The following is a 58,457-nucleotide window of genomic DNA, read 5'->3' on the forward strand; positions in this document are numbered from 1 at the left end:
CTGTTCTTGCCCCAGCCAAACACGGCCCCTGAGAGGGACAGGGCAAAGCTGTGGTCCCCTCCAGCACTGATCTGAGACAGGGGGATCCCCGCCAGAGACTTGAGGGGTTGGGGGGACATGGTGCTGGGCTCCCCCTTCCCCAGACCCAGCTGACCATTGGAGTTCTGGCCCCATGTGAAGACCTGCCCATCTGGGAAACAAAGAGACATTATCAAAACAATGTATGAGTAGATTTATGGATGTCAAAGTAATGTGTAACTCCATTATTCTAAGACAGACCTTCAGTAAGAGCAAGTGAATGCTGATTTCCGCATACGATCTGAGCAATGCGTTTATTATGTAGTACCTCAAGAGGCCTGCAAAAGGTAAACATTGAATTCGTTTTTAAAGAAATTTGGCTACTCTGTAAATACGCTGGGTCAGTTTATCAACAATCAATAATATGTAAACAGTGTCGTTTTTGAACCCACCTCAGTTTGTTGAACCTATCCAGCGACAGCGCCTTTCCTCCACTAAGAATTAAGACAGCGGTGGTTTCCCCACAACATACAAGGTCAATCTCCTTGACGTCGTTGAAGTTTTCTGGATGATTAAGCACATATAATGAACAGTAGTGCCAGAGGTAAAGCGGATAAGTAATGGCGATATAGACTCGTTTTTCACGCATTACTCACTCAGTTTTCCTGCCCTCGAACTTCCATCCTCCTCCTCCTGCATTCGGAAGATGGATAATTTACCCTCACCGCGTAAAAACGCGACAATCGTTCTCCCCGATGACACATAGCGAATCTTGTTTTGCGAGCGCACAAAGTGAATAGCGTCCTGTATGTCCACTGAGTCAGACTTAGTAAGTCCCCTGTCTGCATGTGCGCCCCATGTAAATAAAGACATTTTTGAGGCTAAATGATGTGCTGCAGATCTGTTCATGCTCACTGACATTTCTGTGGAGGTTCCGATGGACACCGGTGACGCGGTGTAGAGCCTCATGAATCTGGAAAAGAAACCGAAACTAACCATCATCGTTTATTCAAACGATAGTTGCTTTCGTTTTACAAAGTAGAGTTACGCCACTGAGATAAGCCTATCGCGAAATGAAAGGTATGGCCTACTCTTGTTTTCCCGAGGGTACGATTTCATCCTTATCACAATATAGCCTAATCTACATAGAATAATCATGCAATTAAGAACTAGATATAGCCTACCGCAAAGAGGTACAAAATATGACCGCCGCTCAGTCCTGCACAATCTCCCCGCAAAAATAAATTACTCTTGTCAATTTGTCTCCACCTCCTACTCTTGCAACTGTTGTGTATGTAAATGAGTGTGTGCATGTGTGTCTTGATTTTGTGAATATGTATGCTTCTGTGTGTGTGTGTGTTTGTGTTCACTTGTGAGTGTGTGTGTGTGTGTGTGGGGAGATAAATGGAGATAAACAACTCACATCTATGCCAAAATGAAACACTGCAATCAAAACTCAACAATCCTTTCTAAAAATGTAATCAGAATCAGCTTTATTGGCCAGGTTTGCGTAGACAAACAAGGAATATGATTCCATTAATCTTTGCTGTCAACATTCACTTAATACTCACTTAACATATAAGAATAAGGCATTAAAAACATAAAAGAATACAAAGCAGAACAGTAAAAATGGAAGAGCAGTAGAATATGGCTATGTATAAGTATAATTACAATATGTACATTTGCAATAAATAGAACATTATGGGTGGGATAGGGCAGTGCAAATTGTCCCTGTCAAGGTTGGCATGGTGGGGTCATCCCTATGTTCCTATGGTCTGCTCGGGGTTAGGGTTAGGTTTTTTTTTTGTTTTTTTTAAAAAGGGTTCTATGAAAGCGGGGAACATAGGACCCGGGGAGGTACGCTCCCGCCATGGTCGTAGACACCTCAACAGGCACAGGCAAGATACAATATACAGTTGAAAGAGAGGGTAACAGTGCAATATAAGAATAGACTGAAGAAGAGATTTAAGTTTTAAAATATAAATATAGTGCAAGGCAGTTCAGTGCAATGATAATGGTTTACAGTTTTTCTCAATTGTTTACACACAATTACTGGTACTTGAGACACGATGACCACAACATATAACTCATGCACCAACCCCCTGAACCAATTCTGCTAAACTACAAGCACAATTCCTGCTTTACACTCAATTTGCAGTAAGCACACTTTTTTCAAAACACTACACACAATTCTCTGCATTTGGCATAATTTTTTCATAAAGAAGATCTCTTGTTTTCACAAGGAACACACTGCCATTTTAAATCCTAAAGTTAATTGCCCTACTCTGCACACTGACTCATCACATGGGCAAACACCTGTCACACAGTTTTACAATTAGCAGTCAGAGCTTTAGCATAATGCTTGTGATGTGGATGAGGTGCTGTGGCCAGACAGAAACAGAAGAGAGGATGCAGCATAGTTTTTTATTTTTTTTACTGTAACTCTAACTGTATACAGTAAATTATTCTGTTGTTTTGTATGTAGTCCACTGTATGTGCAACTTTGTGTTGGTTGGGATGTACAATGTGTACATTGTTTTTGTGGGGGAAAATAAAATATATGTTATCGTGCATTTGTCTGTTCCGAGTAAAAAACAATATTCTCAACTATTTTACACCACACTTTACTGTCTGTAGTAAGTGTAACACTAATCAAACAAAGGCCTAAGTCATTATGATGAATGGAGAAGAAGTGTTTTCCATTCATCATAGTGTTTTACATTGAGCACGTCAGTGTTCAACTGGTTCTTATAAATGTCTATTCATATGATGGTTTGTGTGTGTCATTTGAAAACAAAATACCATTTTGAGAAGAAATAATATTTAATTATTTATTCATTATTTAATTTAATAAATAAGTTTAATTTTGCAGGAGAATTGAGGGGTTTTGCCCATTGTGTGTGTTTTTTTTATTTGTAAGGTTCTGAGAGTATGAGGCATGCTTTCAGAAAGTGTGTGTAAACAATAAAGAAAAACTGTAATACCAACGTAAGGTAGATGGGCAGAACAGTGTTGATAGACTTTGTTCAGTGTAAGGGTGGGGGCTATTTCTAGGCGTTCAACAGAGTGACTGCTTGGGGGAAGAAGCTGTCTTTATGTCAGCTGGTTTTGGCGAACAGTGCCCTGTATCGCCTACCAGAGGGAAGGAGGTTGAACAGTTTGTGACCAGGATGTGAGGGGATTTCTGTAGTAATCAACTGACATTTTTTGCAACAAAAGCTTTTACAAAAAAACAAACATTCCTACAGAAAAAAAAGTAGAATTGCACTTATCAATGCAATGCCGTAAGTGAATGTACTCTATAAACAAATAAAAAATGTAGCAACAAAAGTAAAAGAAAAAAAAATACTGGAGAAATTGAAAAAAATTAAATCTATTGAAAAAAAAATCTATTGAAATAAACATATATTTTGTCTTGTGTGTGTGTGTGGCAGGGGTGGAGTGGGGGCTTTATGGATCCTGCCTTCTGTTCAGATCTGGACACATGTCCTCGTCAACATCGCAGGTGATGTCCTCTCTGGCTAGGCAACGGGGGAAATATCACCTTGTGTGCCATACAGTATGCACCCTTGAGCTGACCCCACCTCAATGTCTCTGCATGCCCCTCCCATTGCTTGCATGGGGAGTAAGAAATGGGGAGTAAAACCCACACACATACCTGGCAGATAGGGGCAGATACAGAACTGTACATGGGTACTCAATGTAAAAGTACACACTTGAACAGGTACAAGTGTGCTAACTTATCTGAAGTCTGTTTGTAGTGCTAAGCCTCAGACTGTTTTCACTGTTTTTCTGTAAGTATTTCAGGTATGTGTGTGGGTTTTACCAATTACCAGATGTGCTTGCATTTTGAATAGAAGTGTTTTCTCAATGATAACAGAAGATTTCACATTTGAACAGTGTCTAATGTAAGAAATTGTGTGTAGTGTTTCATAATCAGTGTGTTGCAGAATTGCAAACAATGTGCAAGGCAGAAAATGCATTTAAGCTATGGTTACACAGTGTTTAAAGTATGCTACAAGAAGTTTAGGTATTGAGGCTATGGTCTAAGCATTCGATTTTAGTATGTAGGCAATGGCCAATAACTGTAATGGTGTGTGTGTCTTTATGTGTGTGTGTGTGTGCCTGCTTGCCTGCATGTGTGTTTCTGTGTGTGTGTGTGTGGGGGGGTGTTTATGTGTGTTTGTGCGTGTGTGTGTTTATGTGTGTGCCTGTGTGTGTATTTGTATGCGTTTGAGTGTGTGCGTGCGTGCCTGTGTGTGTGCATGTGCATGCATCTGTACTGTGTGTCTTTACGCGTGAGTGTGCGTGCATGTGTGTGTGCATGCGTGTGTGTGTAATGTGTGTGTGTGTGTGTGTGCATGTGTGTTTAAGTGTTTGTGTGTGTGTGTGCCTGCATCTGTGTGCGTGTGTCTTTATGGGTGTGTGCGTGCGTAATATACAGTCACCAAATGTACACATATATTCCTCACACATCATCCCAGTTTTTCCGTCCAAAACTTCACATTAGTGTCAATACAAAACTGGATGTTCAAACTGGATGTTTACTGGTTGCCCACTTAAAATCTAATGTAATGTAATTCTAATGTGATATGATATTCCCCTGTTTCATTAAGCATGTATTTATTTTAGGATCAAATAAATGAACATTAGATAGAACAAACAAATATGCACTGAATAAATTATGGATATTGGGAATAACAGGATGACTTTTTCACAAAACTACATATTGCATCTTTAAGAACCATGTCCATTTAGCTACAACCAAACTCTTCGCAATGATTAATAGCATGGGTTAGATTCTTGCGCAGTGTGTGAATGGTGCTGTAATTTGGAAGTGCCAGGGATATGTAACATGTGCTGGCCTGTGGATAGCGTTCATCAGCGTTGGTCACGTTCAGCTTAGAGACAGCCAGACGGAGTTTGGCAAGGCCTCCTACTGGTAATCGGTCTGTTCCCTGAACAAAGGCTAACAGAAAAAAGTCAAATAAATCAGCAATGCCTGATAGAAAATAGGAAGTAAGTCTGTATGCTAATATGGCTGATAGCCAGCTTTAAATAAGCAAGTCAAGTATAGCACTGAGTTTGGGGGGTTATTATACTCACATAAAAACTTCTTCTTGTTTTCGTCAGAATACTCAAAGAAAACTTTCCAGAAATCCTTAACTGTTTTGTCAGTGGGGGTACAGATGTATATTGCGTTCTGGTCAAACAAAACACAAAATAGGAAGACAATGTCAGTGGAAAAGAAGAAAAGGTCAAGCCTAACTCCTGTGAGACTGCTGTGAGTGATGCAGAGATGGGGACTCGAGTCGCACAAAAACAGTGACTTCAGACTTGACTTGCGACTCCACCTCAAAGACTTCAGACTTGACTCGGACTCGAGCTTCGAGACTTGTGAGTCATGAACAACCTGTATTTCTATTTAATTTTATTGGTACATATACGTTGGGGAAACGTATGGCGAGCTGTCCCCTTTGCCATAATGTGCAACGTACATGCTCTATGTGCATGCACTCACAGATCAAAAAGGCATTGACCATGGCAACACCAAGTCCTCCCGGAGTTGTGCGTTTTTTGTCATTAGGCTACTTTTGGTTACAGTAACTTTGTGTACAGTGAAAACAAGCAAACAACTACATGAAAGGTGTATGACACCAGGATAATGATGCCGGTTTAACAACGTCAAATTTCATCAGCCATCATCTCAAATTGCACCCAGATAGGTCAGTCACTTACTGATGTGAAAGAGACGTTAAACTTAGCATATATCGTCACAGGTGACAAGCTAAAAATCACAAAGTGTTATGCTAATGCTGGGAACAGGAAGATTTGCATATTTGTAGTTGGCCATATGATGTGACAGACTTAGGTTAATATTTCACCAGGTCCGAGGGCTAGAGGGATGTGTTAGCATTAGACTCTGCGATGTGCTAAATTGGAGACCCAATGTAAGTTCTGGATGTAAAGAAAATTAAGCTAACTCCATTAAAGCATACGTGATATTTTCAGTTTCACATCCACTGGCTGCCCACATTTTATTTCAGAAAACAATATGATAGATGTTGCCAGGGTTGGAATTTCACGACGACCATGACCGTCATTGCCCCTTGCATTGTCCGTGATGCCCCTCGGAGGTCCGGAGGTCAATGTGGCCTTGGTGCCCCCTTCTTTCAATATTATGTTTTCCATCCGACTAATAGTAATTTGTATTTAGCCTATGGCCTGTCAAAATAATCTTAGCATTCACAGTGCAAATTAATTTAGTCTTGCGCAATGGAGAAAGTGACAGCGCACGCAAGAACGTGCGTCCAAATTCACCCATTCTTCTCTGTTGAACTACTCGCAAAGTAGCATAGGCTACTCATCACACACAGACATTACATGTATCACATCAGATGAAAGAGCTTTTTCTCAGCTTTTAAACAATGCTAGCCGCTTGTTGCTGTGGTAAACGGTTCGCAAGAAAGGTAACTTTAATTTAATCATATTATTTTACATACTGTACAGTTCTGCGCCCATCTCCTTACCCATTCATCTCGGTGAAATATTTTACAAACTCTTCCCTCAACACATGACAAACCAACAGCAGACCTTACCGAACTCAAAGGTGTAAAGCATTCCCCTGTACAGTTAGCCATTCCAGAGTTTTGAATTTGCAGCAAATTTCTACGTCTCCAACTTTGGGCTTTAAATTTCACAGTCACAATGGGTTTAAATTGATCAGTACATTATTATATTAATATTAGTATTATTATACAACAGGCCAAATACAAAACAAATGTTACAAATATCGCCTAGATATCTGTAAATATTAAAGCCGATCTGTGCTTAAATTGTTCAATACATGATTTCATAACAGGCCAAATAGAACATACATGTTTTTTTCATGTTTCATAGTGATGCAGGTCTACTGCTGTGAATAGGCTTAATACAACTTTGATCATTTTTATGTAGAATACTGTATAGTTAAGTTTGGCCTTGGTGCCCTGACGTGTGGCCTTTGTGCCCCCCACCAAATATGCCCAACTGAAGGCCAAGTGGCCTTGCCCCTAAAATTATGAAATTCCAAGCTTGCACATTGCAGTATTAGAATAATTTCCCCGCAGAACACTACACATATGTCAGTTGTATCATGCAGATTTTATGAGTGGCAAGAAAAATAAACAGAGTTCTTAATTTGTGTTTCTTCAGATTGCAGTGCAGGCAGAAACCCCATGAAGTTATCCTACAACTGATTTTGATACTGTACTGTATGGATGGTAGCTACATAAGATTTAAAGGAACCGTATGTAAGAAATGTATTTCAATTAATCATAAAATGGCCCTGATATGTCACTAGACATTAAGAAATCATGTTCACTTCAAATACTTATATCACTGACAACAGTAGTCCGGCCAGGATATTGCCTTTAAAAGTTGCAAACTGATGTTGATGTTGTGTTTTGTCATGTCATGTTGTGTTTTGGCCTGATGCGCCACCCTCTACCTATCTACTAATCACAAAGTCAGTCGTGTTTCGGCATCCGGGTTGGCAACCTTGAGTCAGGGGGGAGGGGGAGGGGATACACCGCTCTACAGTATTTTGAAAGTGATTGCAGTACCAGTTTTGGCCACAATCTTACATATGGTTCCTTTAACAATACAGTGTTAGGGAGAAATCAGATGGCCAAAGACTTGAGACTTGACTTGGACTCGTGACAAAAGACTTGAGACTTGACATGGACTCGAGCTCAAAGACTTGAGACTCGATTTGGACTTCCAAAAAATGACTTGTGAACATCTCTGGAGTGATGCAGTGAATAACTGGTCTGAGCAGCACCTTCTGTAGCTCCTCCCACTGGTAGTCCACCTCTCCACAGAGAGCGTTCATCAGCTCATCAGGACGGAACATTGTCCATGTCCTGCATGGGCAGCCCAGGTCAAAGCCCTTGGAAAAGTCTTCAAATTGTCGAGTGACAGATGTGTTGAGCACATAGTCCACGTACAAGTCAACATATCTTTTCCTGGTAAAGACACAGGATCAACACACACACACACACACACACACACACACACACACACACACACACTTAATGATTATAATGTATATTTACAGAGTTAAATGTGAGATATTTATTGAGAAGCAAGATCTACCTATTTGCTTTGGAAACTAAGACATTCCCTCCATCTTGAATCAGGTCATGACCCTTCACCTGTTACAAGATAGGAGCATATGAGCAAATAAAGACAAGACAGGATCTGTGGTCTAACTGACTGATCTGGATCAACACTGAACTGCTGTCTGGGTTAATATAACAAGAGGGCGGTACTTACAGTGAAATCCAAATACAGATCATCAATAACATCTTCATCTTCATCCAGCAGTTGTTTCAATCCCCTTATTAGAAAATCAGGTTTTTAAAAAATATGTTTTCAATGTGTGTCCCTGCACGTTTTTATAACTGAGTTCTATAATCCTCAAACCCTTTGCTATTCACTGTATAGACCTTTATGCTGTATGTCAAAAACCCTGCCAAAATATGAGATTTTGTTTGCAGTTTTACTCTGGTGGGCCAAATTTGGCCTTACTGTAGATGAAATGAAACATTCCATTCTTCAGAATGGCACTTTGTTTGTGCTACTGGAATCCCCTTTAGTAGTCATTACCTGGCTTGGCATGGTGACAGTTCCTCCAGATCTTCCAAAGTTGGTTTCAGACCAAGCAGTTTCTTAAAAAGTGCTTGCGGAAAGGTGGAGTCGACTGTGCAGAGATTATACAGTGCCATCCCAAAGATCATGCCCAGGTAAAGGGATTCACTGGTGCCTGTGCAAATCGTACGCTGTGAAAGTGGTTTCACTTATGACAAACAGCTTGACCCAAAAACAGTGAATTCTACAATGATGAGATGAAAAGGTATTCAAATGTATTTACCGTATTGGCCCGAATATAAGACAACCCCCTTTTCAGGACTAATTTTTGGAAAGACAATAGATAAAATATAAGCAGCTTTTTCTTGTTTGATTTAGTTTTTTTCTGGTGATGAGACATTGGGTGAATTCATTTAGGCCATTTAACACCATTTAAAATAAATAAATCTATATATCAAATATATTCATCTTTTGGGAAACATTTGTCAAATTTAAATTAAACTACATGTACCGCATAGCGCCCGGGGACGAAACGAAAATTTTCCGTAAAAGTCTAGTGGGGCTACATACCCAACAAATTTGAGGTGCACCGGTGTTTCGGTGTCCAGGGCATCGTTGACCAAAAATTCAGGAAGTAGATGACGGAAAGAAAAAAAAAACTTTGACAATCATTATATGACCGCTTCGCTAGCTTCTCTAGCGGCGGTCATAATAAATAACAGTGATATGTTAATGAATGACTTCACTTGGCATTTGTATAATGCCATAAAAGTGCAACTGATAGACTGTGGTAGCCTAGGCTAGGGCCTATGTCTACCCATTATAAAGGAAAAGAACCATAGCCTCAATAACTTTCAATAACTGCATTAACCATACACGTCTAAGTGTAGGTCTACAGTCTTGAAACAAGCAGTTTCAACACTGACAGATGTTGGCACTGGCGTTTGATCAGCATTGCCCATCAATTTTTTCCTTAAGTTGATCACATACCGCTGAAAAGACGCCTCTCCTCGAAGTCTGAGGGCAAGCGCTGGGCAAGACTTCTGCGATGCAATGACAGTCTATTACACCGCGTCATTAAAGGACAATTCCGGTGCAAAATTAACCTAGGGGTTAATAACACACCGCTAATTAGCTTATAACGCTAGTCTTAGGGGCACAGAGTAAAGTAAAAAGAAATCACTATTTCTGTACTACTAACAAGGCTCAAAATAGAACCACATTTTCACGCAGAGCCGGACAGTAACGGAGTACATTTACTTGAGTACAGTACTTGAGTACAATTCTGAGGGATCTGTACTTTACTCGAGTATCATTTTTGGAGAGTACTCATGACTTTACTCGAGTACATTTGAGAGGCAAATATTGTACTCTTTACTCCACTACATTTCTATCCATAACCGTGAGTAGCCGTTACTACTTCTAAAAAAAAAGGAAAAAAGAAAAATCTCAGAATCCCTCAATTTGTTGTTTCCCTCTCAAACGTGATTGGATTGTGCAGGCGCCACTTATTGGGACAGCCTATCAGCAATCACCTTCAGCTTTCCGCCAAAGTCAACTTCATGGTCAGATTTAGATAAGAGATGAAACCATGAATGAAACGCAGCAGGTCCATCCCGGGAATGTGCCAACCTGTGGCCCCACCTCGCCAGACTATTTCAATTTTCTGTTAATGATAGTTTTCGCTTCAAGTGTTTCAATTACAAAATAGTATTTTGTACTTTAAATACATGTATTAGAAATACTCCCCATCCCTGGCAACATGGTAAAAAGATGAAAATGACTTGATTTTACTTCCAATTCATTTTACATTCTCCAAGGTATTAACATTAACATTTTTCATATCTCCATGTAGGACATTTCTGTACATAAATGTAAGCACTGTGGCAGTAGTATGTGCAATATTTAGAAAATGTAGGCTACTCTTGTACTCTTGATACTCAAGTACTTTTAAAAACAAGTACTTCAGTACTTTTACTCAAGTAGACATCTGACTGTTGTACTTTTACTTGTACTTGAGTAAAATTTAGCAAAGGGTATCTGTACTTTTACTCAAGTAATGAAGCTGTGTACTCTTTCCGCCTCTGCTTTGACGGTAACATAATGAGGGTCCCTACATGTAAACTGAAACATTGTGAACTTTGTAAGAGTACAGACAGTTTATTAAAAAATATATTGTGACGTGACAGTTCAGCTCACATTTGCATGACGTTGGACTCGTTGAATGCCGTGCAACGTGAGCTGAACTGTGACGTGACTTTTTTCCAAGATTGCCTTTATTTGTGAACGGTACTGTCTTTCAACCGGGCCAATACGGTAATTCAGAAATGCTACTATTTATGACTGAAAGGAAAAGAAGTCAACTCACATCTGGTCTGAACCAGACACACTGGGAGTCATCGTAGATTTCCAACGTCTTGCTTCCCTCAGTAGAAAATGCGTTTGTAATGAGTTTAAAGAAGGCACGGGACACGCCACCAATATCCACACCATCTTCCTCCTCGAATTTAACCTGATAGTATAAAAGTATTAGTAACATCCATGATTTAAATTTGTATGTAACAGTAGTCTTTTAACATTCTGACCTTTAGTGGCATCCTGAATTGATGGTGATCTGCGGAGCGAAGCTGACTGAGGACACTCTCCAGAAGTTCAGTTCGCCTCACTGTTAGCTCAAATTCGGCTGGTAACCAAAAGTTGGAGAAGCCAGATGCCTTAGAATGAAAACAAATTAAGATGTGAATATTTCTGTAACAATAAGGATGAAAAATAAGGTGCATTTGTCAATTTACATTTTCAACCATGACTACCGTATAATAAAAGGAACATTTTTCAATGTGAAATCATTATAGGTTTCTTGCAAATGCTTGCGCATACTTCCCGTATGATATCCAAACTAACTTGGCACAAGTTGCCAGCTTACAAAAACTAGCCATACACCCATCCATCAGGCTCAGAAACTCCAATGACTTATTTGAGAAGCAGCTTGTAAAGCTCTTGTCTGTGAAAAGTGATATACTAAAATAAATCTGTAAAAAAGGAAAGAGTACCACCCAGTAATTTTCTGCCAGTGCAAATCCTGTAATCTTGTATATTTGTACAGACAATTCCTTAAGTAATGGAAAATTGCTTAAAATAACAGGAAATATTCTTCAAATATTTACAGTAATTTCATATGTATTAGCCACATTGTGTATAAGCCGCAGGACAGTGTTTTGTGCAAGTAAAAAAAGAAAAATATTAATCCCATATTAACGGCCTCCGTGTATTAATCTTATAGCTGAAAAAAAAATTGGCAACATCAATGTATAAACTGCGGCTAATAGTTGGGAAATTACGGTAATGAATAAATAATATTTTCTCTTATTTTTTTATCCATACAATTTGTATACAGTGCATAAAAATGACTACCACTTTCTTCATGTTTAAGATGTACACAGACTGTTATTAATACCTACTTCTGACTGACTCATGTTTAGGATTTAGAGACCGTTATTAATACCTACTTTCATCTTTTCAGCGGTGCCTTTAAAAACGGCATATTTGGCCTCCAGGTCAAAGATGCAGGGACATGATTCCAACATCTTTAAAGTTGTCTGAAGTAAAATTCACATTAAAGTGACAAACTGGATTACAACTCCACATTAATAAATGAAAAAAATGAATGAGGCATTTGTAAACCTAAACAGAGCACTTACTTGAGCAATGATATTTTTGATCTGGAACATGTTTTCTGGAACTTGTCTTCTGTGTGTAGCCTGCCAGTCAAAGAGTCAGGCCTATATATGATTCCTCTACACAGCTTAATCTTGCTCCTGAGCAAACTCTTCCCCTCATTCTAGAGTGCTCCACTCTAAGATCTTTGATTGGTATCACTCAAACTGAACACATATGATTAATCAAATCATAAGCACTGCAGTGACACAATTCTTAAAAGTAATCTGATTCTGGAAGATGTGATATCCATTGAGATTTCAAACACCAACAAAACACCAGAGAGTGAACTCAACAATCCCTTCCCCAAACTCCCCTTCCATTTCCCCAAACTCCCATCCCCTTTGGTGATTAGCTGGTTATGTTTGGGAGACAGGCTTGCTCGACTTTGATGGTTCCCAGTTCACAGAGCAGACTAGGAATCACTTAATCGCTGATGGTAGCCCACCTTTAAGCAATGGTGTGATTACAAAATATATATAAAGTGAAGAGGGTGGTGGCTTGTCCAAGACCATGATTAAATATCCCAAGTTCCCTACATTAAAAATACTAGTGCAGAGCCCGTTCAAACATGCCATTCCTGTAGAAAACCCGTAGCACAATTACATGCCTGTATGTACGGCTGCTTTAAAAGGATGATAGGGGGAAACATAATTCCAGCTAAGCATTCAATAATGAATACTATTATAATATACTGCTCAAAAAAATTAAGGAAACACTTCAATCATACACTGGATCGGTACTCTGACACTGTTTGGCTCTGAGCACAAGTAAAACTTTTGAGGCGAGTGTTTTATTTTGCAAGAACTGTCAGACATTCTGTGAATGTAGTTTGGGAATGGAGAAAGGGGTGGAAGGTTTCAAAAAATGTGTTTTAACAATTGTGGAAAACTGTAAGTGTTCCCTTAATTTTTTTGAGCAGTATATTAGCCTATAATTAATGTGCAGTAAGCAGAATTTAGGCATAGCTGCATTTATAGGCATTTTGTGGAATGATGCATCATCGTATAAAATTTGCGCCGATGTGACTCAACAATCTCTAGCCTATAAGTGACACGTTCTGTCTGTCACTCATTGTCTGTAGCTGATCGAAATGACATAAGCCTAAAGCTTTGATGTAAGGCTATATGTTTAGCCTATTGAATAACTTAATGTTATAGAAGACAAAACATTTTGTAGAAAGATGCATTATCATATGAGATTTGCAATGATGTGACTCAGAAACGTTGCTCTGTCTGCCACTTATTAGCTGTGTGGCATTCTGAAACATTGTTAAATTCGGGACCATTAGCCTATCGCTTGTTTTAATTTGGGACCTTACAGTCGGAATCGTCGTTTGTTTTTATTCCAAAGTAGCCTGGGCTATTCAAAGTGTCAGTTTAGTGCACATGATGTTTACGTCATTTTGAATACCCACTGCATACCCGTGTTTTTGCAAAATCCCCGGAATCATTTTATGCAAGCAAACTGCATAGAATCCTTATTGTTGACGTCAGACATGATAATCATCCAAACATCTTGACCCGTGCTGTGCCCTGATTCAGTGCTGCAAAAACTCTGATTACCCTCATCTGTCTCTAGTCCTGCGCTGTGCTATGTGAGAGGGGAAGTGGCTACAGTATAGCGGAGAAACCGAAAGTGTGCTTCTTATAGCAATATATTTAACGATATCTTTTCCATTTCTTATCTAAACAACAACAACTTGGCACTGCACTTACTCGTGCCCGTAGCAAGACAGCTGGTAAGTTTCAAATCAATCGGACCAACGGTTCGACAGACATATGCGGTTAACACACACACAGACAGACAGATGTTCCTGCAATTTATAGATAGATGAATCAATGTAATCAAAATATCTCTTCAAATCATCTCTATGATGTGATTGTCATAGTATTCACTCTGTACAACAATGCCACAATACCTCATACACCCTCTGCAGGACTTCCACCACTTTCTGCAAAGCCTCAGGACCAAAGAGTCTTTTGGGGATTCCAACAAGTAATGTTTCGCACACTGAGCGGAATGTTGTAACAAATGCTCCAATGAAAGAGCCAGACAGGCTGGACCAAAGCATCCCTGTAACCCCAAAAGAAACAAGTATCCATAAAAGTGTCCTTAACAGCCACCTAAGATTCTTCCCATGAGAACGAAAAAGATGAAAGAAATAATTACTTCTGAGTACAGTTGTTCAACCAATGCAACAGGTATTAGCATATAATCGGAGACTTGTTGGTTGCAAAAGACAGTTCTTACCCAGGGCTTTTAGCGAATCAGGATGCAGCCTGAGAATGGCCTCGGCCAATAAGACGGCGAGGTCTGTCCCCCTGTGCTGTTTGAGCAGCACCCTGAGCAGCTCTGGCAGGATGAGGTAAACTCTGAGGCCCTCCACTCCAGCAGGGCTGGGGCTCAGGGACGGGAGCAGATGCTGCTCAACAACTTGACTGACCTGAAATTAAACTACTGATTGAAAACAGACTTGTCTGGTGGATATATTAGAGCAGTCCACCCTTCAGCAGGCAGATAGAATTTGATCTGACCCCTCCTGTGTGATGTACCAAGTATATGTGCTCATGAACTCAGGTAGGAGGTACAGGGTTATTTTAGCACAACCGCTATAATCTAATCGCTTTCCTTGAATTTCCCCTGGGGATCAATAAAGGATCTATCTATCTATCTATCTATCTATCTATATATCTATCTATAAACATTCATTCATTTGTCCCCCTATCAGTAAAAAAGTATTACTGGGTAAGTTGGACAGTAGGAAGGCCAAAAAAGTCAATAAATACTGAGTGGAGGGCTGTGCATGAGGGGCTGAACTGAGTGTAGATGAGCTGAGGGCAGAGAGAGTGTGTGACAACTTGTGACTGAGCTGAGTGGGACTGGGTGGGAGCAAGTGCTATTTATGGGTTATTTATTGTGCTTTTAAGAGTTGTGTGAGTGTAATTAATGTCATGACGGACAGGGATGGATTACTGAATAGGCCTACTGGGTCCAGGCCCAGGGGCTCAGGGGGCCCTGAAGTCCAAACCTCGCTACTATGTTCTCCACCCTTGATATCTGAATGGGGCCCCTCAGTCAAATAACATGGGTTATGTTATTTATCCCTGATATTTCGATAGGACCCCTCAGTAAAATAGCACCAGTTACGCTATGTGTGATAATCATACTTTTCACGTCTGTGCCCAGGGGCCCTGTGGCCCATAATCCGCCCATGAGGTGGATGGTTGTGAATGTGTGTCCATTCTCAATGTATTTTATATTGATTCTATTTGTATCATATGTGCTATGTCCTATGAAGTTTTTTGCATTGTAGTTGTGGCAGCTTTTACCCTTTATCCAAAACAAAATTCTCCCTTGGGAGACCTAGAGCAATAAAGTAACCTTGAGTAAGTAAAGTAACCGTAATTGAAAAAAACACACTGTGCATTGATATGCAGACTCCATCTACCTTCATCATGACTCTCCTCTCCTTTTTCGTCGTGGAGAGCTTCTCAAAAGCAATGCGAGCCAGAGACAAATCCAGGCCGGAGTACCCAGCTGATGTTTTGTAATGTTCATCACAGCTAAACATGAGAGAAATCTAAATTATACACAGAATACAACAATAACTGTAGCCTATGTTTGTGATTTTTCATTTGATCAAGAGAACAAGTAATGGGCCTGTACCCTGTCTCAAGGAAGCTTCCATTGATGCTTGAAGCAGATGAAAATATTGCTGTTATCTCACTGTATCCAAGAGAAAAGTTTGAAGTTTGATCACTGAATCAAGCTCCTCTGCTCATGGGCCCAGTAACATGTAACATTCAGTCAAAAAAAACAATCAAACAAATAAAAACTTGCCTCTGGATTCTTTTCCAGGAGGAATTACAGCCGGAGATCCACTTGTCAATCTTTTTCTCATCTAGTGCTTCTCTCTTTTTTATGGTGGGTTTGTGCTTGGCTGGGCCTTTCTGGCATTCCTGTCATATTAGCAGGATGTTTCTGTTATTTTGACTGTATTTTAAGCCCACCTTTGTAGTTTTTTTTTATCAATAACAGATAACCAGTACATGATTTAGGGCATTTTCAAACTCACCTGAGTAGAATCAAATAAAGCAAATGAGAGATTCCCTCCAGCAACAAGTTTTGTTACTCTCTGCTCCACGCTGTGAATTGAGACATATGTCATGACATGAGGACTTCTTTTGAGTGTGGGAATCTACTCATGTCTGAATCTGCTTCTCAGGCCACTTACCTTGTGATAAGTGCACAAGTAGAGAGAGGAACACACTGATTGACTATCTGTCCATTTCCAAGCTGCCCCTGGTCACCACGTCCAAATGAGTAAATCTTTGAGGATCCTACCAGCGCCAGTGTGTGGTGCCTTGAATCAAAGCAACCAACAACAAAAATAAGTGTGTGATCATAGATATTTGGCTCCTCATTGAATTTAGTTCTTTGGCAATGATACAAATGTACACCGCTGTTCACGTGCAGACCACTTTTAGAATGACATATAGCAGCCAGAATTCAATTCAAATCCCTCACTTTGGCCAACAGGACACTTACTGGATCTGCACCTTGCTGTCTTAGTTGCATGATCTAGTTGAGCGCCTATGACGACCATGCATTGACATTAAAACGTCACAGTCACTACAGTTCTACATTTGTATGTTTATATTTTTTGTTAATATGATAACTCATTATTTTCATTGTTGGTATCTGATATTGTAATTATTACGCTTAATGTAGGCTTTTTTACTTTATTTTTTAACTATTATGTAATGGTTATACACTGTAAGTCGCTTTGGACAATAGCATCTGCCAAATGCCATAAACATAAACATAACATACTTTCCACAGGCAATCTGAGACACCTTTGAGCCCCAGAGTTCAGCCACCAGTCGTGGTCGCAGTTCATCTCTGAAGGAGTTGTGCCCCAGCTGGCCATAACGTCCTGATCCACATGTAAACACTACTCCATCCTTTAAGAGTCACAGAGAATAAGTATAAGTATATATACTCTTTTGATCCCGTGAGGGAAATTTGTTCTCTGCATTTAACCCAATCCGTGAATTAGTGAAACACAGCACACAGTGAGGTGAAGCACACACTAATCCCGGCGCAGTGAGCTGCCTGCAACCACAGCAGCGCTCGGGGAGCAGTGAGTGGTTAGGTGCCTTGCTCAAGGGCACTTCAGCTGTGGCCCACTGGTCGGGGCTCGAACCGGCAACCCTCCGGTTACAAGTCCAGAGTATATCAATAACTCCAAATGCTCTATACACTACAATAACAACAATAACTCTTAATAGGCACAGGAAAAATATTGTACAACCTTTACAAGAATGGCAGTGTGCTCCGTTCCACATGAAATAAAGATGGTCTTCTTGAGACTTAAGCAACTCACATCAACAGGTTCTGGACGATCTGTGACATACAAGTGCCTTACTGTATCACAAAAACTGTTTGTGAATATGTAACTTACAAAAGGTAACTTTTACAAACAACTTGCGAAAAGACCTGAATGATCTCTGCTTTGCCTGCACAAACCTGAAAGGTCTCCTAGGCCCAGCTGCCCAGCACTGTTCTTGCCCCAGCCAAACACAGCCCCTGAGAGGGACAGGACAAAGCTGTGGTCCCCTCCAGCACTGATCTGAGACAGGGGGATCCCCGCCAGAGACTTAAGGGGTTGGGGGGACATGGTGCTGGGCTCCCCCTTCCCCAGACCCAGCTGACCATTGGAGTTCTGGCCCCACGTGAATAACTGCCCACCTGAGAGGGAAATAATAGTGATTGGTGGTAGGCTAGTCTGTAAACTAAACGTCTATGGATATACTTCTCAATTTTGGCTTTTTCTTGTGACAGGTTGTCATGTAGTCTACCCTGTGAAAGAGCAATCGAATGCTGGTCCCCACATGCAACCTGAGTGATGTGTTCACTATTGAGCCCTTTCATACACCTGAGGAGAAAAAAAATATACTGTTTTAAAACTATTCTGTCAAGTAGGAAGGAACAACTCAACCTGTTCGATGTTACTGAGACTGACCTTGGGATCTGAGTTGTATCCATAAGAAAAACCTTCCCCCCATGGGAAATGAGGACAACATGTGCATCCCCACAGCGTATCTCCTCAATCTTCTCTTTCAAGTTGAGGGAATCTATGAATTTTTTTCATTGTATTAGAATTGCTGACATGGATAACACTACAACACAACGTAGCCTGTATGCAATCGTGTCTTACTTAGTTTTCCAGGTTTTGCTTTTCCGTCCGAACTCTCCACACTCCAGAGATAGTCAACGTTTCCATCACCGCGTAAAAATGCAGCAATCCTTCTTCCAACCGAAATGTCCTGAATTTTGGATTTCGGACGCACAAAGTGTACTCCAGAGTTTGAATCTACTACGACATCAGACCTACGCAACCCTTTACGGGATCCTGCTCCCCAAGAAAACATCGACATTATTCAAGGAATTATTATCAAAATCCGAGTTATCTTCCAGTTGCCCTAAGGGACAGCGTTTCTAGGCATTAGCTACGCGCATAATGCTTATGGCGTTCATACTGACTGCTATTCAGTGGAATGGGGGTAGTGTTATTGTTTCGGTTTGTCAGCTACCGAAACAGTTACTCATTATTATCATTTTTCATGTGGGCAAGGTCAAGGCACAGAGTGGTGTCGTTTGTAGTGAAACGAAAGTGAGAGTGCTTGCTTACCCTTCCGCTTTCTGCAGTCACTGAAAAAAAGAATCGTTGAATTAGGCTACTTGATTTGATCATGTAGCCTACATCGGTTGCAAATTAATGAAATGTCTAGGTTTACGAAAGTGATTCATGCAGTGCTAACCAACTTGATCAAGTAGGCCTGATTTCAGTGAAACTGAACTTAAATTGATATGAAGTATAGGCCTATGTAATTTAAAGGTAGGCATAGGCTACACGTGTTCTTCAAACATTAATGTTAAAGGGCGATAGTTTTGAAAAAGTTGTGGACGGAATTAAGAAACATAAAAAAAATAATTTACCTAGGTGGATACTATAGGCCTACTTTGTACTAACGCATTCATAGTAGAAACAAAGCATGGTTCATCTCAAAGTATAACATAGGGGAGACCGGGGCTGGTTGGAACACTTTTCACTCTCGGTTATATTTCTTCGTCTTACAATGCGTTGAAATGGTCAAATTGTGATTAACTGAAAGCTTGGGATCTCAGCTACAAAATGTATACATTCAATGTCAACAAACGATCCCTTGTTTTGAGTTATTTATGATTAAAGTGGTGTTGTGCATGTGTGCCAACCTGCCCCATGCACGGGGTTGGTTGGAACACCTATGTTATAGTCCTTTGCAGTACTCCTTTTGGTTTTGTTTGAAGTGCTCATCTATATCGCTGCCTGTAGGGCTTTGCTGGTGTCTTTTCTGTGTGTTTTTCTTCAGTAGGGCCCACCGTCAAGATCAATTTGCTCCCTACCGATTTTTTTTTACTTCAAATGTTTAAATTTGTCTGAAAATGTCTGAAATGCTTCCAAATGTAAAACTATGTTCAGTAATTACAATAACAATGTTAAAATAAAGATTGATGATGTTTTATGCATAAAATACAAAGTTTATAGATTTGTCACAAAATAGCCATAGGGAATGTATATGTGCCAACCAACCCCAAAATCAGTGTGCCAACCTGCCCCGCCCACATTAGGTCAAACTTTTTTTGCACAAATGCTGTTAGCCTGCTAATATCAGTCACCTCAGGTTTTCAAACTTCATTTTAAATTATAGATGAGTCCCCTAGCAATCAATTATAATCAATCTTTTTTTATTTCCCTAACTATTACCCTTCTAGGATGTATTTAGTGGGAGGTGCATATTCTAAGTTTTGACACTACAAAATTAAAAAGTTGTTCTCACCTAAAGGGTTATTGACCTGGAGACCAGTTACATACGTGAGTTTACTCTACTCAATAAGGCCGTCAATTTAGTGTTGGAATTTTGTTGCAGCTCCCTCTAGTAGCCTGGATATTAACAGTGTTTCAACCTGCCCCTGTTCCAACCAGCCCCGGTCTCCCCTACAACTCGGCTCCAAATTCTACTGGTCTCTTAGCATAACTCTTTTCAAGAAACTCATGTAAAAACGTTTGGCAACACTGTTGGCTGCATATCTCAGTGTTCTTGCAAAGGGTCATGGGAACACAATAAAATGGTCACACAAGGCATCCCATGTGTTCCTTACTGGTACAGTAGCCTATGTGCTTCACATTGATCAGACATAATTCTGTTGGATGAATTCATTGCTGTGGCAAAATATGTCATGACATTTGAAAGAAAAACAAGAGCTTGTTGAATGTATTATTATTATTATTATTTTTATCAAAAGGTGATCACTACAGGTGAATAGGGTAGGCCTATACATTTTGACAGAGATGGCAAAAGTACTCACTTCCCGTAGGGCCTACTTAAGTATTAAGTAGTAGGCTAAGTATTCAGAATGCTTAAATAACTACATCCATAAAGGGCTATAAAGCATTAATTCTTTCTACTTGTACTTTTACTTTAATGTGCATACTTTATGGTAGAAGTACAAATACGTGTGTTAAAAAATACTCTGGTAAAAGTAGAAGTAGGCCTACTGATTTAATAGGGTGACCAGACGTCCTCTTTTGCCCGGACATGTCCTCTTTTTGAAACCTAAAAATGTGTCCGGGCGGAATTTCAAAGTCGTCCGGGATTTTGTTATTCTAGCCTCAATGTCTTTCATTCACATACTAGTCACGACCTCCCCCTACAGTTCGCTTTGCATTGAGTGGAAAGTGTAGGGTGTTGAGCCTGACCTTAGCTACCGTCATTGGTCGATATAATCTCAAACATTTTTGGTCAGTCAGTCACCTCAATACCGCAAACTTCCTTCTTTAGTGTAAGTTCACTGACGAATTAAAACGTAAATTTCCATGTTTTTGTCTCGGTCGATATCAACATGAAGCTGAGTGCCGGACCTGCAAATCAGGCACTTACGCGTCGGTCGCAAATAAAGGTGCCAATGAGCTACAGGTAGGCTACACAATGTTCAGCAAAGCATCGAACGGCAGCGAGGGGTGAGAGCTCATCAGCTAAAGTGACAGAGTTTTTCGACTTTAACATTACGTCTCCAAAATCATTTTGATGGCACATAACCTCATAACCATAGACTGTAGAAAATATAACATGACGAACGGCACTTCTGCCATTGTCTGAGCTATTTATTTAGCTGAACCTTTAAACTGCCTTTAAGGGATAGCCTGCACACAGCAGATGTCAATAATCCTCTATCTACTGCAGCCTATATTCAGGTGAATTAAATATGTTGGCATAACATGAGGGATAGATGTAGGCCTATTTCTTTATAAAAGAAATATCTAATAATAATGAATTGAAAAGAGGTAGGCCTAATAATAGACCAGACATGATTGAATAGATATAAGAAAATGGACAACATATCCACATCAGTCCCCATCAACACAACTGTTTTCATAGGTCAGGACTATTAAGCTCTAAAACAGATTGTTCAAAATTATAGAGCTACTGTAAAAGATTCGTGTATTTTCAGAAACACCTTGGATCAAATTTAGAGATAGGCTATGCAACATTAAAGATGGGTCGCCATCCAAATGTATCTTGTGAGTAGAGCTCAACAGCCCCGCTGTTATTGTAATTATTGTTTTTGCACATTCAAAACTTTCATGTTTTCAAAATAGTCTTTTGAGGCCAGGCCCCCGCTGAAGTGTCCTCTTTTTCACAAACCCAAATCTGGTCACCCTAGATTTAACTTCTTTACTCAAGTAAAAGTAACAAAGTACAGGCTTGGAAATTTACTTTACTAAAGTATAAAAGTCAAAGTAGTCTCAGAGTGCAAAAGTGCCAGTCTCTCTTTTTAAATCTTCCCATAACCTGTTGGGCCATTTCTAGGCTTTCCCCCGTTCAAGACCCAATGCTGCATCTACTTATTGCTAAGGATATAGGCTACACTGCAGCTAGAAGTTAGGGAAGCACCAAAGGCGAGGAGAGGAGGAGGGCATTTTTGACTAAATTTAATTGAGACATACTACTACGTGCTAACGTTAACGTATACTGCCATCAAGCTGCAATTATTTGGCGCGAATGAATGCCGCCCAAATCTGTCGAGTCATCTTGTAGTGGTGCGTCAAGTGCAATGTATATTCCCATCTGCTATTGATGACGCGAAAAATAATAACGTTAACTCCACTGAAATTGTTTGAAACTAAAGTAACAAGCCAGTTTTGTAAAATGTAAGGAGTAGAAAGTACCGATATTCGTGTTAAAATATAAGGAGTAAAAGTAAAAAGTCGCCTCAATAATAAATAGTAAAGTAAAAATATATGAAAAATGTACTTGAGTACAGTAACGAAATATTTGTACTTCGTTACTTCCCATCTCTGCATTTTGACATCACTATGAAACTTGCCCAGTTGTTTACTCACAATAAAGCCTTTTTTTTTGTATTGCAAGCTTTCTGAAATCTTATATTCAAATACAAATTGGCATTATTTGTATAAAAAAATATGGTAATTTGCATATAATTCCAAAAACAGAAACGAATATTGGATAAAGTCAGATTAAAATGTGTATTTTGTTAACATATTAGATACAAGTAACACACTTACAAGGATCCAAGGAAGTTTATTGTCACATGCATATACAGTAGTTAGGCCTACTGTAAGTAAGAAATGCAGTGAAATTATGTCTGGTGTCAGCCTATTTGTGCATTTATGGGGGCACCAACAAGGAGCACCAAAAAGCAACCCAAGAGCAACAGGGGCAAGGAAAAACTCCCTTACCAAGGAAGAAACCTTGGGCAGATCCACGGCTCAACCCAACTGCCAGGGGTCTTGGTGTGTGTGTTGGGGGGATGACGGGATAGTGTGCTGTGTATGTGGGGAGAGGGCAGTGTGCAATATGTGTGTTGGAAAAGCTTCCTCATGAGACAATGTGCTGTGTATTGGGGGTGTTCCAGTGTTCCAAATATCCAGTGACACAGGGTGGTGTTCAGTCCTAAGGCCTTCATCTTTGTGACCAAGGTGAGAAGTACTATCGTGTTGAATGCTAAACTAAAGGCAATGAACAGCATCCTCACATAATTCCCATTTCCCTCCTCCACTTGAAGCTAAGGCTAAGTATTCAGAATGCTTAAATAACTACATCCATAAAGGGCTATAAAGCATTCATTCTTTCTACTTGTACTTTTACTTTAATGTGCATACTTTATGGACCCTGGGTTCATTGAAAGCTTTACCAAAAATGTAAAAATGGAAAGTAATTGACTAAGGATGTTGACTAAGGACTTTTTCTACACAGTATGACTCATAGTCATTTGTTCCAAAAAGATAATATTGATAATATTTTATCAATCTGTGGGCACTAATTTGTTCCCGCAGCACAGTGTGCACGGTTACTGTGCTCCAGTTCTCACTCAGTAAGAAACGGCGAAGAATGCTGATATCAGCTCAATTATCCGCTTTGTACAACACAATCAACCATAAATCACCTGAGTATTTTGTGCCGTTTTATTTTTGTAAATGTGATGGGGGTTGTCTTGTATGCTGCATTGCGCATACCGCATTAAACAATAAACCCCGGATCCCCTAGCATTTATGGGGACACAAAATGATTTTCTTTCAAAGGCCCAACATTTCTGTGCCCCTGGTGAAACCAATCAGCGCAGTTAAACATGAACTTGAACAGACTAAACATAATTGCATAGTGGAAAACAGGAACATCAGGCTTTTATTGTATCATAATGTTGATGCATATGCCTCTCTTCAGACACACAACAGGCAAAACATCGGAAAGTAGTGTACTGTAGGTTAATGCTAACGATGTATAGGCCAAATTATTTGTCTGGCTGCAGTGTGTAAGGCCATATCTAAGTCACAAATGAACACAATCTTCTGATATCTGTAGCTCTATCTTCTCCTTTCATTCGTGTTGAAATACATCAGACTATAGAGCTGTCTCAATGCAATCAGGGAATCCTAAATCATGTAAAGGAAAAAAGATAAAAACGCAACTAAATGATAATTACAGAAAAAGCACATGCATGTGAGTAATGTAATAGGATGATTTAGTCAATATAACACTTCTTTTAAGAGTCTACATTTATGGAATGGCTTTCAATAAGATGTCTGTGATATACTAACAATGCAAGACACCACCTAAGGAATTAGTTCCTCATTCTTTCCAGAAGCCTCTGTTGTGCTTCAGAGCCTCAGTGAGCTGAGTCTGGAGTCTCTCTTTGGACTGGTACATGGGAAGATACAGGATCCCATGACACGTCAGGGATTCTGGAAAATGGTTTTGAGATGATTTGTGCCTGACACGTATGATCATCTGGATCTGGTCCATTCCCAAGATTGGCACACGACCACAACCAGTCAGGAATACTTCAAGACAACATGGGGAGGAATAGAATCATGCACATCAATAGACATTCATGCACCTTTTACATCCTGAGATTTTATAACAATAATATTTTTGGAAAATGTGTGCAGGTCTGCGGTTCTTACAAAGGAAGGCTTTCTTTTGATCATGAGAAAGCTCGCCAAACACCTCCCAGAACATTTTAATCACTGGGTGATTTCCATGGTATCCTCCCTCATACATTGTGTTCTATCATGTGAGAGTACAGTTAGAATAAAGCTTTAGTAGTATAATAACAAAACAAAACCAGAAAGATTATATGTACACACTAGGGCTTTGACTCTAACTTCGTTATTCGAATATAATTCGATTATTTTAAAAATTAAAGATATTCGAACGAATTTTAGGGATCTTCTAATATTCGAACCTGTAGCCTATGGAGATCATTTCTATAAATGTATTTGGTTGTAAACATTGTTTTCAATTCAGATTCCGAGGTTTTTTTCACGCCTGGTGAAGTAAAATCACGAGCTCATTAGCAAGGCTATTATTGGTCATCTGGGCTCCTGTAGGTGACGTTAGCATCCTGGCTGGTTCACGCTTAGTGAGCTCACACATAGACATAATAGACACTTTTATTTTAAACTTTCCTCTGTTTTTAATCACCTAAGTTATCAGTCAAAGCAAACAGGGAAAAGAAATGGCAACACAATCATGAAAAACACTCAAATAAATAAATGTGCAGATAAGAGGTAATGATGCTAACCGGATTTAATTGTCTTGCATGATTAATGTTTGGATTACATGTGCATGCCGAGGAGGGATGCGCCTGTTGAGAGGGACAGAGAGAGAGTGCACAGGGCAAGGAGAGTCTGTGTTGAGGTAGGCCTACTTTTTTAGAGTTTGACATACTACAATGCAAGATATATTTAGCCTATTTATTTATGGACAACGTAAGGCAGGAGGTGTGTGTTGCTTTTAATTATGAATGTTCTATCGAACGTATTTTTTATTGATATCGATTACATGTCTATTGCGATACATATCGCTATCGTTTTATCGCCCAGCCCTTGCTCAATAATAACAATTTTAACACACGCATAAATACTCAGCCTTTCATGCACGTAGTCTATTGACATTGACTGATGCACTGCCCTCTGGTGGACAGAACATATAGAACTTAAGTTTGATACCAATATCGACCTTACTGAAGACATTTAATGGTTAAAATATTATTAATACATATTCGAATATATTCGAATTTTAATATTAATAAACAAACGAACTTCGAATATGATTTTTGGGCAAAAGTCAAAGCCCTAGTACACACATATAAGGCCAATACACTGGGCACAATTTTAATAACACTTATTCATCTGGGACAAAAATCCATGATTTAAAATGACATGCCCATACTTCACAGGGATATTAGAAGAGAATGCTATCAAATTGCCCAGTATATCATCAAAGATCCACTTCAACCCTCTCTGGTATCATTGGGCCTCATTCACCAATACAGTATCTTAAGCATTTTCTTAACTGTGTTCTTAAGAAGGTCTTACGAAAACTCTTCACAAAGGTGTACTTAAAGGAACACGCCACCCAATGTCAGTAGTAATATATGTTCTTACCTTAACTTTCACGAGTTGAATCATACCTCTCCCGTGTCGGTACGTGCACTCAAACACTTCTGGGAGTACTTCGACCTAGCGTAGTAATATTAGTTAACACCTAATTGTAGATCCTATCCACCACAGAGCTGGATCGACCCCTCAGCCTCCCCCTCCCCCTCCCCCTCAGAGGCGCACACACAGTCATTTTCGTAAATAGAGACAACCTGCCCTGCTGGCGTTGGTTTGAGCTGACTTAGCAAAGTAGCAGGTAGTGGTAAAGTAGATTGTGAACAATCATAGTTATAACATGCATTGTGAAGGGTTGTGATAACAAGCAGAAGTATTATAGTGATTTCATGTTTCAGCTTCGCTGCAAACGGTGGATAGGATCTACAATTAGGTGTTAATTAATATTACTACGCTAGGTCAAAGTACTCCCAAGTGCTATTGCGCCACACATTGTAGTTCTCCTGTTTATTCGCTTGGAAAATCGCCACGTTTCATGTTGTGTGACCTTACACATTTTTATCAACTACTCGTGCAACTGTATTTAAGTAGGGAAAACGTGGATGTTTTTGATTACTGCTATCTTCCTCCCTCTATGGCTACATCTGAGCCCGCTAGCATAGCAACATGCTAACACATTCGCGCCGAGCACCAGAGCGTTTGAGTGCACGTACCGACACGGGAGAGGTATGACTCAACTCGTGAAAGTTAAGGTAAGAACATATATTACTACTGACATGAAACGTGTTCCTTTAAACCTCAGAATTATTCGCAGTTTTGTTCTTTTCATGCTGAATCCCATTTCTTCTTAAGTTGACAGGGCGTGTCAATTGTTCTTAATTAGCTTAGGTAAACGCCTGGTCAATCACCATAAAAGGGCATGATACTGCAAGGCCGTGTGGACACAAATTGAGGCTGAGGCACCAGCTTTCATTTGTACCATATATTATAAACTACATGAGCATTATTATTCTTTTTATTATATGAGCATCTATTATATTTTACACCTGCAGATATGATGAAAATGCAATAACCATTGATTTTGCGAATCAGTTCTCAAATGTGCGTAAGAGTGCTCTTGAGTGCGTAAATGGGTTTTAAAAACAAATTTCTTTGTAAGAACGGTTGGTGAATGAGGTCCAATGTCACCTAGACACCTAGTCATGATAGGTGGACCCTATTTACCCGTTTGAGTGTGTCCCAGTCGTAGTCCTCCTTCCCCACCATCACCCCCCTCAGCTCCTCTGGGTGAAACAGCTCCACAACGTCTCGTGCACACACTTTGAAGAAGCCCCTCTTGAACTCTTCAAACACCTTCTCCACTGATTTGTTTAATGTGTAGTCCACATAGGCCTGAACAAACTCCTTCCTGTTGAAAAGCACAGGCTTTCAACATGGCAAAATGGGAGATAAAATGTCAAAGAAAATTCTAAATCTGCATCTGGATGGCTTTTATAGAATGTTAATTTTGCACAGATATGCAATACATTTCAATTTAATGGTCTATGACTTGAACATTTAGTTTTGGCTCATTTCATTTTTTGCCCTTGACGGGGAAGAATTTGGGCACCCCTGATCTAGATAGATAGAAGGTTAAAGCTAATAGGTTAAGCTACCCCGTAGGAAATAAAATAAGACAAACTTGTTTTTGCTTGTCACAGGTTTTCCCTCTTCTTTTGGATCCAGCTCCACTTTGATGTCACCCCAGGTAATCTGTAATATATGAAATTCACTAATTTGTGGCTGCTAATTATTAGGTTGTATATTTGCAGTTAAAGGAGAACTCCAGCCATTTTTCACATAGATCTCGGTTTCTCAAGGTCATTTTTCACATAGATCTCGGTTTCTCAAGGCCATTTTTCACATAGATCTCGGTTTCTCAAGGTCATTTTTCACATAGATCTCGGTTTCTCAAGGTCACTGAGCAGGTACAGTGTTACACGTTGGGGGCCTGATTTTAAAGACGCCTCCAGCGTTTAGCACTGTAGCTGTAGGCTGCATTAACTCAAGCTAGGTAGCACTCCAGCGTTTAGCACTGTAGCTGCTGGCTGCATTAACTCAAGCTAGGTAGCACTCCAGCGTTTAGCACTGTAGCTGCTGGCTGCATTAACTCAAGCTAGGTAGCACTCCAGCGTTTAGCACTGTAGCTGCTGGCTGCATTAACTCAAGCTAGGTAGCACTGGTTGTTTTCATTTTCTTTCCTACCGACAGTACTCAGTGACTTCAAGAAACAAAGATCTATGGAAAAAATTAACAATTGTTTTGTATTATGCTTAAAGCTGCAGTTGGCAAGATTTTTTTGATCATATTCACTGAAACCGACACTATGCTCGGTAGATATAAATCAGCCAGTTTTAGAAAAAACACGCACTTCTGCCTCCACCTAGAGCCTGTTATTTGTTTTGCAAAAATCCACAGCTCCCGGTTCTTCTGGTCTAATCAGAGCAGGGCTGTGAGAGATCTGACCGTCAATCACAGTCTGGTGCAGTCTGATACGCACTGACGAGCACAAACTTTTGTCTACGTCCCCTCAATCTGTCAGACTTGCCAACTGCAGCTTTAACTAAAACAATACTTACTGAATACGTCATGTCCAGATTGTCAATGTCATCATCAATATAGTCGTACAAGATGTACCGAAGACTCCTTCAAAAATAAATCACATATGAAGGATAATCCAAAGATGTGTTGCATTGCTTTTTTATTTTATGTATTTTTTATTTGTCACATTGAGCATTGAGACAGAAGTCTCTTCTCTAAGGGAGTCTTGGACATAAAATAGCATTCGTAGGATGGAGTAAATAATGACATCATCGATTATTGTTTATGTAGTTATATGTGCATACTCACTCTCCAACCACAGGACTGAACTCAGTCAGGTCTTCCAATGTCACTTTGGTACCCAGAAGTTTCTTGAACATAGCCAGAGGAAAAGGCAAATGCACAATGTTGTTGTTGTTCAAGGCTAGACCACAAAGTATTCCAAAAAGGAAGTACGTTTTGGCTTCATGTTTTGGCTGTTTGGGAAGAGAAGTCAACAGATAAGGCACAGAAGCATTCAAAAGTGTACACTGCAGATAGCTCTCTGTGATAAAAAAAAAAAAAAAAAACACTAAAATGCATTGACCTGAGGTGGGAACCAGACGAGAGTTTTGGTGTCATCAAACATGAACATGCCAAAGTCAGGTGCCATCAGCTCATCAAAAGTGTGAAGGAAAAAATCCTTCTGGTTCACTAGAGTCAGTTTTGACTCGTCAACAAACTGGACCTAAAAACATATAATTATTGGACACCTCTACCACTAATTCAATGAACACAGAACACAAAATACACAGACAACGATATTGGAAATAAATCTATTATTGTCATTTCCAACACCGTAGTTTACGTCAGTTTATTTAAACTTACATGAAGCTGTTTTTGGAAGTTGTCATGGTCAGAAGCAGCCAGTTGCCTGAACGTGTCCTCCAGGAGATGGGTGCGCCTGATTTTGAGTTTGAGCACTGGAGTAGGAGCCTCCCCAGTAAAGAACTGAGAAGCCTCCCCACCATTGAGCACTTGTTGATGGATGAAGTGGTGAGTCGTCTGACATAGAAATGTGAATGACTGCATGAGGGATTTGTTCTTATCCATCATATATGGGCCCAAAAGGATATCTTTCAGCTCTGCGGTCTTTAACAAATCCTAACCATTCGCTTGTTTATTTTCTCACCATTATTTATTTTCTCACCAAGTCGTTGTTGTTTAAAATGAGTGACATCATTTAGCATTTATAAGGTATAGGACAAGGTTCCTACAATGGTTTATGACAAGTAAGGGCTATTTAAAATATTGAGGAGAAAAAAATTATACCTGTGTAACACTAGCATCATAATGGAAAATCAGCACCTTGCTCTTAAGATCGAGGAGGAATGGAAAACGGCAGAAAATGGCAGGTGTCAGTGGCACTTCCTACAGAAAACAGACAGTTAGACACATTAGTAGGCTACCATGTACATTGGTTAACATATAGGCTAAAATATAGTTAAAATAGTATGCACTATCACCTGCACTTGTGACCATTTAATTTGTCTCCATAATGTCACATCTTGCTGAAGCATAATAGGGTTTTGGCCAAGTTCCTCTATGTAGAACTCAGAGATAGAAACTTGCAGAGATTTCTTAGCTTTCTTATTTGCCTTCAAAGGAAATGAGAGACATTTTATATCACAATGCCACTGCACATACAAATTCCAATCTACCCCCACAATCAAAGTGCAGTAATGCCTTAATCTTGTGTTTTTAGACTGAAGAAATGCCATCAAATGTCCAGGGCAACACTCACCCTGTGAAGGGATTTGAGAACCTTGAGAGTGGCTTTCACACCAGGGTTGTAGTGGTGCAGGAGATTGGCCCTCAGGAGGAAGGACAGTGCGTGTTTCCACACCAGGATGTGCTTGGACATCATGCCTTTACCCATGGACCCCCACCAGCCCTCTGGGAGTCACACACATCACTGGGACATTTACAATGACCAACTGCTTTCTGACACAGTGTCCATTATTAATTATTAATACTCTTGCGGTCAAAGATGGAAGCAGATTAGTAGAATTTTGAACAGTGAAACATTATTTGGTTCATTATCGTAATACTGCATGCATGCATGGTTTGAACTATATCAAGAATATGAAATATCATAACAGGGCTTTCACATACAACGGGAAGACGGCACCGTTGCACTCTGTAACCCATAATTTCCAAATGGTTTGCTCTATGCAAGAATGGCATGCCACTGCGCCAAAGTTTAACAGCTACTATTTTGTTAGGGCCTCAGTGGCCAGCACAGTGCGTATCATGTTGTATGTGAAAGGTGTTTTATTACAGAAGCCCCATGTGTTTTCCTCATGTGTAGATCACATGCAGATCAGATGGATGGCAGCCAGGTTAAAGGTCAAAGATGATCTTACGCAGAGTTTCCATGACAGAGTCACCCAGGTTAGTTATGGCCACTGCAAGTGGCAGAACAAGATTGATCACATTCTGGTCCTCTTGGAGCAGAGGACAGACAGGAAGGAGTAGGAAAATGTCTGCTGCCTTCATAGCTGATGAGAAAACACAAAGGTGTTCCACCACTGGTTTGATGTCTATCTGTGAGAAGAATCAAAGAAAACATCATTAAGAGATATCATTGTATAGTATCTTCATTTTTGTAGAGCTGAAAATTAAAAAGTAAGAAAACAGGTTTATGACTTAACTGCTTTACGGATCCAAGCGACTTGTAGCAGTTTGTCAAATGCCTCGCTTGCAGCATGTAAGTCCACTCTCACAGAATTTGATGACATCATAGCTTGAGAATCACTGAAATTATGACCACATAAATGCACATACATGATTAAATCTCCAGATCTAGCAATATGGGGCATTCATCATGCCACCTGATCTCTGCTGTACCGGAGAGGACACAATAACTTACATGTCCTTAGTGAAACTGCCCACAAGTCTTGAACATGATGAAAATTGTGTGAAGATTCTGTAAAAATCCACAGTAAGCTAAACAATGTATCTGCATTTGAAATGCATGAACAGACAATGCTGTGTTGTGAGTTTGGTGACTGTAGAATTACTACTCAATAAACCTTTCGGCCTCTGCAGGGTTCTGGCCACTAGAGGGCTTTGTTAGCCATGTCTGCAGCTGGGCTTGATTGAGTTTTCCAACTGGTTGCAGTTCTGATGTTGCCTGAAGGAAAATGGTACAGGTATACTAATTGTATAATGCCTATTAAAATTAAACCTGAAATTGTAAATGGTTTACCTGTTCAGGTGGGAAGAAAACAAAGTTGGAATTCCACCCCGCTGATATTTTGAAATCTAGTTGTTGGAGCAACCATTTAGTTATACATATTCATCAGATTGATTGCCGAACAAATGAAACCGTAAAGACAGCTAAATAATAATTGTTTTTTTTAAGAGCCTTTGATCAAGTTTTTCATTACCAGGGAGGGCTCGAGGCTCCACACCGGCCCTGGTTAGTTCCACCATGGTGGGCTGAGTACTGCTCTCTGAGCGGCCATTCCCCAGCTGCCCTTTCACTCCACTGCCAAAGGCCCAGAGGCGATTACAGGATCCCAACACCATGGTGTGGTGGCTGCAAAAATAACACCCCTGATGAGTTACTAAGAACTTCACTCCAAAATGGACCTGCCAGTTAGCTATGAAGTAAAAATGTAAGATGGCAGGACCACTGGGCACATTCACAAGCGCTGGTGATAACAGCCTGTGTAGAATGTCTTGTCTATAGCACAAATATGTTTGTTTACGAATGTGCATATACACGTTAATTACAAATACACCAAAGCACCACCTGCCACAGGCTATCTGTGAGGCTGGTCCATCTAGGCCTTCCACCCTCTTGGGTAAAAGCTCATTGGCTGTGGAGCTGTGTCCAAGCTGTCCTTGAGCTCCCTCTCCAAAAGTGTAAACATCACCATTCTAGGGAAAAACACAGTAACAGTTAAAGGTAATAGTCGATGATTTTACATCGTACGTGTGTGCGCGCGTGCATGCGTGTGTGCGTGTGTGTAAATATGTGTCTGTGTGTATGTGCATGTATGTGTGTGTGTGTGTGTGTGTGTGTATGTGTGTGCGCCATGGTGACAACAGCAACATGTGCCTCTTCACAATAAAATTCCTCTCTCTCTCTCTCTCTCTCTCTCTCTCTCTCTCTCTCTCTCTCTCTCTCTCTCTCTCTCTCTCTCTCTGAGACAGCTGATGTGCGTGTGTGTGTGTGTATGTGTGTGTTCGTACCTTGGTGAGAACAGCAGTGTGTGCTTCTCCACAACAGATCACCTTGATGTCTAGAAGTCGGAGGGCGGGCACTGAGCATATCCCAAAGCGACCTGGCAGCATGACAAAGAGAGGTACTGAAAGGTGGTCAAACAGTACACAAGTGTCTGATAAGTAATCCGTATCCTTATAGATTTCAATGGAGTTGTGAATCAGAATAGATTTCTTTTGTTTTTATTCTTCATTATTTACTGTTGCTATTTCTAGCACCTCATAACTCGGAGGATCACACCAGAGTTTCTGTGTCTTCTAAACATTACTGATAGGAGTGGAATGTTTTCTAAACTGTGAGTTTCCTGCGAGATTAAAGCGAGCCCCATTCCCTGTGACCAGAGTCTGTAGCCCCTCTTCACATTTCCAGACCAGCCACATTGGGTTGAGCTAATGATTGGCACCCCTTCTTCTATTAAAAGATACTTAAACTTCCCTTTACAGTTGAGAGGGGGGGTGAGTCATCTACTTTATAAGCAGGGTTCTAAATTAACTTTTTTGATCACCAGCCAATGTGGCTGGTAACTTTCTAAAGTTACTAGCCAATCAGAATTTCTATTAGCCAATTTTTTTCCGGTGAAAATAAGAGAATTATGAGTTTATGAGATGAGTGTCACTGAATGCATTTGGTCATTGTATTAACATTGTTGGCATGAATACATACCACAAAATATACACATAAAAGTGCACTTAACTTCATTTCTTGTTTGGGATCTCTATCTATCTATTTCTCTGTCGATATCATCCCCTGCTTCATTCCTATTCTCGTCTCCATCAGTCTGTACCAACCACTGCCACATTTAGTTTAATCTTAACTTAATAAAAAGGAGATATCAATTATCATCAACAATGACAAGCTGCCACTCGTTTTCTCTCCCTCTCCTGCACACTCAGACACGTTCTCAATTAAAGGAGAATTCCGGTGTGATATTGACCTAAAGTGTATTGAAACATGATACCGAGTGTGAACGTATGTCTCATAGCCCATCTCGGCTTGTCCCCTGCACTCCAAAATCTGGCGCTAGTTAGCCGATGCTACCAACAGCTTTTTCAATAGTGGTGCTTCGCATCGGGCTAGCCATGCAAATAAATCACTGTTTTACACCCATTTACGAGGCTCAATGTATCTCCACACTTCATTGGTTGACTTCCGAGGGCCCTGACATTTAAAACGAGACATTGAGAACTTTGAAAAAGCACTGGTAGTTTACTTACAAGGCGATTTATACAGACAGTATCTTTCGAAGTTTAGCGTTTGCAGCCATCTTGAATTTAGTCACGATAAGTCGAGCAACGAGTAAGAATGAACAGGTATGATAAGGGATCAGATTCCAAAAATAATTCAGTGGAAATGCATGGATTCCAGTTGCTGCTACTGGAAGAAACTGGAATTACTTCAACCACTATTGAAAAAGCTGTTGGTAGCATCGGCTAACTAGCACCAGATTTTGGAGTGCAGGGGACAAGCCGAGATGGGCTATGAGACATACGTTCACACTCGGTATCATGTTTCAATACACTTTAGGTCAATATCACACCGGAATTCTCCTTTAATTGGAGTAGCATAGGGCCTATGTTCAAGTTGGATCTTTATCGAGGACCCGAAAAGTATCATCTTTATGTAACATGCTGTTGGTGCATGTTGACATTGTATACTTTCTCTAACAAGAGTGAAAAACAGTTTGCAGTACAGCTACTATTTATTGGCTAAATGTTGGTCCCTCCTCTGTCTCTTGGTGCCCTACGCACAGTGCGTGATGCGTGTGGTGGTGGTGATAACTGATCAGGCTACCTTTTAAAACTGAAAAATTTTAAGCCTACAAGCTCCTCCACGTTCCATCTTCAGCTAACTCCATAGACAATAAAATAAACGATCTTGCTGCTTCAGGTTTTGTGGCCTCCGTTACATGACATTAGCCCCCCACAAAGGAAATAGCTAAACACAATGCGTTATTTGCGTTAATATTTCGTAATGCATTATGCATTTGTGTTATGTACATGTGTTATGTACTTTTTACTTTACTTTACTGGCTAACTCCCTCCTCTTTCAGTCTATGCTACCAGCTCTGGCTCCGTTCGTTCTTCTAATTCCTTGTGTTTCCTGGTAGACGCTCCGTTCGTTTCCATGGTCTCTCGCGCTGGTTTCACTGCAAACTGCGTGCAGCCGACACAGCATTATGGCACAGTGGTCATGGGAAATGTACTGTCGGGGGATATATGACCGAAAACAGAGCCTTATGTATCATGCATGTAATGCCTCATGCATCACCGGCCAAACTGGCTAGTAAGTTTTTATTAACACCCGCCAAAATGAATTTTAACCCGCATTTGGCGGGTTGGCGGGTGTTAATTTAGAACCCTGTTTATAAGTAACCTCTCCCTTAAAGATGCAGTCAGCAATTGTACGCGTTCTCAAATTCATTCAAGTTTTTGTCACATTCAGCAAACATCCTCCTCCCGATCCACTAGCTGCCCACCCCGTGAAAACACAGTCTCTGAAGGCAGCCCAGGCTCCGAAAACTGGAAAAAACATTTTTGTTTGGGGGCAGCCTGTTCTGAGTTTCTCTGTGAATACGGAAGGGAGAGTTGAGCTAGCTCTCTAGTATGTTTTGTTTGGTCCTTGATTAAAATATAATGTACGTTGTTTTGGACAGAAGCATCTGCGAACATAACAAATGCGACATCTCGCATAATCGCTGACTGCACCTTTAACGTGCATCATTGTTAATGAAACCTTGTTCCTCACTGGTCCAATCATTGTTAATAAAACCTTGTTCCTCACTAGTCCAATCATTGTTAATAAAACCTTGTTCCTCACTGGTCCAAACATTGCTTGACTTTGAAGTTGACATCCCTTAATGCAGTGGTCCCCAAACTTTTTCTTCCGAGGGCCAGCTCACTATGCCTGGCTCTAAGAGAGGGCCAGAGACTCGGGAGTATATCAGTAACCATAAATAGCTTAGTGCTGTGAACAACAGCAGTCTACTTTTTCAGACCAAGGACCACTTAACCAATAAAAAAAACCTCACGGACCACTAGCTAAAAGAAAGAGTAAACCTACTTCAACAGTATATTACACAATAGGCCTCCTCACCTTCCTTTTTGTGTCAGAGGATTCATATGATTTAAACTGGTGTATAGCTTAGGCATGTTACAGAACTGTTTGGATTTAAATACAAGTTGGTTCAACCTTGCAAGATATTATATTTTATCATGTCTGCTTGGGATAGCTTGCGGACCACACTTTGAGAAACACTGGTCTACATGTACATTTCATTCCGTTTTCGATGGCAAACGCAAAACAGCGCCAAAACAACCACTAGTGGACAAAAAGAGTATTACATGTGTACTGTTAAGACTCGCCATAGAGAATGAATCAGGGGAATTTACGGAGGTTATAGTTTGACGATGTCTACTCTCATGTGGGCCAGATGCTATATACCACGGACATGGTTTGGGGGGCCACCCAAAATGAGGTGGCGGGCCGTAGTTTGGAGACCACTGCCTTAATGTCATATTTAGCAAAAGAGAACGAACAACAAATTAAATTGACAATTGAGTGCACTGTACCTCTCTCATCCACCCTTTTGAGGCCCAGCTGCCCTGCACTGTTGGCCCCGCAGCAGTAAACCAGTCCCTGCAGTGTGAGGGCCAGGGTGTGGGCTCCTCCAGCCGAGATTTGGGTCACTGGCACCCCCAAAAGTGCACAAACTAGAAAAGGTGTGGCCTGAATATCCACTGCCTTCCCTAAACCCAATTGACCATGGCTATTCTTACCCCATGAGAAGACCTCCCCTCCTGCAAGAACATAAATGTCAATCATCTGCTATTACTACCCCCAATCATCATCATCACCGTCATCTTCTTCGTCTTCTTTATTTTGGGTAAGATGTATAATTTTAAATCTTTACCTGTTGAAAGAGCCAAAGAGTGAATATTTCCACAAGCAACCTGTGTGATCAATATTGGCCTGGGAGATTGTATCGAAACCCATCTGAAAATGAAAGAATGAATGAAGAACTTCTTGTCCTACACAATTACCTTAATTAATTTATAAGCTTCCATACCGTGGCTGAGACATCTTTGACTGCTGAGAGCCTATCCCCAGCTGTCCTTCATCATCACAACCCCATGAGTAGACCTCTCCAGACGCACAGAGGGCCAAGCAGTGCTCCTGACCACATGCTACTGCCGCCACTCCCGCCAGACCATCGACCACTGGGAAAAGGTACATCATTTATTATAGTGATCATTGTAAAATCTTCCAGGTCATGAATAAACAGGCCATTCTTCATACACACGCACACACATTTATATACACTAATATACTCATATATACTCATCATCTATCTAATATATACTCATATTGCTTCACTTAAAGGAAGAGAAGAGCCATTCTACAGACACACACATGCACAGACACTTACACTAATATACTCATATATACTCATCATCTATATAATATACTCATATTGCTTCACTTAAAGGAAAGAGGAGAGATAGACTTCTCTAGTCTATCTGCCTCTACACCTTCCTCTACACTTCCATGACCTCTGACTGTACTGACTGTCCACTGGCCCACTGTGTTACTGCTTACATCATTGTAACTTAAAGAAAGAGGAGAGATAGACTTTGTCGTGGAAAATGTCCACTTCCGAATCCAATTAACAATTAACACTTAACTATTTACTAAATAGCACTTCTGGAACAAGGCGTCCGAAGGAGACCAGAGACAGGAGATCTCTGAAGACTGTAGATCTTTATTCACCGTATTGCAGTGATAGTACAGCCCAAACAATGTCCAGATCAACCGTCAAGCAATAGGACAAAGGTGAAATGTCATCAGCTGGCGCCCCCCGATGAGATCTGACCTATGGATGGCTGTGACCTATCTTTTATACCCCTTGGCCCTCGAGAAGTGTCCCCTTCTCGCACAATCCCCAAAAAACACCTTTTAGCCAATCAGCGTCGTCGCGAGCAGAATCAATTATATGGTCTGGTCTGCTCAAGATATGTAATAACCTTGAGACACTTACAATAAATATTAAAAGTAATTGCAGTAATATTAAAACTTATGAAACCATGAATGCATCTTTTGAAAAAACACCAATACTTCTCTGCATTGTCTATCTGCCTCTACACTTCCATGACCTCTGACTGTCCACTGGCCCACTGTGTTACACATGTCTACACTGTTTACTGGCTATATTAGCCCATATGTACAACCCTTCCCTCCATCCCCCAGTCTGACCAATGGCTGATACCCTACTTCAAACCTATCCTTGCACTGCTGCTATAATTCTATGTTTGCATTTTTCTCTATATTGTCCATATAATTATACTATAACTGTATTACTATGCTTACATTTTTCTCTTATATTGTTTATATTTATTTCGTGCTGGTCGCTATTTAACCCTGCACTGTTGCACTGTTGGACTTATTTGCACTACCACCATGACACACCTCATTGAGCACCTTACCACTGCATACTGAATCACAGGGTCAGTCCCTGCCCTGTCACTGCAAGCCCCTCATGTTTATACATACATTCATGTGGATCCTTGCTTTAGTATCTTTAGTATTTTTTACTGTTCGTTTTAGTCATGTGGATTTGTTTTTTTTTATCATACTGTTTATGTTGTGGTGTCCTAAGCTACTGGGACCTTGAATTTCCCCTTGGGGATCAATAAATGATCTATCTATATCAGTGTTTCTCAAAGTGTGGTCCGGGGACCACTGGTGGTCCGCAAGCTATCCCAAGTGGTCTGCGAGCAGACGTGGTAAAATATAATATAGATGAGTTGTATGCAATATTGAACCAACTTGTATGTAAATCCAAACAGTTCTGTCACACTGTCTATGTAGGATATGCCAGTTTAAATCATATGAATCCTCTGACACAATAAGCAAAGTGCAAAGACAATAAGCAAGGTGGTTCAGTGAGTAGGCCTATTGTGTAGGCTAATATACTGTTGAAGTAGGTCTAATCTTTTTTAGCTAGGTGGTCCGTGCGTTTCTTTTTTATTGGTTAAGTGGTCCTTCGTCTGAAAAAGTTTGAGAAACACTGATCTATATCTATCTATACTCAATACACTTCCTCTCATACACCCCACTCTCACTCATGTTGGCTTGTTTTGTTTGAAGTTTTCATCTAGAGTACAAGTACAGAGACAACTTTATACCTGCATTTCGTTGTCTCTGTAATTGCACTCTGCACAATGACAATAAAGTTGAATCTAATCTAATCTAAAATTGTTTTGGAATTTCTTGTCTGTAGTATTATTGTACATTTTTTTTTCTGTGCATTCTTAATATTTTGAACTAGGACATGTATTGACTAAGAACATGAATTAAGTTATTTGTAATTGGGTCAGTGTTGCTGATGCAAAGTAGGCCCACTCTAAAAAATGTTGGGTTAAAAATAACCCAAATATAACCCAGCCGCTGGTTAACTATTGGACCAACACCACATTGAGTTATCCTAACCCAATGGTCTGGGTACATTATTAAACCCAGCAGATTGGGTATGATTCTAACCCAAAACACTGGGTTATATCAACACAACGTTAGTTAAATTGGCACAATAGACTGGGTAAAGGTAACCAATGTGCTGGGTTATAACTATATAAATGTTGAGTAAAATTCACACAGTATATTGGGTATAGATTCAACCCAAACCACTGGGTTATATCAACAGAACTGCTAGTTAAAATAACCAGTTGTCGGGTTTTCTAAACCCAGTATTTGGGTTGCATTGAGAGAAAATGGGCAACAAATAGCCATGCAATGAAATAAAACAGTTCGACATAATTATTTATTTGACAGTTTACTTTATTTTTGAATGGATAGCCTACTCTAAAAGCAGCATCAGCATGTGATAAGTTACTTCCATGAAGACAGCTAGATTCCACGGTCCATTTGGGGGTCAGCCCTGTCAATCAAAGAAAGAAAAAGAGTAAATTAATCACTGCTATTGACAGAACTTTAGATCAAGACTTTCACGAACCATGATCAGTGAATGATGTTGACAAACATTAAAAATTCGGAGACAAAATATTAGCGCAACACACTCGGAAACCATGACCACCTCATGGAGTTGTTTAACAGCAGACTGACAAACATACGTTCAGTATTATTAACGTTAGTGGCAGTGATAGTTCTACCAGAGACGGTTGATAAAGCATAATATGTATATTAAGGATCTTTGGTTCTACCGTTAGCTAGCTCATGTTAACACATTCAGTTAGTTACATTCAAGTTGTCTGTAACGTTAATGTTACCACCAAAAACCACCCAGTAAGTTACATGGCTATAATATGAAGCTACCCTGAATGAATTAATATGTTGTTTGGCATGATGATTACCGTACGTAAAGAGACTACTTCGACTGTATACATTAGCTGACACACATGCTGCACTAACACGAAGCATTTGTTAGAGCTAGAAGCTAGCATACCAACCGTCTGCTAACGTTAACCTAGCCAGCTGTTGGTATGCTAATTTTAGTTCTTTGTAAAAGTTTGTTTTGTTTCTGTTCAGCAGTTCATACCCAGTCAAGACAGAACTATGTTTTTAAGAGCCTGTCTTTGTGTAGATTTAACATTAACATGAGCAGTAATTGTAAGACTGTAAATTAATGTTAGCTAACGTTAGCTGGCTTGAATGTCACAATTCTTAACCTGCTTAGGCTGAACGAAATTGGCAGGCAGAATATCCATTCATATCACGAAGGTATCTCTGGGTGTAGGCTACTTTTAAAATCCGTCTGAATAATAATAATAAAAAAGTTAAAAGCAGATACATACCTTCCAAAATCGCCTGATTTCCACTGCATGTTGAAAGCTGCTGGACTGCATGGACTGTTGAAAGAATAACGATTTCCCCCGAACTCTCAAATAACTATGCAGCTGTGTTAAAGTTACCCTGGTGCTGAGTAGTGTGCTCACGTCATGTGGGGGAGAGGAGGGGCGCTGTCCTAAACTATCAACCCAACAAGCTGGGTTACAGAAAATAACCCAACATGAGTAAAAACAACCCCACACAATGACCCAACAGTTTTAACTCAGCGTTTGGGTTGAGAAAATAACCCAGCATTTTTTAGAGTGTACCAAACTAGAAACTGCATCAGTCATCAGCAAACTGTTACTTTCAAACTGCTGGTTACTTTAGAACTGAACATCATGTGTGATGATGTGATGACATGATAGATGGACTCTGAAAATTAGCCTAACAGGCAAGTCAGCATTTTTGATCTGGTTGCAAATTTATGGCATGTCACCTTAGAAAAAGGCTGATACTCTTAAACATTGTCATCTGTCAGTGTACTGGTGAATAAGAAAAAAGACGGATAGAGGGTCATACTTCCTTAAAAAGTATGTTTAGATTTTTAACTGTTTTGTCCATCCTTGATGTGTGTGTGTGTGTGTGTGTGTACACCGCGTTGGGGAAAAAGATGCAATTGTCTCACCTTCTCAACTCAGGGTGATGAAGAAATTAAACTAAAAGGAACTGCACTAGCCGAGAATTAAAGTGCTAGCGATTCGTAAAGAAAATACACAGGCAACGATATTTACGATATTACATCATTGGTAACATCCAATACACTAGAATATTCTATTTTCATTTAAATAAAATAGGCTATTTCAGAACACCTCTAACATTATTGTGGGCTAATTGCCTGATACTGACTATCGTAAAGATAATTTGTTTAGACCTATATCCATGTTTTGTTACAGACTATTTATTTTACCTTTAGAATCTTTGTTTTTCCCTCTTCCCAGTTGTCCTTTATTATTGCGACCATATGACAGGACTCGGCCATCAGCCGTGAGAAAAATGGTATGCTGCTCCCCACAGGAAACTTCAGAAATGGGTCCTGGGCCAAATACGACAGGTTGTGGTTCATGAAAACTTCTGAAATCCTTTGACGGTGGTGAACCCAGCTGTCCTCTCGACCCATCTCCCCAGCAAAACATTTCGGAGTAATCTGGTGCACTGTGGGTCTGGATTTCCAGGCTAGCGCATTTATACCCGCTCTGTTAGCGTCGCATGATCAGAGTAGCTGATTCACCCTCCCTGTTTGCCTGAAGTGTTGAACTCGGATGGGTCGTCATTTGCTCATAGATCATCGGATGCAAAGTAGGTTTCACTTTCTCAAATCAGTGATGAAGAAATGAAACTGAATGCAACCGAAACTGAATGAAACTGAAAAAATGCAAATTAAATTTTGCAACTGAAAATGCAAATGAAACTGAATGAAACTGAAAATTTCGGAGTAATCTGGCGCACTGTGGATCTGGATTTTATAGCGCACTGTGGGTGTCGCACTATGATCAGAGTTCAGTTCTGAACTCACTTTCTTATTCTCACCCTCCCTGTTTGCTTGAAGTGTTGAACTCAGATGGATGGTCATTTGCTCATATAGGTCATCCTAAGGATGCAAGGTAGGTCACCTTCTCAAATCAGTAAATGAAACTGAAGGACCGGTTTTCCGTAGCGTAGGCTACGCAAGTTGCGTATAGGGCCCCACAAGTTAATGAAGGCCCCCTCCACCGTCTCCCCTTGAGTCAAGCTAGTGACAGACAGGTAGGCCTACAGTTATAGCGTCAGCCTCTCATACATTAGGAAGATGAGCATGAAACCGAATTAGCATTCAGGGCATGAAAAACGGAAGAAACTTCACTAGAATGAACAGCGGGTCCGTAGCCTTGTGTTCGTTTTGATGTCTGCACGCATCTCCAGCGCGTGTTGCTATAGCCTAGGGCCTAGGCCTAGCCTACCTATATGAGGGAAGTGAATCCCTGATCTGTCTGCAGCTTGCTTGCCAGCCTTTCCCAGTCTAGCCTATTCGCAAAGTTGTGAAATATAATCGCATGTAGGCTACCGTTTTTTTTAATGCGGGTGACTGCATTTTTGAAAAATAAATAAATAACCTATAGCCTACACTACCCCTGAGTTTTGGATCGAAATTGCACACCGCCTACAATGGCCCTGTTTCCACATAGCCTAGCCTACTTTGACTTATATTCAAGTGCTTGACCTCTTTTGAAAGCAGAGGCCTTGTAGCCTAGGCCTAGATTATTTTGGTAGGGCCTACCAAGATTGACTGTGTGATGAACGGTCAGAGAGTTACAAAGGGTAGAATGATAGGTTTTTTTTAGGCGGTTTTGTTTGGCAAGCCATTTTAACATTTACCCGCAAGACTGGATATGTATTGCAGATATCTGTAATTCAGTTTTGCCTAGTCAAAACGAAAATTTTAGATATCCGCAATTGAATTCTTCCTATCCATAATTGTCATTTCAGATATCCACAAAGACATTCTTCCTAGGACAAATGATGCCACATTTGCCATTCATTTCTATGGGGTTTATCATTACGGATATCTACAATTCAGTTGCAGATATCCACTATGTGAATTACGGATATCTGCAATTGAATTGTAGATATCTGTAATTCCAGTTAGAGATATCTACAATTTGATTCTGACTAGTCATAACTCCAGTTGAAGATATCTTTAATTCACCTCAATTCAAGATATTTACATGTTCCTTTTCAGATATCTTGAATTAAGTTTTGACTAGGCGAAATTACATTGTAGATATCTGTAAATGGAATTATGACTAGTCAAAATGACGTAGATATCTCAAACTGAAGTTAGGGATAGTCATAATTTGATTGTAGATATCTATTATCAAGTTATAGATATCTTGAATGAGTTTTGATTAGAGATATCTGAAATTGGAGATATCTATAACTTTCATTCAAAATGTAATTATAGATATCTCGAATTAGAATTTTGACTAGGCTAAATGACGTTAGAGATCTGTATTGCTATGGAAATTAGGCCCGCATACCAATTTAGGGGGGAGCAGAGCGTGTTGTTGTTCAAATCATCAAATCACATAGCACCTGTTAACTGTTAACTTTGTAAGTAGCACTAATTAATTAGCACCATGTCAGAGCATCCAGAGGGCGAAGGAGTTTTTAATCGTCTTTTTAATGCTGCAGCCTATGCAAGACTAACCTGACTCTCGCCAGATGAATTTCGTTCCGCTTAGCTCCGCCTAGCTTCACTCACATCCATCTGGGAACTCTTCCATTGAGAGTGATTTCTGCACCAGATTTTATGGTACAGCCAATCAGGACGCAAGGTGGGAGTTTCATAGATGTGACATAGCGTAGAAGCGACTGTAAGACTGTTATCAGCGTCACGGGTTGGCTTCGATGTGAGTGGTTGAAGTAGCACGTCAATAGATGACGGACAAGTGGCTTATTCAATCATATCCAAACATTTTTTGATTAGGCCCAGCCTTCTGAAGCAACACTCCAATGGATTGGTCCCAGATGGATGAGTGGAGCTAGGCGGAACGAAATTCATCTGGCGAGAGTCAGGTTAATGCAAGACAGGAGCTGGCAGCGAGAATTTATGATTCAATGTTGCTTTGATTTTTTCAATTACAGCCAACACCATTATTAATGGAGTTTCCTGTAGATGGTGCTGGTGCATTTAGTAGCCTAGGCCTACTAATTTATGTAGGCTACGAAACAGAGATCAAGCCAGTTGATAACGTGAGAGTCTAATAAACCACACGGTGTCCCTGAGTTTTAGTTATTTTAGATGTCAACAAGACATTACAGCCATGACTGCTTCTTCTTCTTCCATTCATAGAAATAAGGAAATAAGCCCACTTCTTCTTCGATTATGTTGGGAAGGGGAAATTAGCCTACGCACAGAGAATGTCTAATAAGTAGACGGGCTCTGCTACGGATCTAAAGAGCAACGTCTTGCACAATAATTTGAACTAGTCACAATGACGTTTGAGATATTTCCACCTTTCATTCTGCCTAGTCAAAACTGAATTAAAGATATCTGCAATTGTCATTTAAGATATGTGACGAGTTGAATGTTGTTTTCAATGACGTGATGACAGATATCTGTAATTCAGTTTTTCCTAGTCAAAACTACAGATATCTCTATCTGACGTTTCGACTAGTCACAATTACGTTACAGATACAGTATCTTGAATGACAATTCCAACTATCCAAAATGTAATTGCGACTAGTCAGAAAGACGTTGTTGATATCTACAATGTTAATTCCGGATAGTCAAACTTAGTGGGTAAATGTTAAAATGGCTTGCCATAGTTTTGTACATCTCTGGAAATGACCACATTCTGCCCTCTTGGTCATTTGTCTTGGAAACACAACTGAGGCCCGCTACCAGTTCTTGTGAATCTGTAGCCTATCTCAAAGGCTATATAGCCTAGAATGAAATATGAGTGGCCTAGCCTTACTTTCTAACCCATTAAACCATTGTGTGGCTGTGAAAACAAGTTTTGTCCTTACCATCTCGAGTTGAAACTGGAATTAGGGGAGTTGTTAGCCCTGGCAGCCGCTAGGGTGCGTCTAGATTTCTAGGCTAGGGAGTTGTGATATTTCTTAAACACTCAGAAGTGGGGATCGATTAGCCTAGGTCACTGCTGCTTCTACAGCTTATTCACAAGTTCTGCGCAAAATTATTTCTTCAATAACCTCTGGAAGTCTCCAATCTATGACAGGCTCTTTAGCACGTTGTCCTGATGGAGGGGGGTAGCCTAGGCCTAGGCCTACTCATCAAGGTGTTCGGGTCTGTGGGAACTGTTTTCAATGTTTGCTAAAAGAAAAAATATAGCCTAATTTCTTTTCTGTGAAGAACATAAAAATAACTTACTTTCAATGACTGCAACTTCGTTGAAGTTCAGATAACCCTTGTGTGCATGAAATAGAACCCTTTTTAAGCAAAAGGTTCAATTTTCTTGGCTATAAGAACCTGCATGGTTCTATATAGCACCCCTAAGAACCCATTTTTAAGAGTGTAGCCTACACAAGTATTCGTACATAAATTATTATGGCTGTATTGATTTAAAAGCCTAATAATGTGGGTCCACCAGACCCCGGGAACATTGGCTGAGTGAATAACAAAATATGAAGTCACAATAGAGGGAGAGCAGCTTTACAGAAGAGAACTTCTGACGGCAAATTTGAGGAAAAGTTGGTAAACCACCCGTCTTACCTAATTTGAGGGTGCTGATTCTGAATATTTTGTTTACCAAGCTCAATTCTAAGTTCTAAGACACATAATCAGCATTTTAACATAAAATAGCGATTTTCTTTGCTTATTTTTCCCTAAATTGGGTTGATTTCAAAAGTAATCACTAAAACCAAATAAAAGTGTTCTCTAAATACACTAAATACATGTTTGAGCATTAAAGAAACCATACTATAGTTTATTAATGTATTTAATGGGAACATGATTACAGTTAACATGTAATACACTCGGAAATTCTAATCAAAACACAACCATATTTTTATTGCTAACATAGTGAGTCACTCATGTGGTGTTTAATGCATTTCATCACAATAACAAGTTGCACAGATAACCTTCAACTCAGAATATATGAACTTAGATAGCGGGAATAAGTCTAATGCAGAACTGCATCTACCGTCAGCAACAACCGACAAGTAAAAAACATTTTACTTCTAGTAACACTGGATTTGGTATGTGTGCTTGCCTCCATACAAGAGCTTGATAATGAGCTCTTCTAATATGCCATTGAGCAGCATCACTTGTTGGTGGTAGAGCCTCCGATCCTCGACATCTAGAAAACAGAGTGGCTCTGGCATAGTGTCACGATACCAAAATTATGACTTCAATACAATACCTGCCATAAATATCTTGATACTCGATACTGAAACGATATCCAAATCCTAAAATATCTGGAAAAGAAAGGACGCAGGCTTCCTCCAAGTGTATTGAGTCATTTGTGTTGAATTTGGTGCACTTTTGGTCAATTCTGGGTTTTAAACTTCTAAACTTCCTACATAATTATTATTTTTGTAGTTAGTAAAATAGTACTTTGTGTGTGATTAATTCCTTTATTGTTTGTTATAACTCATTTATATTGTGTGGTGTTTTGGCAATAAATTACCTTTACAGTAAATAGCCAAAGTAGGCTAAATCAAGGTCAATGTTCAAATTACTGCATGCAAGTCACTTAATGCTATGCAGAAGAGCCTAATCTTTAGGCCATCTGATGTAGGCTACCCTAGGCCTTCCCGTGTTTATGGGATTTCTTTGACAGTTGCAAAGGGAAAAAAGTGAAGATAGCCTTGTTTGCTCCCAGTGTAATTTAATAAGTATGTTTCAACCACTCAGGTCTTAATCAGATAGGCCTACACCATTATCTGTTGCAATATCTGTGTGCATTCCTACATTAGGTCTATTTCTTTGATAGTTAACATCATTTGCTACCACACAACAAATACCAAATAACAGTACAAAAGTTTCTTACAAACGTTCCTGCATACTTCTTAAATGTGCTGCAGTCAGATGGGTGTCCTAAATACATAACTAGATCTTGAGCATCTATTGCCTTCACATTGCTAGACAGCACTTGAGTGAGGATAGACTTATTTCCACTTCACAAATAACCATCGCTATCTGCAATAGCTACAGTACATTAATCAGTTCATAGCTAAGGATTTGTCCTAGGTCCACTTCCCTTTCAGCATCATATGCAGTAATGATGCACTGGAGAATGTTTCTTTTTGTTGCACTATAAAGGATATCTTGTCTAAATTGTTTTGGTGTTTCCAGCTAAAACAGCTATTCCCCAACAGATTAACATCCAGCTTGACTCAACTTCACTAACCCCAACTAGATCGGCACGTAACTTGGGCGTTGTAATTGATGACCGACTTAACTTCTCTGAGCATGTAGCTTCTATTGCAAAAGTCATGTCAGTGTATGCTTTACAACATTAGGAAGATCAGACCTTATCTGACACAAGATTCCACACAACTTCTTGTTTAAACCATGGTCATCTCCAAGCTGGACTATTGTAATTCACTATTAGTTAGCTTACCCGCTTGTGTAATAAGATCATTACAGCTGATTCAGAATGCTGGAGTACACCTGGTCTTCAATCAGCCAAAGAGGACACATGAAACTCCTCTCCTAGTTACTCTCCATTGGCTCCCTATAGTAGCCAGAATTACATTTAAATATCTCACTTTGGCCTATAGGACATTGACTGGATCTGCTCCTAGTTATTTTAATTCAATTCATTCTTCTGATGAGAGTCTGTTATGTCGACCAGTCATAAACACTACTGTAGGTCTAATTCAAGACTCTTTTCCTCAGTGGTTCCATGTTGGTGGAATGAGTTGCCCAGTGGTCTCCGTTCCTGTGGTAGTTTTGGGTTGTTTAAGAGGGGTCTAAAAACATTCCTGTTCAACATGCACTTAGTTCTTTAAGTGCTTCTTATGTGTTATGGTTTGTATAATATTGTTTTATTTCCATTAGGCTATTGATTAATTTGACATTATTGTTTATTATTGATATTCTCCCTAATATAGTCTTACCATGTCATTCTTTTTTATATTATTGATTGAATGGACATTATTGTTTATTATTTCTTTTCCCCTCATTTTCATTGCTTATTTTATTAGGCTATTGATTGAATTGACATTGCTGTTTATTATTGCTATCCTCCTTATTATAGTTCGACCAACATTCTAATCTGTTCCCTGTTATATATTATGTTGTTTTTGTATTTGTGTGTTGCTTTGGACAAAGGCGTCTGCAAAATCCCATAACCATAACCATACATTTTTTGCAAATAATGCTCCATAGCACTCTTCAGCACTCCTCAAACATGCACACTCTTTTTTTTTGCATGGCTGGAATTCAAATAATAGGAAAGAGCACCAGTGAGATGTTTTAACTAGGCAAGCACAGTCGCCTTTACAGTAAAAAAAAATACAGTGTAAATCCTCTATAAAGACTGACAACTGTTCATAATAGTTAGTGACAAAGTACTTTCTACAGACAAATGAGCAGTCACCTACTATTCTATCAATTTATTAAGTGTGCTTGCAAAGCAGCACACTTATTGTTCTTCTTAAGTTTTATTATTTTTCCCGTCTCCCTAATTTTTTGTCAGCTCTAGCGCCTAGGCCCTTTGAGACAGAGACACCGTTCCAACTTTAAAACATCCGGTCAGTACCGGTGTAAGTTGCTCGCGAAGATGACGTCAGGTGGGCGTGTCGTTCGTCCGCCATATTGGATTGAACAGAAAGCGAAACTAAATTTTCACAGGTCACAAATTTGGTCCGAACACCACGAAACTTGACGTACATTATCCTTGGACCAACCCTCACAAAAGTTACCAGAAGGATTTTTGATTTGCCCGTCACAGCCAAACGAAATCGGGCGGGAAGCTCGAAACAGGAAGTCAGATCCATATCTCAGGAACACTGTCACATATCGATACCAAATTTTGTATATGAACTCGGGACTCTAATGTGAGGGTGCATAAGCTAAAAAAAAAAAGAAATATTCCAAAAGTTCCCAGCATTTGGCAAACCACCCACAGGTATTTGGTAACTATCACCTTTCACCTTTGCAGTTGCACTTCAATCACATTGCCTTTCAAGTATGCACAATGTCTCCGGGCAGCCTTGCTCAATCATAAAATCCTTGCTCAGCCATGGGATAGTATGGACTTACAAACTGAAATTGCAAGGAGAACATTAGCTATTTATTGCTGACGTAGTACAGTTATTTTGACATTGACGGAATTCAAATTAAATTTTTCATTATTGTTAAATATCATGATGGGAGAGTATTATTAAAAATGTTACAAGTATGTAAATTCATATGTTTACGGGCATTTAGGTTTTACTGTGTTCTTTTGTTGTAAAGATATACAAGGCATTCTGGGCCATGTAATAGACAAACAGTGGTCGGCAGCATTAACTTGATTTCCATGCGTATTAATATGAATGTGTTTCTGTAAACCTAGGGACAATAATCAACCATCTCTGTTACAAAAACGACCTGGTAATCGCTCACTGAAGAGGAAACTATGATAAAAAGATCGTTTTCCTCAAAGCATGGAGTTGACGATACAAGCAGAAATGTCACGTTAATGTTAAATACATCTGAACGCTACGTTGTCAACGTTGTATTACATTTCACATACATACGGTGTCATCATTAAAATTATGTGAGCTTCACAAGTAAGGAAGGTGCACATATTATGTAATTTATAATGGGAAATTATTGGAAATGTTATTTCTTGTTTATTCTAATTGTAAACCACACACATCCATTCGTAATCACACGTACACTTTTAATACCTTGAAAAGACTCTCATTTCGTTTATTTGATGTTGCCTAGCAACGCAGCCTTCAGAGCAAAGATTCTAGAACAGGGCTTCAGAGAGACACGTTTTGAGTTTGTGGCCAAGAACCTAAAATATCGGTTTCCATGTGTGCTGGATGGTAAAAGCGCCCTTTATGAAAGTAAGTGTTTTATACAGTTAACGTTACAGACATAATGAGTCATGTTGTAGTGGTCAACATAAATGTGCCCCTTCTGTTATTAGAATACTAAGCGGAGAAGCATGCTAAGCAGAGATTTAGTATCATTCATTTCTTGTGTGGCTAGCTATAGGGAGGAGATGTATGTTGCTAATTGGGATTTATGTTGTTTAGCGTAATGCCATGGTCATTTGATATGAGATGCTTGCACTCGTAACTTCGTCACTTGTAACTTTAGGACTGCTATTTTTTTTTTTACTAACAGTAATTCACGAAGCACTTTAGCCCTAAAAGTAGCACCTAAGTTTGTGACAGCTTAAAAGAAGTGGCGAGGACTCCTAACTCCTAACGCGATGTTTTGAAATGCGTCTACTGTTGTCTACAGGAGCTTCCAATCGCAAGGGAACTTGCATTGTAGGCATAACTAAGGGATGCAATAACAACACCAACAACCAAAACTAGCCTACTCATTGTCAACATGTACATTAAATGTAACGTTTCATGTGAATCAAATTAAAATGTTTTCTTTGCAAACGTACTGTATGCATATGGTGACAGATTAATTTAATAATGCTGCTGTGTGAATCACGGTAAGCACGAATTAAGTGGCCACTTCTTAATGGGACCCACTGTATGGAAGTGGGCTAAGCAAAATAAAGATGTTTCAAATAAGATAAGGTTAATCAGAATTCTACGATATGCCCGCTTGACAACGGCAGAGATAGAACTGGCCTTTGGCCATAGCAACCATCCATTTAGAACGATTGGCCTTCATAGCAACCAAAGATCTGAGCTGTGTTGCAATGTGAGGCAAAGTATAGAAAGGTGATGAAATATACAGAGACAGGTCAATAAATATAGTGCAATGTAGACAGTAGTATACAGTTGATTTACAGACGGTGGTTTAGAGTAATATGAAGTATTCCTTTATTCTGAGATACATCTGAGAGGCTACATCAGTAGGCTCTCAAAACAACCCCAGGCTCACAAAACAATCCCAAACAGACATAAGGTCTTTATAGAGCAAATCCATATAGATTATTTGTCAAATAAACCAGTAAAACATAATTTGTCGGATGGAATATATAACATTCACACTCATAGCTCATATTTTTTTAAATAAATCAGTGAAAAAGTATCCTGACAAACAAGCAGCTTTTTAATGCCTTGGTCATATTTCATAATTTCAATTCTTCTGTAGGTTACCCTGATAGCCCAGTTTGAGAGGCGCGAGACGGGTGACATTATTTATTTTTGCAGCCAGTCACAGCTTTTTAATGCCTTGGTCATATTTCATAATTTCAATTCCTCTGTAGGTTACCTGATAGCCCAGTTTGAGAGGCGCAAGACGGGTGACATTATTTATTTTTGCAGCCAATCACTGCTGTCATTTTATTTTATTGATTTGATCTCAGTCATAGAAGCTAAATTCGAAGGCAGGCCAAAGGTAAAATCCAACGAACCGCATTCAACCCGCAAGCCAATAGTTGAATAGCCCTCTCCTAGAGCTTTTGAGATATTGCCACTGTTCCAACACTGAAAGGCACTGTTACAATGCCTGGATCAAGCCAGGTTCAGCATAGCATATGCCACTGTCTGCTCACGTTGGTGACCGGACCAGGGCAAGCACACTTTCGCAGTTCCCGCCGGAAATGCAGTCTAGTTATTATTAGGGGTCCGAGCAGCGTAGCTTAGACAAAAAGTTATCAAAATAATTTGGATATGTTGTTCCATTTCAGAGATATAGGCCAATAAAGTTCGACCACTCAGCCCATTTATCCTATATCACCTATATTCCTATGAGTACTTTTTTTTATTGGATAACAACCATACAACCATCATTAGGTGGATACCATTAACAGTGCACATTTTCAAATCTGTACTCTTTTTTTTATAAAGCCCTTAATTCTATTGTCAAATGTATGCTAGGAATTTTCTTGATGTTGTGTGTTTGCCAACACACATTTTCACCATGTGAATGTGACTACCAAATATGTAGGATTGTCAGTGGCTCAGTGGGATAATGCCTAGTGCTGTTGTTTGTTAGGTTGAGAGTTTGAATCCTGGTAGAGCTTTAGGCTCAACCTGCATATGCTATTGGTTATTGAAGATTCACACCATTGAACAGCACCTGAATGACATCAGGCAATCAACATACACAGTCATTAGTTGCCAAGAATCAGAATGCCGAGACACTCTGACATTTAGGGGAACTTCTTTGTTTACTATTTTTCCTTCATCATTAAGTCTATCATATTTATATTTCATCCATTAGTGTTATTCTCTACAAATGTCTAATTGCCCCATAATTTCAAAAAGTTTTCAGGTGTACTCTTTCAGGAAAGCCCTTCATTTTATTGTCAAATGTATGCTTGGAGTTTTTCTTGTGTGTTTATCAACACACATTTTCACCATGTGAAAGTGGCTGCTTAATGTGTATCACTGTCAGTGGCTCAGTGGGATAATGCCTTGTACTGGTGTTTCTTAGGTTGAGAGTTCAAATCCCTATTACAGCTTTAGGAGCAATGTGCACATGCTATTGGTCATTTAAGATTCACATCATTGAACAGCACCTGAATGACATCAGCCAATCAACATTCATACTCATCAGTTGCCAAGACCGGGACTCTATTACATTTAGGGGAACTTCTTTGTTTACTATTTTTCCTTCATCATTATGTCTATCATATTTATATTTCATCCATTAGTGTTCATCTCTACAAATGTCTAATTGCCTCAGAATTTCAAAAAGTTTTCAGGTGTACTCTTTTATGAAAGCCCTTCATTTTATTGTAAAAATGTATGCTTGGAGTTTTTCTTGTTGTGTGTTTACCAATACACATTTTCAGTGGCTGTGAGATAATGCCTTGTACTGGTGATCCTTAGGTTGAGAGTTCAAATCCCACTTGAAGCATTAGTGTTCAAACCCTGTTGGGTTGTGGAGGTTAGCATACTAGAATAGAATGCTGTTGGGTTCTGGAGGTTAGCACACTATAACATTACAGCTACTTGTCAATATGGACTTGTAGTGCAAGGCAAGTATAACTGTATAATTATAGGCTTATTATCTTATTGACTCCGACACAGCTGTAGCCTATAATTATTTGTTATTCTTATAATATTTGTCATTTCTTATACATATTTAGTCAGCTCTTCCACTTGACAGAACAACTCTATATCGGTTAAGGATGTCACGCATGAAACAATGCTGCAGAAACACGAAAATACGACTTTGAGTTTAGTAGGCTATAATTTTCAGTTCCCTGTTTATCTATTGCACAATGGGTAATAATTTAAAGGAATCGTGTTGCAGTCTTGTAAATAGTGACCCTGCAAGATCCCTAGTCATTGCAAAATCATAGTCTGTGACTTAAAACTCTACTACTTGTCTTTAGATGTGAGAGGGTCTGAGACTGTAGTCTTTCAAAAATCTTTTTCCAAATCTTTCCAGAGTTTGGCAGTGTAAGGAGGGCTTGAGGTGAAAGTGTTGTGGAGAAATTGCAGGATTGTTTGGCTCTGCCACCTAACCACACCCAGTTTACCTGCTGGGAAACCCTGTAGCTCCGGAGCAGGGGCTAAATTGTTTGCTCGCCCTCAGTTCACTCTTTTGTTCATCTCAACCCAGCACTCCAGTGTGTCCTGCTCTGTGTCGTCTTTGAGTTAACGTGAAGTCATCACTTTAATGACCCTCACTATGACTTTTTGTGATGTTTATCATTTTGTAGAGTAGCTCTGCCATCATGTGTAAAGTTAAGGTCTTTGTTTGTTGGTTTGGTGTGTTGGAGTCCCATGTGAGAGATGATTAGGTGATGTTGGTTGACTTGGGATGTCAAGTATTGTTTAGTTGTACCTTATATAGCCATATGATTTCAGTTTATTGTTCAAATGTCAATTGGTTTGTTTGTGAGTTGGGATCTGTACTGATTTACCCCATTTCACTGATTACTCCATTTTCTGTTTGTTTCCTCTTTGATGCAGCACACATACAAGTAAAGAACAAAAGAACAGATGAATTGAAACTCAAATAAAGTTCACTTGTGTTGCACCGAAACCTGCCATCTCTGTGTCATCACTCCATACCATTGAGCCTTCTGACCGAGTCTCTGCCTGCTCACAACACACTCACTCTACCTCGACCCACATCGCCCCCTACAGTTCCTTCAGTTGGGTTGTGGAGGTTAGCATACTAGAATAGAATACTGTTAAGAATACTGTTGGGTTGTGGAGGTTAGCACACTATAACGTTACAGCTGCTTGTCAGGACTTGTCGTGTAAGGCAAGTATAACTGCATAATTATAGGCTGTTCATCTTATTGACTCCAACACAGAACCCACCCACACCCCCCTTCACCTACCACCACAAATACAATTCCATTCTGTGGGAAACACTGCCTTCCATTATCAGACCCTTCATCTTATCCATGACAAATGCATAGTCCTGTAGAATAGAGTATTGTTAGAATACTATTGAGTTGTGGAGATTAGCGCACTAGAATACTACTGTTAGAATACTGTTGGGTTGTGGAGGTTCTAACACTAGAATAGGGTGTTAGAATACTATTAGGTTGTGGAGGTTAGCACACTATAATGTTACTGCACAGGGTAATCCTAATTTTATGCATCAAATTTATTCCAATCCAACTAAAAAGTTTTGAACAACACAAAGTGAAGGTTTTATCCAGAGGAAGGGGGGGCTTGTGGTTGTCTTGGTACTTCGTCTCCCTCACCCAACTCCTATGGATCTGCACTGCCAATAAACCGTAATTTCTAGAAATATCGCGCATTTTCTTGTGGTCCAAGTCCTGTCCTATATGCCTTTGCATCTTAGACGCATTTTGATGAGCTTTTCTGTTGTTTAGAAACGGCTACAATCACGTAAGATATCCAAAGTGCATAATACTCCATTGTACTTCATTCACTGAGTATCGCCAATATGGCCGCGCGTGCTCGGTTACCATGGTTACCGGCCAGAACGTGACGTCAGTGCAAACCCCTAATAGCAAACCACACACATCCATTTGTAATCACACGTACACTTTTAATACCTTGAAAAGACTATCATTTCGTTTATTTGATGTTGCCTAGCAACGCAGCGTTCAGAGCAAAGATTCTAGAACAGAGCTTCAGAGAGACATGTTTTGAGTTCGTGGCCAAGTACCTAAAATATCGGTTTCCATGTGTATGTGCTGGATGGTGTGCTTCCTTTATGAAAGTAAGTGTTTTATAGAGTTACAGACATAATGAGTCATGTTGTAGTGGTCAACATAAATGTGCCCCTTCTGTTATTAGAATGCTAAGCAGAGAAGCATGCTAAGCGGCTAAGCAGAGATTTAGTATCATTAATTTCTTGTGTGGCTAGCTATAGGGATGTTGTATATATATGTATGTTGCTAATTGGGATTTATGTTGTTTAGCGTAATGCCATGGTCATTTGATATGAGATGCTTGCACTCGTAACTTCGTCACTTATAACTTTAGGACTACTATTTAGCCCTAACGATGTGTTTCCACACACCGAAATTTCGCGCCGCTCTCATTAAGGTTGAATGGAGACGAAATTCACCCTGATTGGGCGAAATGAAGAGGAGCCTCTGGCTGCAGCCTGCGGGACGGGGCGGGGACATCCACATCCATGTTCTACGTCACATTTGTTCTGCGCATGTGCGGAACTTCTCAGTAGCGCTTGTAGTCATGCTTGTAGTAAATTACTTTTAGCAGTAGTTTGCAGAGGTGTCAAGGAACGAAGTACAAATCCTTCGTTACATTACTTAAGTAGAAATTTTGGGTATCTATACTTTACTGGAGTAATTATTTTTGAGCCGACTTTTTACTTCTACTCTACATTTTCAAGCACGTATTTGTATTTTCTACTCCTTCATTTTAAAAATAGCCTCGTCACTCCTAATTCATTTCGGCTTGTTTTCATTCCGACTTATCGTTGAAAAAAAAATCGCCTCATCCAGATAGAGAGAATTTGATTGTGGTTGGATGAGAAGTATAAACATATCCCATTCTGACACCCTATTGGTTTGTACGCGATCCGTCACACCACTCTCCAACAAGGACATAGCAAACGTAGCAAAGTAGCCTACAAAGATGTCCATGGCAGAGAAGAGAACCTGAGCAAAATGTCCCAACCAAGCACTAGCGAAGAGGTTGGTAGTCAGGAAGACCAGGCAATCCTTGTAGGCTACATCCCTGGAAGAACTTTTCGAAAATGGTTGGATGGAAAAACAACTCCTTTCGGATGCACTGCTGCAAGCTCTGCGCACCCAAGTACCACGAGCTAAGGCTTTAAAAAAAAAAGCATATTGAGGTAAGCGAGAGTTTCTTATTATCAGTCTATTACTGACAAAATATTGTAATAACCTAACGTACTAATGATAAATTTGCAATGTATGCTATGGCTAGGTACATGCCAAGACATGCCATGGTTGCTTGGTAGTTATCTGAGCTTATGGTATAGCTATATGCAATATTTGTAAGTTAATTGTGGAAGCTATTCTACAGCTAGTTGATAAAGCATACTAAGGGCAGGCATGATCCTGTCTGTGTATGAGAGTGCATGCACCTGAGTGGGGCAGGCCCTATGGGCCCAACTACCAATTATCAGCCAAATTTATGCTGTTTAAAATTCATATAGTTGGTGTTGGACTATATCATCAATAATGTTACTTTTCAGTCATGCCAGCAGCTGCTTGTGGTCTTAAAACAGCTTTAAGTGGCAATATTCTGGTCTGCTCAACATAATAGACCAGTGAAGCTCCCTAACTTGTAGTTTGACTACAATTCATAACCTTCAAGTATGCTATTTAACACAGCGAAAGTCCTAGATAGTCCTAGATAGCTTCTAGTTTGAGAGAAATAATATTAATCTCAATCTGTGCCTGTGCCCAACCCGTCTATAGAGGTACACACAACTTGCTTCAGCAGCCCTCAAAAGGAAGTCATCCTCTGAAGGTTATTTGGCCCCTCCCTCCAAACAAACCAAGCATTTTTTAATCACCTGGATTAATAATTCATTTTGACAGCACTAATGTATACTTGTATAGACAACCATACAAGGGTTATTGTCACTAAGCCTGCCCTATCATAGCCTACACACATCTGCACTCGTCTATAATTTGAACTCATTGGCAAAGTGAAACTAACTTCACCATGGTGTCATATACAACGAATGGGATACCAACAAAAAGCAACACTTACCCCAATAATGTTCGAATGTCTGAATAAAAAACCTAAGAACATTTATCCTGCAGAGGAGTTGCTGCCTATATCTTGTAACAGTGTCTTCAGCTGTGCTCCATATATGCCCCTCGTTATAGACCAGTTTTTTCTTGGTTAGTGGCGTAATGCTTTTTAGATAGTATACGATAACGATTTTTAGATCATGCGCTGGACTGGGTCGTTAATTGCCACACCCCGGGGCACAGGAATTTTACCGTTCGACGCCATCTTGACGTACCGTTCGACGCCATCTTTAGTCACGATAAGTAGAGCGACGAGTACGAACAAACAGGTATGATAAGGGGTCAGATTCCAAAACGAATTCCGTGGAAATGCATGGATTCAGTTGCTTCCAGTAGCAGCAACTGGAATCCATGCATTTCCACTGAATTATTTTTGGAATCTGATCCCTTATCATACCTGTCCATTCGTAGGCCTACTCGTCGCTCGACTTATCATGACTAAATTCAAGATGGCGTTGAACAGTAAAATTCTTTAAGGTACTGTCTGTATAAATCGTCTTGTAAATAAATTACCAGTGCTTTTTCAAAGTTCTCCATGTCTCGTTTTAAATGTCAAGGCCCTCCGAAGTCTACCAATGAAGTATGGGAGCTATTTTGAGCCTCGTAAATGGTGTAAAACAGTGATTCATTTTCATGGCTAGGCCGATGCCCGAGGCAC

The 58,457-nt window shown here is 39.8% G+C and overlaps 3 protein-coding genes across 6 annotated transcripts in view; all 3 read right to left on the reverse strand.

The window, feature by feature from the left end:
* LOC125294562 (E3 ISG15--protein ligase HERC5-like) overlaps positions 1-1,324 on the reverse strand; it is a 9,505-nt gene extending 8,181 nt beyond the window's left edge. For 2 of the 3 annotated variants that reach the window (XM_048243430.1, XM_048243414.1), the window contains exons 1-4: positions 675-1,324; positions 471-582; positions 280-356; positions 1-190 (exon numbers count right to left, since the gene is read on the reverse strand). The exon at positions 1-190 is cut by the window's left edge and continues 32 nt beyond it. In XM_048243430.1, coding sequence (XP_048099387.1) covers positions 1-190; positions 280-356; positions 471-582; positions 675-1,020 — 725 coding nt within the window. In that variant the 5' untranslated portion in view covers positions 1,021-1,324. The remainder of the gene's footprint in view (positions 191-279; positions 357-470; positions 583-674) is intronic. The other variant, XM_048243424.1, reaches the window with a different exon arrangement.
* Positions 1,325-4,564: 3,240 nt separating this feature from the next.
* LOC125294593 (probable E3 ubiquitin-protein ligase HERC4) lies at positions 4,565-18,916 on the reverse strand. The gene is made up of 23 exons (XM_048243462.1): positions 18,587-18,916; positions 18,392-18,503; positions 18,228-18,304; positions 17,896-18,117; positions 17,681-17,772; positions 17,200-17,330; positions 16,601-16,729; positions 16,442-16,511; positions 16,207-16,325; positions 16,033-16,092; positions 15,815-15,929; positions 14,617-14,809; positions 14,285-14,439; positions 12,348-12,407; positions 12,156-12,245; positions 11,235-11,363; positions 11,018-11,161; positions 8,668-8,840; positions 8,335-8,398; positions 8,155-8,213; positions 7,841-8,024; positions 5,125-5,221; positions 4,565-4,987 (listed from the first exon to the last, which is right to left on the reverse strand). The coding sequence occupies exons 1-23, from the start codon at positions 18,804-18,806 to the stop codon at positions 4,773-4,775; spliced, it is 2,910 nt and encodes a 969-aa protein (XP_048099419.1). The 5' UTR covers positions 18,807-18,916; the 3' UTR covers positions 4,565-4,772.
* A 4,966-nt stretch (positions 18,917-23,882) lies between these two features.
* LOC125294578 (probable E3 ubiquitin-protein ligase HERC6) lies at positions 23,883-42,258 on the reverse strand. Of its 2 annotated transcripts, none has more exons than XM_048243444.1 (23): positions 41,932-42,258; positions 37,249-37,399; positions 37,093-37,175; positions 36,752-36,979; positions 33,152-33,243; positions 32,709-32,836; positions 32,341-32,492; positions 32,160-32,215; positions 31,984-32,084; positions 31,821-31,877; positions 31,603-31,705; positions 31,315-31,495; positions 30,693-30,844; positions 30,415-30,546; positions 30,221-30,319; positions 29,777-29,953; positions 29,496-29,636; positions 29,219-29,385; positions 28,948-29,014; positions 28,011-28,081; positions 27,554-27,737; positions 24,896-24,998; positions 23,883-24,772 (listed from the first exon to the last, which is right to left on the reverse strand). In XM_048243444.1, exons 1-23 carry the CDS (start codon positions 42,155-42,157, stop codon positions 24,561-24,563), a joined length of 3,063 nt encoding a protein of 1,020 aa, XP_048099401.1. In that variant the 5' UTR covers positions 42,158-42,258; the 3' UTR covers positions 23,883-24,560. The 2 variants fall into 2 exon arrangements, with proteins under 2 accessions (XP_048099401.1, XP_048099409.1); XM_048243452.1 differs by lacking the exon at positions 41,932-42,258 and adding an exon at positions 41,650-41,746.
* Between the last annotated feature and the right edge of the window lie 16,199 nt (positions 42,259-58,457).

The sequence above is a fragment of the Alosa alosa genome, chromosome 1, assembly GCF_017589495.1.
Source record: "Alosa alosa isolate M-15738 ecotype Scorff River chromosome 1, AALO_Geno_1.1, whole genome shotgun sequence".
Lineage (NCBI taxonomy): Eukaryota > Metazoa > Chordata > Actinopteri > Clupeiformes > Clupeidae > Alosa > Alosa alosa.

Excerpts from the sequence above, each read along its gene's own strand:
- LOC125294593 (XM_048243462.1), bottom strand. The coding sequence starts at position 18,806 with ATGTCGATGTTTTCTTGGGGAGCAGGATCCCGTAAAGGGTTGCGTAGG. Across the intron at positions 16,326-16,441 it reads CTTTATTTGATTCTACTCAG|GAATGCCAGAAAGGCCCAGC; the intron begins GTGAGTTTGAAA and ends CTAATATGACAG. Across the intron at positions 16,093-16,206 it reads TCCTGGAAAAGAATCCAGAG|TGAGATAACAGCAATATTTT; the intron begins GCAAGTTTTTAT and ends TCTTGGATACAG.
- LOC125294578 (XM_048243444.1), bottom strand. The coding sequence starts at position 42,157 with ATGTTTTGCTGGGGAGATGGGTCGAGAGGACAGCTGGGTTCACCACCG. Across the intron at positions 31,496-31,602 it reads TCGCTTGGATCCGTAAAGCA|ATAGACATCAAACCAGTGGT; the intron begins GTTAAGTCATAA and ends TTCTTCTCACAG. Across the intron at positions 29,637-29,776 it reads ACTTCCAAAAACAGCTTCAT|GTCCAGTTTGTTGACGAGTC; the intron begins GTAAGTTTAAAT and ends ATATGTTTTTAG.